The 70,678-nt window shown below is 46.2% G+C and overlaps 6 protein-coding genes, 1 long non-coding RNA gene, 1 other non-coding gene and 2 pseudogenes across 8 annotated transcripts; 6 read left to right on the top strand and 4 right to left on the bottom strand.

Annotated features, from left to right (window-relative positions):
• Positions 1–1,042: 1,042 nt before the first annotated feature.
• Positions 1,043–3,652, top strand: LOC136517346 (probable indole-3-acetic acid-amido synthetase GH3.4). Its single transcript, XM_066510895.1, has 3 exons — positions 1,043–1,521; positions 1,643–2,553; positions 2,646–3,652. The coding sequence occupies exons 1-3, from the start codon at positions 1,184–1,186 to the stop codon at positions 3,320–3,322; spliced, it is 1,926 nt and encodes a 641-aa protein (XP_066366992.1). The 5' UTR covers positions 1,043–1,183; the 3' UTR covers positions 3,323–3,652.
• An 11,091-nt stretch (positions 3,653–14,743) lies between these two features.
• LOC136519078 (uncharacterized) lies at positions 14,744–15,603 on the bottom strand (annotated as a pseudogene).
• A 7,388-nt stretch (positions 15,604–22,991) lies between these two features.
• On the bottom strand, positions 22,992–24,586 carry LOC136514822 (scarecrow-like protein 32). Its single transcript, XM_066508523.1, has one exon. It carries the CDS (start codon positions 24,497–24,499, stop codon positions 23,222–23,224), a length of 1,278 nt encoding a protein of 425 aa, XP_066364620.1. The 5' UTR covers positions 24,500–24,586; the 3' UTR covers positions 22,992–23,221.
• Positions 24,587–26,414: 1,828 nt separating this feature from the next.
• On the bottom strand, positions 26,415–28,128 carry LOC136518375 (22.3 kDa class VI heat shock protein-like). The gene is made up of 2 exons (XM_066512022.1): positions 27,679–28,128; positions 26,415–26,958 (listed from the first exon to the last, which is right to left on the bottom strand). The coding sequence occupies exons 1-2, from the start codon at positions 28,007–28,009 to the stop codon at positions 26,696–26,698; spliced, it is 594 nt and encodes a 197-aa protein (XP_066368119.1). The 5' UTR covers positions 28,010–28,128; the 3' UTR covers positions 26,415–26,695.
• Positions 28,129–29,692: 1,564 nt separating this feature from the next.
• LOC136518632 (uncharacterized) lies at positions 29,693–30,189 on the top strand. The gene has a single exon (XM_066512307.1). It carries the CDS (start codon positions 29,748–29,750, stop codon positions 30,060–30,062), a length of 315 nt encoding a protein of 104 aa, XP_066368404.1. The 5' UTR covers positions 29,693–29,747; the 3' UTR covers positions 30,063–30,189.
• Positions 30,190–34,796: 4,607 nt separating this feature from the next.
• Positions 34,797–34,881, top strand: TRNAM-CAU (transfer RNA methionine (anticodon CAU)). Its single transcript is given in 2 exon segments — positions 34,797–34,834; positions 34,846–34,881. It is a non-coding gene; the product is annotated as a tRNA-Met (tRNA).
• Positions 34,882–45,861: 10,980 nt separating this feature from the next.
• Positions 45,862–56,518, top strand: LOC136515945 (scopoletin glucosyltransferase-like; annotated as a pseudogene).
• On the bottom strand, positions 52,711–53,239 carry LOC136518869 (uncharacterized). The gene is made up of 2 exons (XR_010774637.1): positions 53,107–53,239; positions 52,711–52,999 (listed from the first exon to the last, which is right to left on the bottom strand). It is a non-coding gene; the product is annotated as an uncharacterized lncRNA (long non-coding RNA).
• Positions 56,519–60,796: 4,278 nt separating the features above from the next.
• On the top strand, positions 60,797–63,342 carry LOC136518004 (uncharacterized). The gene is made up of 2 exons (XM_066511659.1): positions 60,797–61,922; positions 63,198–63,342. Exon 1 carries the CDS (start codon positions 60,850–60,852, stop codon positions 61,900–61,902), a length of 1,053 nt encoding a protein of 350 aa, XP_066367756.1. The 5' UTR covers positions 60,797–60,849; the 3' UTR covers positions 61,903–61,922; positions 63,198–63,342.
• A 2,693-nt stretch (positions 63,343–66,035) lies between these two features.
• On the top strand, positions 66,036–67,865 carry LOC136518057 (UDP-glycosyltransferase 73E1-like). The gene has a single exon (XM_066511711.1). The coding sequence runs from the start codon at positions 66,106–66,108 to the stop codon at positions 67,594–67,596; it is 1,491 nt and encodes a 496-aa protein (XP_066367808.1). The 5' UTR covers positions 66,036–66,105; the 3' UTR covers positions 67,597–67,865.
• The last annotated feature ends 2,813 nt before the right edge of the window (positions 67,866–70,678 follow it).

Raw genomic sequence — 70,678 nt, 5'->3', positions numbered from 1 at the left:
ATAGTGGGCAGAGAGGTACAACCAATGCCACCATCTATTCCTTTTTTTAAAGGCGGCAAGAGTTTTGCCGGATTTTTATTAGACTTGAAATGCCACCATCAATTTGACCCTAAAAATTGTGGATGCACTGGAGTACGTCTTCACTATTTATTCTGACACAGCCATGTGCTTATATACACACTCCCGATTTGTTTATACAAAGAATGTTGTTATTTATTGTGGAGTACAAAATTTTATTAGATTAATCATGAAATATATTTTTTGCAACAAACTCTATTGAAGATATAAATATTAAATAATATTCATTACAATTTTCATCAAGCTTAAACTATTTTTTACTGGTAATGGAGGGCGGAGGGGTACGAACCAATGCCAACAGCGATTGGACGCTAAGAATTGTGGATGCACTGGAATACGTCTTCACTATTTATTCTGACACTGTCCTGTCCTCATATATACTCCCAATTGTATACACAAAGATGTTGTTATGACAACCTCAAAAACGAAATAATTAAACCCAAGGCCCTGCTAGCTACATGCTCCACTTTTTTTTGGTGCTCCACATTGCCATGCTGTCCCTAACGCATGATCACAGATCAGTTCATGCAGATAGTATGCCAGGGCAACCTGAATCGCGCCGGAACCGTTTTGCCACTTGGGGTCTGCACGTCATTTATGTGACTCAGCATCATAGAAACCACGCCTTCTTCCGTGTGCGTCGAACTATTACATACATACATCTCCATCAAAAAATCCAAACCTCGATCGATCACATATTGACGTCATAAACACACTTGGTTACTACATATAGTAATTTCTTTTCCGAAAGAAACACACTCTCTAGTATGCATTATCCAGAATATAATCTCGATTTTTTTTTTCCAAAGCGATACAGATATTCCATTTCGTACGCACGGGACAGGCGCTACAAGACACGAACAGTGCCAGCAGCAGGACAAGAGAGCGAGCCCTGGCCATCTATAAATATCGCACACCCACCCCTCGCTTCTGTCACACAAGAACACGAGCTCCAGATCCTTGAGCCACTAATCACCTGGCAGGCAGGCACTCTACAGTCTACAGCGAGAGAGAGGAAGAGAGCTTCCCTCGGTGTAAGCCCGCCTCATCACGAGCTAGGAGCTAGCTACAAGACAGACACCACACCGCACCACCAGATCGAGGCATGCCGGAGGCGCCGGTCACCACCATGCGAGAGGCGACGGCGGCGGCGGCGGCGGTGCCCGAGACGCACCGCGAGCTGCTCGAGTACATCGAGCACGTGACGGCGGGGGCGGCCCAGGTGCAGCGCCGCGTGCTGTCGGAGATCCTGGCGCAGAACGCGCCCGCCGAGTACCTGCGGAGGCTGGGCGTCTCGGGCGACGCGCCGGGTGCCGTCGAGGCGTTCCGCCGCGCCGCGCCGCTCGTCACCTACGAGGACATCCTCCCCGACGTGCTGCGCATCGCCAACGGCGACACGTCGCCCATCCTCTCCGGCAAGCCCATCCGCGAGTTCCTCACCAGGTGAGTCGATCCGATCCGTGACTCTATATAGGCTATAGCATGTGCATGTGGACGTACAGTACGTCGCACGCGTGAGCGTGCGTAGCGTGGATAGTAATGGCCGTACGTGGCATGCTGGCAGCTCCGGCACGTCTGGAGGGGAGCGCAAGCTGATGCCGGCGATCGCCGACGAGTTGGACCGGCGGTCGCTGCTGTACAACCTGCTGATGCCGGTGATGAGCCAGGCCGTGCCGGGGCTGGACAAGGGCAAGTGCATGTACCTCTACTTCGTCAAGGCGGAGTCGCGCACGCCGGGGGGCCACCCGGCGCGCCCAGTCCTGACGAGCTTCTACCGGAGCCGCCACTTCCTGGAGCGGCCGCACGACCCCTACACCGTGTACACCAGCCCCGACGAGGCCATCCTCTGCGTGGACGCGTACCAGAGCATGTACGTGCAGCTGCTGTGCGGCCTGGTGCACCGCGCCGACGTGCTCCGCGTGGGCGCCGTCTTCGCCTCGGGGTTCCTCCGCGCCATCCGCTTCCTAGAGAAGCACTGGCAGCACCTGTGCCGGGACATCCGCAGGGGCACGCTGGACGCCGAGGCGGTCACCGACCGCGCCGTGCGCGCCGCCGTGGAGCAGCGGGTGCTCCTCCGCGCCGACCCGGCGCTCGCCGACGCCGTCGAGGCCGAGTGCGCCAGGGCGTCGTGGCAGGGGATCATCCGGAGGGTGTGGCCCAACACCAAGTACATCGACGTCATCGTCACCGGCGCCATGGCGCAGTACATCCCGCAGCTGGAGTTCTACGGCGGCGGGCTGCCGCTCACGTGCACCATGTACGCGTCCTCGGAGAGCTACTTCGGCATCAACCTCAACCCCATGTGCAAGCCCAGCGAGGTCGCCTACACCCTCATCCCCACAATGTGCTACTTCGAGTTCCTCCCCTTGCCACACCCCGACGACGACGCCGGCGAGCCCAACCAGCGCGACCTCGTGGACCTCGTCGACGTCAAGCTCGGGCACGAGTACGAGCTCGTGGTCACCACCTACTCAGGTGCGGTGCGGGTGATGAAATGAAACAGCTACTACTAATGACAAGTGCTAGCTTAGCTGTGCAGTGAGTCAACTCAACTGTGTGACCCGCAGGGCTGTATCGCTATCGCGTTGGCGACGTGCTGCGCGTGGCCGGGTTCAAGAACCAGGCGCCCATGTTCAACTTCCTGCGCCGCAAGAACGTGGTGCTGAGCATCGACTCCGACAAGACCGACGAGGCGGAGCTGCACGCGGCGGTGAGCGGCGCGGTGCAGCACCTGGCCCCGTTCGGCGCGTCGCTGGTGGAGTACACGAGCTACGCGGACGCCGGGACCATCCCGGGCCACTACGTGCTGTTCTGGGAGCTCCGCCTCCGCGCCGCTGCCGCGGGCGGGGCCGCGACGACGACGCCCGTGCCGGCGTCGGTGTTCGAGGACTGCTGCCTGGCCGTGGAGGAGGCCCTGAACAGCGTGTACCGCCAGGGCCGCGCCGCCGACCGCTCCATCGGGCCGCTGGAGATCCGGGTGGTGTCGGACGGCACGTTCGACAAGCTCATGGACTACGCGCTCGCCCGCGGCGCGTCCATCAACCAGTACAAGGCGCCCCGGTGCGTGCGCCCGGGCCCCGTCGTGGAGCTGCTGGACGCGCGGGTGCAGGCCAGCTACTTCAGCCCCAAGTGCCCCAAGTGGAGCCCCGGAGGCAAGCAGTGGAGCAGCGACGCCGCTGCCGCCAAGAAGGCCGCCGGCGGCGGCAGCAATGGAGGTGGAGGAGGGGCGGTCGTCGTCGCCTGATGATCGAGCTATACGTACTAGGGGATTTAATTAGCTGGCTAATTCCGGAACCGTTAGTGAGAGAGGGAGACGGTTTGTGGTCGATCGATTCGATTATGATGAGATGATGTATCCGTGCATGTGCATGGCAACGAGTGATTAGCGAGCTAGCTAATCATCGTGTGTGGTAGCTTAAGTATTGTACGCGTCGTGCTATCATGGGCTTTTGGTTCTTTCTCTTTCCTTTTCTTTTCTTTTATCTGGTTTTGTAATAAAGTTGTACGTACGTAGTAGTGACCTGCATTACGAATTCAGCGGAGCTCAACTAGTTAGATTTTGATGCCGACACAAGCTTGATAGTAGAATCTTTGTTTATATTCTTGTAGGTCTAGCATTACTCTTGGTGTTTATGGTTCTTTCTCCTCATTAGGTCTCTTTGTATTTCTCTATCCTATTTTTATGATTTCAAATAATAACATCGCAAACTAAGCATAGGTCAACTAGTTAAGTTTCTTATGGGTGGAACATGTTCATATGAATTTAAGCTCTCAATATAACACGACTAGTCGTATTTTTCTAAATATATTTTAGAATTTAATTACGCTATTCTTTCGGTGATAGAAAATGTGCTCGTCATGTTTCTGAGGTGTGAAAAAGTTTACATCCCTAAACTCTATAAACCTAGAATATCAAACGGTATAATACAATAAACACACCGACCAGCCGAAGAGAGCGAGGAAGGATGAGCGATGACTTCCCAATTTTAAGATCGTTGGCTTAATTTTTAGGAGGTGCTTATAGCCAGAGACAGTGTGCGTACGTTATCTGTCTGGACTGGGGCCGTATAAAAAAGAGTTCCGAGGAAAATAACGTACTAGAGGGAAAAGCTCAAAACCGGGAGAGTGGAGAGGACCGTGGTGGACTGTGGAGTGTTGTCCTCGGTAGGTGGTAGCTGATCGTGCAGTTGCATGCACATGAAGCACCAAATAACATGCACGTGAGTCTGTTCGTTTGGCTGTGGCTTATCGTAAACTATCATAAATTTTCAGCCGGAACAATATCTTTGTCTCACACAAACTAGTCAGCAATACTTCTCCACGAACCCAACGATACCAATCAGCCAACCGATCAAGCCGGCGGAGCGACGCCCATGTCGCGGTGTCCCGTGGACGGCGGCGAGTGCCCCCCGCGCCCGGTAGCACCGTTAAAGGGGGGAGCAGATTCCTGACAGCCACAGCGTCATCTCAGCAAAGCAGATCCTGGCCGTGACCGAGCTCTGCTAGCTGCTCGAGTGCGTGACTTTCATCGCAGATGCACACTGGCCAAGTCCACTCCATTCATCCAAGATGGAGCACAAAAGCTGCAGGCTGCTCGAGTGCATGACATTCACCGCACTGGCCAGTACTAGCCCAGTACACAAAAGCATGCCAATATGCCATTGCCCGTTGCGTTTTTCCACACGGCTACGGCGGGAAAGAGAGACCTGCTGCTGCTAAAGCTGCAGTGCCCTAGGCTAGCTTCTAGGTCAGGTCACGGCAGGCCCTGGCCTGGAGTGACCAGTGACCAGTGGCCTGGAGGACGACGCATGTGCACTAGCAGCAGCGGCTTATCCAAATGTCCGGTCCAAAGGAGGAGAGGCATCCGCGAAGGACGCTGCAGGACAGCAGAGATCGATGCCGGATCAAGGGGACGATCGGAGACAAAGGCCTCGAGCTTTTGCTCTCAACGACACAAGGGGGGCTAGCTAAGCCGGCTAGGGCTAGCTGCCTAGCAGGAGTAGCTAGCTCGGACATGCAAGATTGTTCCGTTTGCTGCCGTTTTAGCCAACAGTATCTTTCTTGATTTCGCCTAGCGAAAAGGAGCACTATCCCTCTATCATCTTGCTCTCGCTTTACCTTTGCTCTAGTAGTAGTAGTTTGCTTCCCATACAAGCCCACATAATGAAGACTACAATAAACTAACTCCTGTATTGCTCATCATCGTTAATAGGGGTAAAATGTGTGGCGAGTGTGTTGCATTCTTTATATTTACATTTAAGTCCAAGTTGAAATGATACATAGGGAGAAGGAGAAATCTTTAAAAAAAACGTGTGTGGCTACGTCTCTCTTGTCCATTCAAGACATGCATGTGTATGGAGCAAATCCTGTGAGAACCCTTGCACTTGCACATCCCATCCCACCCGTGGCGATACTGTGGTAGTGGAGTGATCGTAGTCTGCCCACCACAGGACATTGCGGCACCAGGCGGAGCTTTGCCTCGGATCGTAGAGGAGGCCCAGCAATGCAGTAGAACGTAGTAACTCGTTAGCATATTGCCTGTAAACCTACTATTTATGCTAAAAAAGTACAGACATCGGTGGTGGTTCGGGGTGGGAAGGCCATGCTGGCCCTTTTAGCCCTAACAAAGTCCTGCCCCTGCCATCTAGGACCAAACAATTCAGAATGTTCAAAAGCTTGGAGCTATGAATATGTACCCCCTCTGTCCCAAAAAAAAATGAGTGACCTTCTATAGCTACGGTGCCAGGTTAAATAATCTTTCGTTCGACTAAATTTTTATAAAAAATATACTTCTATCTGTGATTTTTTTTTTTCAAAAGTGTGCTTTGCACGTTTTTCATTAAGGAGTGATGGGCTTATCCATCGTTGCTGGTTCTAGATCTTGCTGATTCGAATTCAACGTTCTCTCAAGTGAGCATATCATCTTAGGCTAAGCAACATATGTGACTATATCACCGATGCTATTATTTAACTACGTATTTATAAATCTTATATTGTATATTTGACACTATAAATGATCTTAAATGAAAAAGTTGTTAGCTGTAAATCTGTAAATTATCTCGTTGAGTACCGCAGCTTTGATGTTGACTTTATCTCCATTCAACATTGTCAACCATCTCACAAATCCAATCTGAGAATTTATATTGAATATTGAAACATATAAACAATTTCAAATTTAAAAGTTGTCAACTACACAGTTTTAGATGTCTTTGAACTTTACAATTTGTCTTGATCTGATTTCATATGAAAAAAGTTATAAGCTTTTTTTTGTGCAAAACAAGTGAAAGCATACATATATTAATTATCGGTTCGTGGCTACAATCGGCTTGATATGTAGGTTTGTATTATCATTGCTGGTTTCAATGTAACCAACAGTCATAGTCTGGCATGGATCGTTTGTTCTGTTGTAGTGATTAATTGATCATTGTATATATATGCATAATATATCTATTTGGGATCAAAACTTAAAATAGTTTGATTCGGAGCAGATCTAGAAGTGCAATCTTTTTGGCACAAGGGAGTACTCCGTCAATCTCATAATATATGACCTTTTAGGTTTGGGCACGGAAAATATATATGGATGAGAGTAAAATATGTAGTGCACAGGAAATGAGAAGGAGAGAGAGTGTGTGTTAGAAAAAGAGAAATATGCACTGAAAAGTGAGAATGACAAGTAATTTGAAAGGGATTTTAAATATTATAAAAGATCAAGTATTATGGGATGGAGAGTGTATGTAATTTTAGAGTCTAGAGATCTGAAGAAGCACTCGTCTAGGTTAATGAACGACAGTGCATCTTGTCATGGTGGCTATACTTACACTACTGGAAACTCGAATATTTATGTGTGTGCAAAAATCCACGAAAAAATTCGAATACCCACGGAAAAATATTTTTCTGACGGTGTACCGTCAGAAAATAACACACAGAAATAGAATGACAGAAAAATCAAATTTTTCTGTGGGTTCACCATCAGAAACAATTTTTATGTGGGTCTCACACGTACATAAAAATTGTGTTCGCCCAGATTAAAACTAAGTTTTCTGTGTGTTAATCCACACAGAAAAAAGAAATAAACGCACAGAAAAACACATGTTTTTTTTCTGTCGGTCTAGGTGAACTCACAGAAAAAATCATTTCGCCCAGATTAAAAATAATATTTCTGTGTAGCCAGCCTCACAGAAAAAAAAGAGTTAAACACACAAAAAAATATTTTAAAACAGTAGCAACAGCATATTAAAATATATATTGTCCATACAGTAATTTCATGATACATCACAACACAATAAATAGCATAGATATAAAGATGGTGTCCAAATGTTCAGCACATTCATAGGATACAGGCTATATATATAGATGATGTCCAAATGTTCCGACATCAATACATTCAAAGCATTACCAACTCATCTCAGCGGTTCAAGTTTCAACCAAGATAACTTAAATACCAACATGCATCATTGAGTCATATAGTTAAAACCAAAGCTAACAGATGGGAGCCTCCTACTAGTTAATGTGCAAAAGCACAACACTACAAAAGAAACCACCACCACATCTACATGTTAAGCATGAATAAGAGAAAGAAACCATATTTTTCTTATTCAACCTATAGTAAACTGCTTCACCAGCCATCCTTCACTACCTGTAAGTTCAATAAAGTCTTAAGCAAAGGCATATATTTTTAAAAAGATAACAAAACAAGCACTAGTATTTACAAAATGCTGGAAGAAAGCATGAGTAGTTTGGATAAACTAGTGAATTCTACATTTCGCACAACAAGAAGTGAACAATGCTAGTTTTTGTAATAGACATACTTGAGAAAGCAACACCATATTAATTATTTTAAGACAGCCAACAAATGAAACTAGCAAAAGCTTAAAAACCTTGTGCATGTCTTCTGATGATATCTCACCTATTGAAGTCAAAATGCAACACTTGCATGTCTTCTGATATCTCAGCTTGCACGGCTCCATAGGATGAAGTCTACAAGCAAAAAAAAAAGGTCCTGATTATTCAAATCCTAGACTAAAATTATGGCAAAAAAAAATTGTCCAAAGTTTTAAAACCTTGTGCAATCTAAATGCTATTGTATTTGCTCATCTAAAGTAATAATAATATAGAAGCATTTGCTCTGTACAACTAGACATGGACATTTGATGCAAACAAGATACAGACTGTACTTCAGCAACATAATTCTTCAAATAATATGCATCACTGTGTATTGGGTGCATAAGCATGACTGAACTACAGCCTAGCTTCAAAAAATTGTGTACTAGTCAACTACTAAAAAAGGATAGTACAGATTTTCAGCATGTATTGCTTTGGTCAAAAAAATCAAGACTAGTCGTTTAACAAAATTCAGTCCACAACCAGCAGCTTCAATGTTAAAGTAAATTTAATCCATCAATAAACTTAGAAACAACTGTGCTTTAGCATAGTGAAGACAGCTTAGTACCTTTCATCTCTGGCAATATCCTATGCTGCAAGCATGATTGCATATGGGATTATGCATCACAAACTGCTTTATCCTTCATGCACCTACCAAAAGGATTGTGAATCCATGAATGTAAATTAATAACATCAATTAAATCAGATAGATATTGCACTATAATTAGGTTAAAGGAACTAGACAAAACTGTAATAAGGAAAGAACTATATGACAATGACCAAACTAAGACTAAGTTCATTCAATCAAAGAACAGAGATTAACTCTCAAGTCACAAGCCAGTTTGATTTACACACAATGCCATCAACTGAGAAACAACAAGGATTATCCTCTGACCAATGAGTTCATCATTTCCTAAGTTACAGAAATTATTTCACACAGAACCACAGAACAACAGTGACATGCTTAAGTAAGTTGCTTACCTACTCCTTTCGACAAAAGTATTCCAAGTTTGGCTCTAATACTTCCAATGCTACACAAAGATGAAACTGTGCAGGCTTCATAGGCGTAGGATTGCAATGAAGTGTACAAAATTATAGGCACACTACATTATCTTTTACACTTTCAGGAGTAGAGGACCTAAGTACATTACCTTCCATTTGGCCGTTGGCAATCCAGTTCTGATATAGTATCTTGTGTATTGGGTGCAGAAGCATGACTACGGAACAACGGCCTAGCTTTGCAGGTGAAAAAAATCCTAGAGAAGCTAGGTGGCTATTACAGAAGCATGACTGAAATACGGCCTAGCTTTGAAAGTTGTCATAAAACATAGTTTTGCAATTCAGTTAACCAAATCAACTTGGATTATAATTCCTGGCCGATAAAAACATGCTTTAAAATATTGGTATTTGGTAAGAAAATATATTAGTCAAATACTGAAAATAGGATAGTACAGATTTTTCAACATGTATTGCTCTGGTAAAAAAATCAGTACTAGTTATATTAACAAAATTCAATCCACATCCTACATCATACACATTGGATTAGATCAGATCTGTTCTGAATACACATAACCAAATAGCTTAAATTAGGGTTCATTCTCAAATTTGCACAAAAGGGAAGAGAAGGAACATGCATACCTGGCTTGTGTTGTGGGTGCTTGTCGTTGGCAAAGGGCTCACCTCGGCCACTGGAAGGAGGCTGCACTCGGAGCTGCAACTGCCCTGATGTGGTTGCGCTTGGAGCTGCAGATCTAGACGTTGGGCTGAGAAGGGGCTGCAGATCCACCATGCTCGGGAGGGCCCGCACACCGTGAGGGCTGTGCTCAGGAGGGGCAGCGCACTGTGAAGGACGCGCCCAGGAGGGCCGTGTCCGGGAGGGGCGGTGCGCTGGGGGAAGGCGCGCCCAGAGAGCCACGTCTGGGAGGGGCCGCGCGCTGAGAGGGCCACGCCTGGGAGAGGGACGGCGCGCCTGGAGGGCCGCACCCGCGCGTCGGCCGCGCGACGAGAGGGCCGCGTCCTGGCGTCGGGAGGGGAAGCAGCGGAGCTGGGGCGACGAGAAGAGAGCTGGCGGCGGATGGGTGGAGGAGGGTTGCGGGGGTGAATGTGGACTAGAGGATAAGAGGCTTCAGCGGGGTTGTGGGGATTTAAGTTTAGGATTGTTTTTTAAATATGTTTGCTCTTCAGAAGGCACCAACGCGAAATTTTTCTCTGTGCAAATCCATGCCTAAAACAGGGCGCCAAATCCAAAACCATGCGCGCGACTTATTTTTCTGTGCGTATGTAATTTTAATCTGTGGGTAATATAGAAACCTACAGAATAATTGATATTTTTCTGTGTGTGCATTGTTTTTCTGTGCGTTTTAAAAATACTGACAGAATAATTGCACTTTTTCTGTGTGTACTGTCACGCACAGAAAAATCATACAATTACCCTGTGGGTTTTCGTATTTTTCTGTCGGTATATTTTGAAACCGACAGAAAATTTATAATTTTTCTGTGTGTACCGAAAAAAACGCACAGAAAAATTCGTCACCCATAAAAATATTCGAGTTTCCAGCAATGTTATTTAAGGACATATTTGCATGGTACTGAAGTACTCCCTCCATCCCGTTAAGTTTGTCGCTGAAGGAATGGGCGTGCATACCAAGACGAGAGAAGAAAGGCTAGCAAATCGTACGTGTTCGACAGATTCCAAGTTTTGTGCTGCAACATGCCTTCATTAAATGCTTACATCATGTCAATGCTACAGATACATTCACCATATCAAAACTAGTCACGACACTAGTACAGTAGTATTTACCGATTAAACAAATGGACACAAATCGGTAAGCAATGAAAAGTAGCTGGGTCTCTGTTGCTTTGCTTTCCTAGGTGTGGGCCCCTCGTTAGCTAGAACGACAATCTCGGTGGAACAACAGCCGGGTGCTTCAGCGACAAACTTAACGGGACAGAGGGAGTAGAGAATAACTTTTGTACATACATATATGCTTATTTTTCCAACACTTATGACTGAGCTTATACACTACTGTTGACCTACTGTTGTACAACAATGATCTTGCACGATACAAAACAAAGTGCATGTACGTGTAGAATGATGATCCATCGTCTCATCTGCCGAGCTACGAGCGTGCCGCGCAGCGGTGCATGCACGTGCAGGAGTGCGGAGGGGGAACATGTGGGTCGGCCACCTCATCATCCCAGCAACCATGCACGGGCGGTAGGGAGAAGAGGGCAGTGTCGACGTTAGGCGATGCACTCATGCACGCACGCATGTCGCGTTCCCGTTTGTCGCCAACCACGTCCAACAAAGCCCCCCCCCCCCCCCCCCCCCCCCCCCCCCCTATAGCTATGCGCGGTTCACCCGTCCATCTCCGATCCGTTTATCAGCAGCTGCAGCTGCGTGCATCGATCTTATCCTACACACAGGGCTATACGCACAGTTCACTCGACACGTTCCTCTCGCTCGTGTCCGTGTGACGACGTGTCGAGCCGGCGAAACACACATCGACTAGGAATCCGTTCCGGCCACGGCACATCCAACAGTGCACGCGCGTAGTACTGCTCCACCGTACGTGCACCCTCAGTGATCGCCTACAGCCTGAGCCTATGCTCGGGCTGGCGCTAGCTGCTAGCTGTGCACATGCACAGCAGAGGTGGTTGGACACGCTGTCGCGACGCGATGCATGCACGGATGCCTGACGCCAACAGCTAGCCGGCGAGCGGTGTCGCCTCCGATCTCGCCGGGGGATCCCTGCCGTCGCTGGGTCGCCGTCTCGCCACAGCGCTCTACTCCTACTGGCCCGGCGGCTGCCGAACAGCGCCGTTTCGCACGCGCGCGGTCTGATGGGATGGCCAGCCCAGCAGCGACTGCAGCGCGCGGCGTCTTCCCCAGGCCGACAGGCGCACGATCGGAGGGCTCTGCAGACACACAGCACACAGCAGACAGCACAGGGACCCTGCATGTTGTTCAGCTTTGCTCCGTCTTTGGCCTTTGCTGATCGGCAGGGTAAGGACTAAGGAATTATATATAGCGCATGCTCATCGATAGTGTATGGGCATTTCAAAGGCAGCGTGTAGTTTAGGTTCACAAAAAAAAAAAAAAAAACCGTGTGGAGAGAGCGTTTCTACGAGAAACTGCATAAATGAAGGAAAAATGCTGTCAAAACAAGATGACTTGACCCAATTTCTCGATTTAATATAAAAATGGGAGCTAAGGGATTTAGTGACGAAGGACACCAAAATCTCTCAGGACTTTTCGATCTATAAGGTACTATGAGCCTGTTTGGAGGGGCTCCGACGGCTCTGACTTCGTCTACTATAGCTACACTGTAGAGGAGCCGTCGGAGCCTCTAAATCGTAGCTCAGTGCATTTCAACCGGAGCCGGAGCCCTTTGATGAGCCGCTACCTAGAAAACAGTGCGGTACCGTAGAAATCAGATTCAATAACGCCAAACATGCACTATGACTGTTCAAGTGCGCAAAATTTTCTTACGCAACAGTGCTTCTGTCTCCTCGTGTAAATTTCAGTGTGACAGGGCACGAGGTTTTATAATTGGCGGCAAGGTGTGGTGGGCCTGCCGATTGCGCGACGCTGTGCGTCCGGATGGAGGCACAGCAAGCTACTTTGCCGGGCTACGGCCTATATAGGCCCAGGCCAAGTCGTCGCCGGCGGGGCCTTGAGATGTCGCCCATCAAAGTTTGGCCGGCAGGAATAAACATTCACCCCAGTTTGTCAATGCTGAATAGTTCACCTGAAATGATGGTAGTAGAGACTGTAAACAAAAGTCCACTCTACTGGTTGCACTTGCCAGGGAATGTTGCATCAGGAACAGACGTGCTGCTAGTTCCAAGCCCTGAAGCCCATCATGAAGTTACTTTTTTTTCACGGTGAAAGACACGTGACCAACAATGATAGAGGAGAGCCAACCAATTCAGCATTCAGGTGCAGTTCCTATTGCAACTGCACAAGATAACCATCAAACAGCTTCAACTTTCTGCTGCACTACATCGATTATCGTTTGAGATTTTAGAGAGGGTTCAATTAGGCAGATAATTTACTCGCACACAAACAACTCAACCATTAATTAGCTCAGCCAATGGCGGATCTAGAAATTCATAAAGAGGGGGCTCCATTCATCCTCAACCTCTAGAGACACTCCTCCCTTCCTTCCATGTCTATAAAAATTAGGAGGGACTCCATTGACGCAAAAGCGGTAGGAGATCAGCTATAAACTCCAGTATCCCAAACGAGGGTTGCAGGAGTAGATGGAATACATGACACTGCAAGGAATTGTCCAAAGAAGCGCATCTTCTTTCACAAGTGGAACTATGGAAGTATGTTGCTTTCATAAATTTTGTTGGGTTAAGTGTATTTTCCAACCTTCAACTTGCATGGATGTTCAGTTTTCAACCCTAAACTATGAAATCGGGTATTGGAAAAACCCTCCAACCGTTGAAACTGGATAAATTTGGTCCTTTCGCTAGTTTCAATGATGGTTTTTCTATTTTCTAAAATAATAAAGATCCATTTTAATCACTACAAATTCATAAATTATTTAGTTTAAATCAAAAATAATGAAACTAATACTATTCTTTCCCTAAAATGTTATTTATCTTTTCGTGCTCCATTTGGAGTTATTGAATCTGATTTGTTCACGTGTCTAATAAACCAGACCACAAGCAATAAAACAATAGGAACCGAAATAAATAAGTTCTAAATAACTGTACATAGATTACCAATAGTTAGATACCATTTTTGGATAAAATGGTATTAGTTTCATATTTTTTTGATTTAAAAATAGCTTAGTTATGAATTTATAGAGGTTAAACTAGTTTTTTATTATATAAAATAAAAACACCTTTGAAAGCAGCTAAAGGACCAAATTTATCCAGTTTTTATAGTTGGAGAGTGTCCAATACCCGGTTTTGTAGTTTAAGGCAGAAAATCAAACTCATACGCAGGTTTAGGGTTGAAAAATGCACATTACCCAATTTTGTTTCCTATTCAACTATACTGAAGTGTCTTCCTAATGAACACTTAAGTACATGTATGCAAGTGCTTAAACTAATCCTAGCATAACACAATCTCACAAAGTTACAATACACGCTATGCTAGTTCAGTTATAAACTGGTGCTTTCGAATTTTCATAATATGACTTGTTCGCACCTCCCATAAAATGTAGAATCTTAATATGAAAAGGTGATTAGTTATTCTCAACCAATTGCAATGCACTTGTTAATCGTCATCACTTAGCTAGCTAGACCGTAGCATCTGTCAAGCGGCCATTTAGCCAGGACCTCATCTAACAGGCTGCATATAAATAGTTCTTAGGAAGCATCTGCATGGCCAAAAATCTACGATGCTTTGTTTTGGTGGTTGCTGTGGATTCGGTATATATATCATTCCCACAACTTATAGAAGAAAAGAACAATCAAATGCCAACAGAGAGGCATACATATCCTTCCTACAAAAATGTCTGACTGAGGGAAACGGCGGCAGGTAGAATGACAGGAATTTACACTGGTGCTTTCCATGCCTAGAAATACTCACGATTCTGAAGTATCATGGTGGCAATGACTCAGGGCCAGAGAGGACATTCTGTTGTGCTTTGTGCTTTGCAAAGTAAGTAGCACTTAGCACAATTGTGTTCATAAAAAGTACTATCTGATTCTGGAGCGAGGAGTTTGCAGCAGCATAACATGGTATGGCCAGGACAGGAAACACTGCAGTACTGCACAGCAAAGCAGGCAATAATATCGAACAATTTTTGTATTTTTCTGGACCATCATCTATACTAATCATAATTCATATTCGCAACTACCTTCCTAAAATTCATTGGGTAGCATCACTGAGATATGACAATACACGAAAAGAATGAACACGGATCAATATGGGTCTGAAGTAGTGCCATTACTCTGCATGATCAGCAGCCTAACCTGGGAGCCATCCAAGGTGACATCCTTCAAATCCACAACGCGCGATCTCTTGAATAGTGTGGCGACGGCGGCAGTCTCGATCTCCCGGTCGAACGCGAGCGCAATGCCGCCACCGCGGCGGACGGCGCGCTCAGCCTCGCTGGCGAGGCGGGACGGGAAGAGCGCGCCGGAGATTGCCGTGGGGTCATCCGAGAACACGAGGTCGAAGGCGCCGTCGGAGAAGGGGAGGTGGTGGGGATCCGCGCGGCGGACGAGCGTCGGCAAGTCGACGAGGTCGATCCCTGTGGCGTCCCAGGTCCCCGCCGCGCGAAGCGCGTCGACGGCGTGGCCGGCGCCCGCGGCGAGGCAGAGGACGCGAGGAGGCCGAGGCCGCGGAGCGGTGGGAAGGCGGACGTGGCCAGGGAAGCGGCACGGCGTCTCCAGCGCGGGGAGGCGCGCAGCTTAGCGAGGCGGCGGTCGGGCGGGGCCACTCGGCGCGAGGCGGCGTCGCGGGAGGTGCGCGGGAAGGGGGCGAGCGAGATGGTGAGCGCAAGGGGGTGGGACGCGGGGAAGCAGTAGATGGATGCGTGGCGCACGAGGTGTAAGAGTGAGAGCGTGGCGATGGCGGCCAGTGCTACGGAGACGCGCCAGACCAGCCGCACCGCGTGCCGGTCAATCGCCGGCGGCGAACGCGCGGCCGAGGCGGCCATAGATCGGATCGTCGTCCTCAGTCCTCATTACGGCCTGATAGGAAGTTAGATAATCCGGAGCAACCAGAACGTTAGGCCCAATCACAGTTTGGGCCTTTGTAGAGAACATTTTTTTTTAGAGTTCAAGGGCAAAAACGCCCCGGCCTTTCACCATTAACAAAAGACCAAAGTTTCACAGCGCAGTTAGCTCAAAGAGCCTCCAAACTCCAACTGGTAGACGGTGAACACTCACCCAGCCATAACCAGGCAACCAACCAAAAAAGACTGAGTACAAAACAAACTCCAGAAGCAGGCCCTAAGACCAACACTAAAGACCCACACCCTATTACATCTCTGAAAGATTTCAGCTCCTTCATCAGGTAAGACTCGGCAGCACCAGCATCCTTGAACACTTCCTAGGTAACTGATCACCTTCATCATCAGCCACCGATGTCATGCTTCTGAAGAACTTAGCATTGCGTTTTTGGTGAAATCGGGAAGCCAGTAAATCATCTTTGTTGTAGTCTTCAAATCCTCCAGAAAACCATCCAGCTGCTTCTTTTTGTTCACCGGGCATAGAACTATCCAATTCTGTAGCAGCCCCAAGATCTTGTAGAACAAAACCTCCATACTTTTCCACCCAGTCCTCTGAAAACAAAGCTCATTCCTGAGTTTCCAAATCGACCACAACACAGCAGAAGTTATCATGTTAATAACACTATACTTTTTTCACTCAACCACAACTGCCTTACACTAACTATGTCTCCACCTACTTGTATTCCTAACAACTCAGCGACAACTGACCAGCATCTCCTAGCAACCACACAACCAAAAAATAAATGCTGGCAGCTTTCATTCTCCGCACAGAAAAAGACAAGAAGCATCATCTACTTTTCTACGTTTGGCTAAATTATCCCTAGTTAAAGTTCTATTATTAATCAACAGCCATAAAAACATATGGACTCTAGGAGGAACTTTAATCCTCCAAACAGCCGATACATGCACTTGCTTAATCCCTCTAAAATTAATAACTTTGTACAGCGATTGAGAAGAGAAAGATCCTTTAGAAGAAAACTTCCAGATCATCTCATCTTCCTCATCAGAAAGATTAACTATTGAAACTAGTTCAACTACTTCTAACCATAACTAATAAAGATCATCACTTACAGTTCTCCTAAAGGTACATTTCAAATGTAAACCATCCCACAATTCTGCAACAGTCTTCCCATGTTCATTGATGATCCGGTAAATAGGCCAAAACTGTATGGCCAGACTAGACGAACCTAACAAAGTATCCTCCCAAAACCTAACCTTCCTCCCATTCCCAACCTTCCACAGAAAACCCATCTTAGCAGCCTGTGCTGCCCACATAAAACCCTTAAAAAACTAGAAGCAAAAGAAGATCTAGTGAGCAGAACATGAGGATTCAAAGTATCATACTTGAAGTCTATTAACTCTTTCCAGAGTTTATCTCTATCTACATTATATCTCTTAAGCCACGAAGCCAAAAGACACAGATTTAGATCTCTCAGATTAGGGATCCCAAGACCACCAAAATCTTCATGCAGAGAAACTAACTCCCAGTTGGCTAAATGATATCTATGGTTATTCTCACAATCATCCCAAAGAAAATTAGCCATATGGGTATTTAACATTTTAATGGCCCATTTAGGGAACTTGATAAAAGACAGAAGATAAATAGGTATACTAGAAAGACAGGATTTGATTAAAACTACCCTAGCAGCCAGGGACATCAGTTTTCCTCTCCATCCTATAATTTTATTCATCATTTTATCCACTAAAGGTTGCATGTCATCTTTGGTCAGAACATCAAAATGTAGCGGAATACCTAGGTACTTAAAAGGGAAATTACCAACAGGGCAAGAGAGAATATGGGCTAAACTATGTACTTCATGATCTCCTAAGTTGATTGGAATCATTTCACTTTTGTTAAAGTTGATTCTCATACCCGAAATTTGTTCATACCACATAAGAATACATTTAAGATTTTCTAACACAGCCTCCTCAGCTTTTGAAAATAAAATAGTGTCATCTGCATACTGCAGAGCCACAATACCCCCTTGCCTAAAACCCTCTAGGAGCCCTGTCACAAGCCCTGTATGAACTGCTTTTTTCAACATTCTAGACAGACCATCTCCCACCAAGTTGAAAAGGAACGGGGACAACGGATCTCCCTGTCTTAGGCCCTTGCCAGGCTTGAAATAGGAACTTTCCTCCCCATTAACCATAATACCCAAAGATCCTCCCACCACAACTTGTCTAATCCAATTTATCCAAACTGGATCAAAACCTCTAGCTTCTAACATATCAAAGAGAAAACTCCAAGACACTCTATCATAAACTTTTTCATAATCCAGCTTAATAATAACCCCAGGTTCACCACTTTGATGCACACTATGAACCAACTCATGAGCCACTACTACACTTTCTAAAATAAATCTTCCTTTTATAAAAGCTGATTGAGTTGGAGCCACTATCCTTTGAACCACAGAGCTCAACCTAAGAGTTAACAACTTAGAAAAAATTTTGAAGATGCAATTTAACAAACTGATAGGTCTGAATTGTTTCATATTTGTTGCCTCCCCTACTTTTGGAATTAGAGAAACCAAGGCAAAATTAAGTCTCTTAAGATCTAAATCCCCCCTATGAAAAGCATCAAAAAGATGCATCACATCATTTTTAATGAGATTCCAAAACTTTTGGTAAAAGAGAAAGGATAAACCATCCGGCCCAGGAGCACCTTCTGCATAACAGCTAAAATGGCGTTTTTGATCTCTAACTCAGAAAAAGGTGCTATGAGTAACTCATTTTCATTCCTCGAGACCTTATCCTCCTCTTCCCAAAAATTTTGTCCCAGCTTAAAGCCAGGCTCTGAGTCCTTAACAAACAAACCTTTGTAAAAATCTACTGCCACTCTCATCATCCCTTTCTGATCATAAACCAAACCAGTAGGGCTTTCAAGGCATTCTATTTTCTTTTTTCTACTCCGTTGGTTAGCAACCGCCTGAAAATAAGTCGTATTCTTATCACCCTCAAGAATGTTTCTATCCCTAGAACGTTGTCTAACTCTAATCTCTTCTAAAGACCAAATCTTTTCTAACTTATCTTCAATGTGCGCTAACTCTTGTCTCTCAACACTAGACAACTCCCTGATTTTAGCTAGACTTTCCAGTCTAGTGAACTCTTTAGACAAAACCACTTTATCTCTATTTTGGACAGCTACCTCATTTGTTGCCCACCCCCTAATCATCCTTCTTAAGGTCCTCACTCTAAATTGCCATCTGTCCATATAGTTAGACAGGGTGCAAGGGGTTCCCCAAGCTTTCTCCACTATACTATAAAAGGACTCCTTTTCCAGCCACCATTTCTCAAAACGAAACCTCTTTTTGCCAAAGCAACTATTCATCCCAGAATCTAAAACTAGAGGGTTATGATCACTTGGAAACCTATCTAGAGCTTTGACACTGGACAAAGGAAAAGCAGCATCCCACAAACTAGAGACAAAGATCCTATCAATCTTAGCTAAAATAGGATGCTCTTGATTATTTGTCCAGGTAAAAAATTTATTACTAGGATTCAACTCAATCAAAGCCCACTTGTTAACCCAGCTGTTAAACTCATCAGCCCACCTATGACTATACACTCCATTACTTTTATCAGAGGCAAACCTAACAAGGTTAAAATCACCCCCAATCAAAACTAGGCCATTCCAAATGCCCATCACAGATTCTAACTCTTCTAAGAACTCATGCTTAAGATCATCATAAGCTGGCCCATAAACCACAATAAGTTTCCAAACAAAATCATTAGCTTTGTTAGTAAGCATTACACTAACCGAAAACTTTAAAACATCCCCAACTACCATGTTAAAGATATCCATGTTGGCCCCAACCAGGATTCCTCCTACTGAGCCTTTAGCTTCTAAATGATGCCAAGCAAAAGGAACATTACTAGACAAGGCCTTCAGAAAACCTACTGACAGAGAACTTTTTTTTGTCTCCATAATGCCTACAAAACCAGCATGAGAATCCTTGATTCTACTAACCAGGGCTGGAACCCTTCCAAGCTTACCCAAACCTCTAATATTCCAAAGCAAACCTATCATTTATATCTTTTCTTGTTCTTCCTTCTAGGCCCTACTTTAGACCAACCTAATTCCTGGTTCTCCTTGGACAGATCAGGATTTCCATACTGATCACTTTTCTCAGATGTGTTAAAATCACCATCCAAGTTGTTGCTATTAACCTGAGAACCTAAAATAGATGTAGATGCTTTACTAGAACAACCAGCATGACTACCTTTAGAAAACGTATCACCCATTCTATCCAAATCTAATTGTACCATCTTGTCTAAAACAGGATGTCCATCCTCAATATCTATGCCAATATCCTTGGCCACAGAAAGCAACAAGTTTTTAGAAACATGATGAGGTTTAGGAGGTTTTTTGCTTATACCTGCATTGTCTTCGAGATACCATTTCCTCTTAAATTCCTAGGCACATTCCATGACCTTCTTGCCATCATCAACCCTTCTGCTACTCCTCCTTAAAGGCATCACAGGCCCCCACTTTTGATTCTGGTTAAATAGCTTTGCTTTGTCCCTGTTATCATTAGCTAGAATCCTTTTAGCCACTTCACCACTGGGTTGTGTCCACACCAAATCTTCCTCACTATCATTGTTTTTTCCCGCCATCTGAGATTTTTCAACCATGAAAACTTGCTTATCCTGCTGAACCAACTCAGAGCTATTGTTATCTATGTTTTTGTCTAGTAAACTTGTGTTCTTTGCTTGCAGATCATATATCCACTCACCTGGTAATTGGATTCTCTCATTATCATCATGAATCACCAAGGAACTTTCATCTTCTATAACTTCCTCATCACCATCCTCCACTTCTAATTCCATGGCTCCCAACAGATTTGCATAGTCAAATACTAAGGCATCCTTCTGAGTTGTGACACTGTCATCTTCAAACGACAGAGCTCTCTTGGCAGATTTGCTACTCGCAGCAGAGCTACCACCTCCCTGTGATTTATCTAACAGTTCAGGTATCTCCCTCTCCTGTGGTTCATGCTCCTTAACCTTCTTTGGGTTATCATCATTCCCTTTTGTAAAGTCCTTAGGATCATTATCATCCAACAAACCATCCTCCTCTAACTCCTCTACATCTCCAGAATCACCATCAGTTGAATTATCAACTTGGACATATCCCTCAGGATAGAAGGAGATTTTGTACACCCTAGCCTTGAACACATACAGTCTTCCTCTGGGGATTTTTGCAGGATCTTTACAAAGGATTTTAACTCTAATCAGACTAAAGAAACTGTCAAACACTGAATGCCAGTCCAACTCTATCATCAGACCCAGACTTGAAGCAACCTCCCTCACTGTGTTCCAAGCGACCCACTTGGGAGGGATTCTCTGATCTGAACCCATACTTCAACCAACTTCCTAACTGGTTCCACATCTCCATTCCACACACTTAGCGAAGCAACAACTTTGGGCCTATTCAGCTGAAATAGAGAGGCCTTTCCAATCACAACATTCTCAACCTTCCTACTAGGAGGAAACCTGACAATATAGCTTGTATCATTAGTCTTTTTCAGCTGCCAATTCCAGTCCTTATCAAACAAAAGCAACTTATAAATTCAAAACAAAAGCATGTTTCTTTCTGACAGAATTTGATACACAACTCTGAACTTTTTTCCAGAACGTGCAACTTATGGTTTTCATTAAGCGAGAAGGAGAAAAACGACCTAGTACAAACTACTAACCCTTAGCGATTGAATTAATTATTACACAATAACCCTTAGCGATTCAATACGGTTGTTGTGCTCGTTCCAAATTTTCCAAACGATGAGGAGAATTCTCCGACGAGGATAACTAATTATTTGGGGAAAATATAAAAAAACAAATTATGTTTATATGAATCAGGAAAAAAATAATAAAAATCCATGTAAAACACAACTAGAAGTGCAAATTTTCTAATAAAAATTGTGAGACAAATACTAGTTGATTTCATAGAAAATAAAAATAACTAATACAGAATCTATATACATTACAATTAGTAAAAGCTAAATGAACAATTAGTAGTTTAATTTCCATATGATTTATAGAAACACCTACATGAAAAGTAAGTGTAAAATGCATATATACTATCATCTTAAGTAAACCGAAGTTATAGAAGATCTCACCAGGCCAACATTTTACTATTTTAATTGGTGAAATGAGAACATCTACGATATCAAACCATGTGGGCCTAGATTATAACATGTTCATCTATAACTAGTGCATATAACGTTCTAATCAAAAGAAATATCATATCAAATACGACTAATAAAAAAGAGAACAACTAGTGTCACATAATATTATGATCATCAAAGGATCTAGATTAATTAATTCATATATTTTCAATGGTTATGGTGACCTAGGAGAAGATCAGGTTGCGTCAACCAAGATTACAACAAAAACGTGAAAAGCATATCGACTTTTGATATCTTATGTGTAATTGATCGATTGATTCTCTGATCCACATGTATGAGAAGCTTGTGAGCAGCATGACTGAGATTGTTTAGCTTTTCTCTTCGCGAAAAAGTCGATCACAAGTAGAAGCGAACATTGTCACAACATGTCCACTGATAGTAAGGTAGAGTGGCATTGGGTAGTAGGCATGGGATTAGGAGCTCACTGGCATCAATTATGGTTCCACAATTTGTTTGGGAAAGCTTGAGGTGGCATGACGATGGGTTCGGCCAACACAAATTCTTGAGGCAGTAGCGAATCTAGCAAATATGAATGTCATTGTGATGAATCCAATGAGGATTAGGAGGGGGGAACTGTGGGAGGGAGTCTGGAGATCTTCAAGACAAGGTACAAGCTAGTCCAAAAATTTAAAATTACAAAAGGTCCAAGAAACTAAACAAATCACAAGAGACTTGGAGGGTAGTTTTATTGAGGAATGACATCTACAAGAGGGAAAGACTCCTTTGATTTAGCTTTGGTGAAAACTAGGACTATACCCCACTCGTTGCTATAGGAATTGCAGATGTTTTAGAATAAATTAGACTACATATAATTACTTATATGAAGGGATAAACTATTATGAATTAATTGTAGTGGATGGTGTGACACGCTGATATGGACAACTAAATGCATGTTAGTGGTGTGTCTGTGCTGACATGTATATTATAATTGCATATGCTAGTGGACTATAATTGTATTTGATAGTGGTCTGCTAAGGTGAACAACAACTTACATATGTGCAATTATATAAAAAAAAAACTCAAATACTATGTTGAATAAAAAAAAAACTAGCTACCGGGTGATAGGCTGGCTTGCTTGTTGCAAAGTATTATTTTGTGAAATGAGTTCCGTGATACAACTTGATAAGTTCATGGTACTTCTACATGTTACATGAGTTCTTCACTACTCTCGAGTCCTGGTCCGTTCATTCGCCGTGACCATGGACGCACGAAAACGACTGAAGTTCTTTTGACTGTTTGTTTCTATGTTACTTCTTTGATGATCCTTTTCGAGCTAATCAGCAGTCAAGCCTACTTTCATTTCATGCCATGGTGATGGCGGCATTGGCATGCATCCTAAACAGCAGTTTTGATCGCTAATGGAGATGGCTAAACTTAGTTGGGCGTCCAGGCGCCGGTGTACACGGCGCCATGGCCCTTCCAGGTGAGCACGAGCATGTCCTCCTCCCGCTTCACGCCCCACCCGGTGGCGTGCTCGCTCAGAAGGCGCCTCACCTCGCCCACCGCCTCCTCGTCGAACACAACGGCCGCGAACCCGTTCCTCCGCATCCGCTCGGCAAGCCTCGCGCCGGACTCGGAGCGCTCCGCTCCGTCGGCGTCGTCGGCCCCGACGACGCTCTCGATCTTCCGGCCCACGGCCGCCTCGTGCTCCACCAGCCGCGGGCTGTCCCTGGGCGCCGACGTGTCCAGGGCGTCGAACAGGATCCAGTGGAAGTCGAAGCACCCCGCGATGCGGGTGGCCAGGCTCGGCGAGTCCAGGTCCGCGTCCTCGTCGGTCACGGTGACCAGGCACGGGTTCAGCGCGCGGACGGCGTCGAGGAACGCGTCCCGAGAACCCGGCGCGACGTGGCGGATCCAGCTCTGGCAGTTGACGACGAGCGCCTCGCCGTCCCGTAGCCCCAGCGACTGCCGGTCGGACAGCACGGACGCGAGGTCTTGGCAGAGCGCCGCCTGCTTCTTTGGAGGCGACGACGTCGGGCTTGGGCTCGGGCTCCCGCACTTGATGACGCTGAACTCCAGCTGCACGCCTTTGGACTTGGCGAAGTTGGCCAGGCGGAGGCCGATCTCCTCGTCCGACACGTCGAGCTGGGGCGGCACGGCGGGGCGGGCGGAAGGCACGGTGATGCGGAGAGCCGGCGGGCCCCCTGGCCGCTTTGAGAGCATGTCGATGAGCGTCGGCCACTGCATGCAGCGTGTGACGCTGAGGTCGACGACGTGCACCGCGGCGCTGCCCACCACCGCCCGGAGGATGGCGCCGTTGGAGGCCGTGAAGCCGAAGCGGTGCCACGGCATGAGGTCGACGTATTCGGCGAGCTCCGTGACCGACATGGCCCGCTCCCGCGGTGCGGGCGCCCTGGCGGCGGCAGACTGGGTGGCGCCGGCCGGTCCGCACAGGCGGCACGCGCGCGCGACCAGCGCGCGGAGCAGCCACGACGTGAGGCGCTGGCTGGGGTCCCCCTGCGAGGAGGCGATGTTGTTGAGCACCCACATGGCCTGCTGCGCCAGCGTGACGTCGTTGGACTCGAGCGCCGTTGCGCAGTGGAGGAGCAGCTGCTGGATGCGCGGGCCGTCGATGAGCCCGCCGGAGAAGCAGACAGAGCTGTGCGCCGCCCTGAGGTTGTCGCCGCCGCCGGTCCTCAGCTCCTGCTCCATGCTCCGCACCACCTCGTCGAATGGACGTGCCAACCTGCTACAGGATTTTGGGATGACAATCCAAATAGTTAGGGCTGGCTAGGATCGAGACACTTGTCGGCCTCGGATTGAGCGGCTTCGGATCATCTCAGGAGATGTGGAACGAAGCAACTAAGGCTATCTCCAACAGACGACCTATTACGACACCTAAATCCAAAAAGAATTTCCAATACAATACTTATAGCCTCCAACAAAGTTTCTATATGAAAGATCATTTTAGGTGTCAGGAGAGGCATAACCTAAATAGATTAGGTCTTATTTTGGGTCCGGTAGCTGAAGACCCTGTAAGGATCGGGCTGCTAGTTGCTTTTGGAGTTCGGTAGCAAGCTACTGCAAAGGCGACTTCTGACTGAGACAGAGAATTAGCAGGGTTGAGGTGCTTGGTGGTAGTTATGGTTTGCTTGTTGGAATGACTTGGGGGTATTTATAAGAGCTCTGTGAAAGATCCTCAGTTCATCTCCTTGGGTGAGGAAATTGGATAGCAATTTGGACGCTTTCTATTGGGGTAAAGACAATCTGATTTATTCTTTTAACGCCCTTGTCTGATCGTGCCTGAACTGCAGAATATGGTATATGGAGCTGGTCACAAATTCCTCTCAACTGGATTGCAACTGACTAGTGACTACTACTACTCAAATGAAGCTACAAAACACTCGATACCAAGGCAGAAAACAGAACCCGAGTCATCCTGAAATACCGAATTTTGTTTAGACTTCAGAGTTTCAGGCAGCATCGTTTTAACCAACTCTTCTTTTTGTCGTCAAACGGTTCAGCCTAACGACACGAGTTTATGACGTGTATTAGTCTGTCCGAGGCTGCAGCACCTCCTTTTATTAAAACTAGAATAAATTTTACGCCGGTGAGAACTGAGAAGGCGACGGCGGAACAGCCAAAGCCGCCCGGACTCTTTTGGCCGTTCAGAGCAACGGACGAAGAACTCTGAATAAACTTACCTCACCTTGTCATTCTCCGGACCCCATTTTCTATGCCGGAGGGCGGGCGCTCCGAGAACCCAACAAGCAAGCAGGCCAATTCTAAAGGAGGTAAAATCCACACGAGCGGGCATCTCCGGGCGCTGACGAAGAGCCTGTTGTTCTCGTCACCCCGGGAGCCCTGATTGGAACATAATTGGGGTGTGCCTGTCGCGACGCCTTGTCGTATCTCTGTATTCTTGCTGTTGATCTTGACGAGCGATTGGTTGCGCGACAGAAGGGAAACTACATGGAATTCAGCCTCCGATCGATCCGACGATCCTCCGGCGCCACGTGTGCACTGCTCGTGTCTTGCTCTTGCGTGCATGGCCTCATTGGTCAGTTGTCAGTCAAGATCAGTCAAAGATACCTTGCAGCAATGAGCTGCTGACGATGCGCATGGAAGGGACAAGGAATTGTGAAGAACACCTGTCGACTGCTGGACCACACCAGCGCGAACTGTAATGCATTCGAGTACGATAAGAGCATCGCGGAAAGATGTCTGCACTGAAACAAATAGTGTCTGTTCTTCTTGGGGAAAAGAGAAGCAAATGTCTGTCAGTCTGTCATACAGCTGCCTGGGGCACACAGAAAGATGTTTATTTTACAACAGACCGTGATCAATCACTGAAATATGTTTGGCTAATGATTTCTCTGAAGAATATCCTGACTAACCGAAAGCGCCGGTCTTCCGTCAGAGCTCTGATGCTCATGTGCCTGATTGGGGGATAAAAGCGACGCGGGTGATAGAGAGCCTTCAGGCCGAAAGAAACGGGAGAATCTGAATCCTCCTTTCGGAAAGCCGCGACCTGTGAATTTATATATATATTCATTCACGAATTCATCTATCTATCGATCCCGGAATCATCTATACGGCGGTCTCGATGCCGGATTTGAAGGACGGATGACCAAAGGCGACAGTGACACTGCCAATTAGCTAGCCAATTCAACAGTTGGCACTGAAGAACATATTACATACATCGTTTTTCAGGGACACTGCACGCATTAAGGCACATGCAACATTCTTCCATGATCTTTGTTTGCTCCCTTCTCTGCGTGCTCCGTATCTTGCAAATTTTTAATATCAATCACGAAGATTATGCCGTCGTTTTCCATTTTTGCCGACTGTTCGAAGAATAATACTGGCTGTCCTCCAATGGGGGCGGCGAGGTTCCGATTCTCGGCGTCAGGCCGTGGCGTGGTGGGCATCATCATCGGCGGTCTTGGGAACCTTTACCTCCAGGGACCCCTCGCCGTCGTCAAAGTATGCCTCCACTTTCCTCCACTCCGCGTCCTCCGGCAGCTCCACCCGCCGGACGAAGCCGTGCTCCCACCACCGGCCGGCGCGCCAGTCCCGACCGTCCGCTGGCGGCGGTGCCCGCCACAGCCCGCTGATGTCGATCACCTTCATCGCGTCCCCGCTCACCTCCACGTCGCATCTCCTTCCACCTGAATAAAGACCGAGAGGGCAAAATAAAAAATCCATCTTTTTGACCTAGAACGATGCTGGTTTCTTGGTCTTGGCAATCGTCACGAACACTCTTTGCTCTGCGCTTGCATTTCTAGCTACGCTTTCACCACGGTCCACTACGATCGATGTGGATTGCGGTGTGCCGCACGCAAACGCAACGAATATTTCTTGTGAAAAAAGCAGTGTTCTAACGTTGCTGTAAACGATAAAGCAAACGGAAGCTAGTGTGGGGAAAAGGAGGATGCACACATGAGTTATGGTTGCTTTCATCCTCTAGCTCTAGCTACTGCTAGTTGCAAAAGATCTCTCTGGAAAACTGTAAAGCATTAAGCATCTGAATACTGAAGTGTGGATGATGGACGGCACACTGCCAATGCGATTTTCTGTCACGCCGGCTCAGTAACGCATTAGCTGGTGGCACACGCAAGACCACAAGTAGAAACTATACGGAACCGATGCCGCATAATATCGCAAAGATCTAAATCTAACCTACAACTACTAAATGGAAATCATCTCATATGAGTTTACAATCTGAACTTTTCATAGGAATATTGAATAGAGACTCTACTGAATATTGATGTCTGTTTCTGTGCGGTGTTCTAACACCATTTCCAAGCTATCACAAGGATCCATTAATCCATGAACAGCGTGCACAACCAAGTGAAAAGCATGGAGCTGGCAGCGATCGTAATTCGTACCTGGTATGTCGGCTCTGAGGTAGTACTCGGAGTCGGTCTCGGCCCAGTCGACGGTGGTCCTGGCGTTGCCGCGGCGGAGCGCGGCGAGCAGCACGTCGGACTCGAACTCCCACAGCGGGAACGGGTCGGCCGGGTCGAAGAACTTGCCGAACAGGAACGGACTGAACAGGGACCCCTCCACGAACACGGCCCTCGCCGCGGCGTCGGCGCCAGCGCCCTGCAGGAACCCGCTGAACGTGTTCTCCAGCAGCGACATGCGCCACCTGGGCGCCACGGCGTCGCCGCCGCCGCCGGGCAGCAGCCGGACCTCGATCGCCCGCCTCCCCGGCATGGCTGCTCAGGCTGTCGCGGGGAAATTGCGCCTGCGGGGAGCGGATGGTTTATAGGAGCGGTGGCGCCGCGGTGGAGCTGGCCTTTGGGGAATGCAGAGGATGGGAGGCGCGATTCCGTTCGCCGTTCGCTGGCTATGCCATCGATGTGATTCCCGCCTTTTTCTTATTTCCCCCTCATCATATATACTGGACCTCGACATACTGGGCTGCTAAAGTGTGATTAAATGCTTAGCCCAAACATATGTGTTTCTCACGGCCCGGCCCATTTGTACTTCCTTATCAATTTCTTACTGTTTACATTTTTTTTAGAAAATGGAACTGACAAAGCTAAGTTTTACAGTAATGCTAACGTCCGTCCTGACCCTGCCCGGGCTGCCCCCTGCGCACGCCGCGAGACCCCGCCCGTGTCGCGCGTCCCCGCCCGCGCCCTGCTCCCGCCGCGGCCACGCTCCATTCGATTGCCGAGGCCACTATTGAGGTTTATGTCGTTAATAAGCTCCGCACCAACGACCTCCGCACCACTCCGTGGCATCGAACTCCACGTTGGTGTCCAGCTCCGTATGTTTTATATGTTTCAAATATTTAATCTGTTTTAGACATATGTTGCAGCTAGTGTTTCATATTGCAAGTGTTTTCATCAGCAGGCGCGGGAAAGCGAGCGCAGGCGAAGACGGTCCGCGCATGCACAGCAGCAGGTGTGGGCGTGCAGCAGCAGGAGGGGAGGTGCGCGTAGGTGTAGCAGCAGCAGGCAGGCGCGCAGCAATAGCAGGTGTAATAGGCAGGGCAGACGCAGTAGCAGCACAGCAGGCGGGGTAGGCGCGGGTGTACGGACAAGGGTTAGCGTCCGAAAGTCCGGACCCTAGCCACGCCGTAAGTTTTACACGGAGTTTTGAGCGGCCGAACAGATAAAAGGGTGAGGTATGACATAAACTAAAGGAAATAACATAAGTTAAGTATATTACTCTTTCAGGATTTCTAAAGAAAAAAAGTCGAAATTACTCCCCTCAAGTTTGACATATGTCCATATTATCTCCAAACTTACATTTAGTTCAATATACTCCCTCCAACTATTTCAGTTGGTCTAGTTTACCCCTTAACATGATTTGTTATTTTTGTTTTTCCACGTATTAGTTGAGTCTTAATATCAACTTTTGTGATATGATAGAGAACATCATAAGTTATCTTAGAAAAATATATCTTAACTTTTTGCCACTATTTTGATAGCTTAAGAAATTTAATAATAAATTAACACTAGAGATACAATATCGTATAAAACATAATGATGAAAAATTCATAGTACATTTTTCTAACACAAAATACACCTCTATCACCTCACGAAATTTAAAACTAAAATATAATTTGTACAATGAGAAACAAAAAATAAAAATCTCTCTAAGGTGTTGGTTGGACCAACTTAAATAGTTGGAGAGAGTAAATTGAACCAAATGTTAGTTTGGGGGTTATTTGGACATATGCCAAACTTGGAAGGAGTAATATGGACCTTTTCCATTTCTAAATATGAAAACTGTTTTTTTTAATTGCTATTTTCTTTTTCATATTTCATACGCGATGCTAAAATGGGCCGAACACTGCAAAGGTTGGCCCAAATTATCAGCGTTTTCACGGATTGGCCCATAAAACTCTGACGTCTACCTAGTACCTCCACCCGAGCGGGCCCGAAGTCCATCACCAACACGCAAAACCCTAGCCCAATCTCGTTTTCCACTCTCGCTCCCGATGGGTCTCTTCTCGTGGTGGAGGGGAGGGCGACGCGGCGGCGGCCCGCCGGACCAGCAGGGCCAGCAATCCTCGGCGGTTTCGGGGGTCGCGGGAACCGAGGTGGCAGCTTCTGGCACCCACGGGGCGGTGGAGGTGCGGCGGCAGCGGCAGGCTGCGGACGCGACGGTGTTCGAATTCGGGTCCGCGGCGGAATCTGGCGCCGCTCTGACGCTCGCTGGCTACTGCCCCGTCTCCGACGAGCTGGAGCCGTGCCGCTGGGAGCTGGTCCCGGCTGCTGGCGAGGGCGCGCCGCAGTTCCGCATCGTGTTCTGAGCGCGAGGCATCTCGGATGGTACCAGGTTTCATCATTGGTATAAAGATGTGATGTTTGGGGGTGTACTGATAACCAACCATTCAGTGGAAATAAAACTTGAGATATGATTGATGAGTTTTCTGATTAGATATGGATGGTCTTCTATGCTCACTTTGCCTGCTGTTGATTTGGTTCTTCTATGCTTACAGTCACAGATGAATAATTCGCCACTACTGGCAAACAGTAATGTAATATACCAAATTAAGCTAAGTGAAATCTGTTTTTCCTGGGGCGTATGGTAAGAGCGCTAAAATTTGTGGTTGAGTTATAGCATGATCGAAAAAATTGCAAGATACATGCTCGGTGTACATGGCAGATAGTCCCTTAAAATCACTGTTCTAGCTATGGTGTCATATTATTAGAGCTGGACACTGAAGATCCTACAAGGTACAGGGGACTTATTTGGAAGTCAACTACATTTGTGGATGTTGCTTAGTGTAAGTTGTTTGTTGTTAATTGTGGTGTGATATTCTTAGAGCTGGTCATAGAGAATCTTTTAGGGACTACCAAATTCCTACGTTGAACCGGAAATTCTCTGTTTCGAATGATAACTGTCTGGGTGTTCACTGGCTGTCTAGGAAAGAACAGAATTCAGAAGGTACCAAACATCAAAACTATACTTGATTGGTTCTGTGATCAAAATTCAAAGCACCTAACGCACCACCATGTGGCAGGCTTTGCAAGCTTGAACTTATTTGCAGTTATGCAGTCTATATTTTCTTTTGTGCCTTTGGTTTCAGTATCAACATACCTTGATACAATTATTGTATTTTCTATATATGTAAGTAGAAAACATTAAACACCCTAAATGCTGATAATGTCTGTAACAAGTTAATCAATCGTGTTTTTTTTTATTATGGCTTTCTGGAGTTCACTTGTCCTTGTTTTTGGTTCCAGATTACTAGATCATTTGCTTGGTTCTTGTTAAGTTGGTTATGTTGAATCAGAAAACATTTGTCTTGTCACAATTCTCATATTGGCTCAACATTGTTTGTTGTAGCTATATGAGCTCTGTACCAATGCTCCAATAGTACTAAGGACAATCTGTCACTACTCTTTAAATTTCTGAGAATGCCCCGAAATACTTCCTGGTGGAATGCAGGAGGGAGCAGCAGTGAATTTATTCTACTGGGACGTTGGCTATCCAAGTATGCTTTGGTACTAGGATGGCTAACATATGCTTGATACTCGAATGCACAGAAAACGGCATTTGAACTGGCTAGTGAAGCATCCTAGGTGTGGTATGGACGGGTATAGACGGGTAGCTTGACCTAGGTGAGTCTAGTGGATTAGGTGTGGTGCACACTTGCTAAATCTAGCACTAGATAGCTCCTAAAAAGCCCTTAGATCAATTGGAGCAAACTTCATTCACGTAAGATCGAGAGTTGGAAGTGAATGGAGTGTTAAATGCTGACCGGATGCTGGTTCCGGAGTGAACGGACGCTGGCGCAGAGTCCGGTCAGTTCATTTAATTAAGGTGAAATCGTCTGGACGCGACCGGACGCTGGGTGTCAGCGTCCAGTCGACTCCAGTAAGGTTCCAGAGAGGGAAAATCATGACCGGACGCGTCCGGTCAGTGCTGACCGGACGTCCAGCGTCCGATCACAACTTAAACACTGGAGTTCGGGGAGAACTGACCGGAGCGTCCAGTCACCCCGCAGAGGCACATAACGGTTCGTTTTTCAACCAAGGTTATAAATACTTCCTCCATTCGTGTGACGGGGTACTTTTGCTCATTCCAACAGCTGAGAAACACCTTTGAGAGTGCCAAGAAGAGCAAGGTCCTAGTGAGGTGATTGAGATTTGAGAATCCCAAAGAGAGCCCTCATTAGTGAAAGCAAGAGTAGCAAAGTGTGCATCCACCCTTCTCATTAGGCTTGTCGTGGTCAAGTGAGAGTTCATGCTTGTTACTCTTGGTGATCGACATCACCTAGACGGCTTGGTGGTGATTGAGAGCTTAGTGATCATCCGGCGGAGCTTGTGATGACCCAACTCAAGTTATGAGCATTTACTTTGAGCATTTATCTTGGTGATCGACATCGACGCGTTCCTCCTTCTCTCTTTACTTTGAGCATTTACTTTGAGCAATTCAATTCTTGTCATTTACATTTATAGAATTGTCATGCTAGAGTAAGATTGGAACATAGGTTGCTAAACTTTTGTGCGGTAGATCAGTAGAAACACATTATAGGCACAAGGGGTTAATTGGGCTAACCGTATGACTTAATTATCGAAAGAAATTTAGAATTATCCCAATTTACCCTCTCCCCCTCTTAGGCATCTTGATCCTTTCACTGTCGAAACAGGTTCATTACTCTGAAGACTGCTATTTTGTTAGGTCAACCTCAGAGTATGTTTCACCTTCCTTTATCTACTTAGGCATATGAGCAGTTTGTTCAGGTTGTGGCTATCCTTCGAAATCTTCACCTCCAGCCATCACCAGATGTCTGGTCCTATTCTTGGGGTACCAAGGCTTATGTTTCAGCCCGAGCATATAAGCATTTAGTTGGCAGTTGACAGGCTCATAGGGGCTTTCTTTGGCTTTGGCTTTCTTCTTGTTAGAATAAACGAAAGTTCTTCTTCTGATGGTTGATGGGCTTAATACCAGACAGACTCTTCGACGAAGGGGCATGGTTTTAGACAACTACAATTGTGTTTTCTGCTCCCACCCTATTGAAGAGGATTTGTTTCACCTGTTTTTCCATTGTCCTTTCGCGGGGGCCTGCTAGAACACCCTTCAACTTCTGGCTCCCAACACTTCAGAGTTTGATCAAGTTCTGGAAGCCTTCAAGATTCAGTTACACCTTCCTTTCTTCATGGAGGTGATTGTAACTATGTGCTGGTCCATCTGGTCGGTAAGAAATGATGCAATATTCAACGGTGTTCCGCCCTCAGTTCAGCGCTGTAAACTCATCTTCAAGAAGGAATTCGCCTTAGTTGTTTTAAGAGCGAAGGCTAAACTTCATCCACATATAGATCAATGGCTAGGAGCTTATGTGTAATCTTGCTCTTTTTTTCTTGTCTTTCTTTGTCTCCTGAAGACTTGTACTGCTCTTTGGACTTTTTATTTTTAATAAAATTTCAGTAGGGGGTCAAACCCCTCCTGTTTCCTCAAAAAAAAAATTTGTTAAGCAGCTCTGCTGCCCTACATTCAAATCGGACCGAGGGGAACGAAAGGCACGGTTTCGCTATATAGCGAACTAAACACGACAGGGAACACTGAATGATCGAAAAATCAAGCCCTGCATAAAAGTCAAACCATGCAGCGCGCAGCCCACGAAGACGTAGGTCTAGCCTGATCAGTTAATTTGTTATTTTTTTTTTCCTTGGAGAAATGATGGAATGTGGCAATGCAGGTCTTGAAGCAAATTCCACGGAATCAAACTATGTTAGTTCGGTTTGATTTAGGACTAAAAACGAAGAGGTCTGCTGTCTTATGTTCCCCATTTTGTTCATTAATGTTGGAGATGTCCTGACTAGGATGTTAATTAAGGCCGCTGAGGCTGACTCAATTAAAGGTCTGCTCTCTGATTTTAGAAATAAAGGAGTGAAGGTATTATATCGCTGCAATATCAGATGATGCTATTATCTTCTCAGACGCAGACCCTATCCATCTCCAAAATCTGAGGTGAACTCTAGTGTGGTTTGAACAGATCTCCAGGATAAAAATTCATTTCTGCAATAGTAACTCATTCCAATAGACCTTGATGAAGATACTAGTCATTCTATTTTCCACAATCTTTGTTTGCGTGTCCAGTAGGTGTCTTTCCTATTACAGTACTTATTTGAATGTTCCTCTGCATTATGATAAAGCTGAGGAAATTAAGAAGACATACGTCAGAACGACCTTTTTTTTTTGGCTAGAAGCATGCCTCCGCCTCCCGTTGGATTGCATTAGTGCAAGGTGTTGCAAGGCTTGTCAGTAGCAATTTGATACGTTGTCAGTAGCAATCTTACATCATTAATAAAGTGCTAATCCCTCATGTTGTTTGTATGTGTATAATCTTATACATGAAATCATATTCAGTCATGCTTACATCATTGCCTGGTCATGAAATCACCGTGTAGAGCACCGCCTCGTCTGCAATCTCCACTTCATTTTTTTTTTTTGCACTAGTGAGCAAGCGACGTCATATATTTTTCAAAAAAATTCTTTAATGATTTATGGATCCAATAAATAATTCGTCATCATATTTTTGTGCTCAAAGAATTGTTGATGATATATATGAATTGACATATCAAGAATTCAATTAATATTCTCATTGCATTTAAAGTAGTTTTTATAAACATGTACATGTCGCGCATTTATATTTGCTGACTATTTTTGACTAAATTTATAGAAAAGAACACAAATATTTATATGCCATGAAATGATCAAATTATGAAAAAAAATATTTTGTCATGTATTTGATGATATTAGTTTGGTGCTATAAATCTTATTATTCTTTTCTATAAATTAGTTAAACTTAAAAGAAAAATAATTTAAGATTACTCTTAAAAGAAAAATAATTTAAGATTACTCTAATATTTAATTTAATCAGAGACAGGAGTGGGAGCATACCCCTCGTTCATTCGGACGCTACTATCAGTCTAGCACGGTAGGCGAGAGAGTTCAATTAATAAAAAGTTAAAAACTGCTAATTGCTTCCATGGATCAAGAATGAGAAGACATTCATCTGCTCATCTACCACAAAGGGGTGGTGGCGCAGTTGGCTAGCGCGTAGGTCTCATAGCTATTGAGTAATCCTGAGGTCGAGAGTTCGAGCCTCTCTCACCCCAAACTAATTCGGCCGAACCGATGATGAAACGCTCTGTGACACTTGGGTCGTCACGACATGTCATCCTCCCGGATGATTCGAGCACCTCTGAGCTTCGGTCTATTTTTTTTTTCTCCGGCCTCGCAGCTCACAGACAAACTGGTCCGTTGATTTCTAATCAAGCGAACGCGACCTCACTACAGCCGCAGCCATTTTTCCAATAGCAGAGCACGTTGCCATCCGCCGCCGCCGCTGTCGCTGCTTCTTCACCTCCTCCGTTCTCGAGCCCCAGCCCCTCTCCTCCGGCAAGCACCCAGCTGCTACACGCCCCTTTGCCGGCCCAGGAGGTACATCTCTGTTGAAAAATAAGGCATTTTCATATTTATTTTAATCCATAAAAATAACGCAATAAAAAAGAGAGTGAAGTCATGAATGAAAAGACAGAAACAGTTCATGACAAATGTTAACATGATGATAAGACAAATTACAGAGCCGAAACATATGTGAAACATTGTTTTACATAGCTGACGCATCACAGACATGATCGTTTTATATAGCTGAAGCATCACAGACATGATCACAAATATAAAAGATGTGTTCTCAAATATTAAGATCATGATGATCACAAGAATAAAAGGAACCAGAAAAACAGTACTAGCATAATCATCCAAATCAACCAAATAGAGCATGTTGAATATGAACGCAGTATTGCCTAGGAACATCATGATATTGATAATGAAACTCAGAAGAGGATGAAGGAGATTATACCCTGCGGCGGAGCCGCTCGCACCAGGAAAAGCCATGGTGGTGCTTTGCTGTTGTAGTCGTCCCGCTCGATGCAGTGCAGAAAAGGACGCCGTGAAGAGGGCACCGCTACAGGTTCACCAGCGAGTAGTCGTGCCACCACCGACACTCCCCAAAAACGTAATCGCCCGTCTTCACCCGAGCAGGTGAACCCACGACGGAGACGCGTTCCGGAGGCCTACTCTTCCATCTCTGGTGCTCGCCGGAGGTGGAACGGGAAGAACTTGCGCTGCTGGAAAGTGGTGTATTTCGCCAAGAGAGATTAACCGAGAAGGGAGGATTTGATTTATAGACAGAGGCCAGAAGACGAGAAGCCGACGGCACCGAGGGGTCACACCTCCCTTCTGCGGTGGAAGAGACGGAGACGGAGAGCCAGGAGTCACGGGAGTTACCAGAAACTCCTCCAATCAATTCCAATCAATTCGTCAGTTTCAAAAATAAAGGCCTCGCCCGCCCGTCCGCTCGCTCGCCTGCCTCGCCTCGCCACGCCACGCCCACGCCCACGCGCACGGGCACGGGCTCGGGCCGGGCCGGGCGGCGGCGGCGGCGGCGCGCGCGCGCGCGTGTGGCATCCAGGTGACCCACTTTTACTTCTCAAATAGATCGATCAATGATCAAGTATTTAAGTAGAGTCGTCTCTCGATTAAATTCCCATATGGTACAAAACCATTAATGTACATGTACGGACCATAGAGTTTAATAGAGATATTAAATAAATGGGCCAAGCCCATAATATCTAACAATCCCCACCAAACTCTAGGGTACGCAGTTTGAAATTCTCAGAACCACATTCCTTTTATATACCAGTGTTTCGATGGAGACTGTTAAGTTGAACATCCATCTAGAAAGTTAGCTACACTCATCCACAACTGAACAATGGACAGAACCTTGAATTGACAGTTTTGTGCGAGATGAGTTTCACATAACCTCTTAACTGATACTAGGCTGCCAAGTGCCTTCCCTCTGTTTTGAAGCATATAAGTCACACTTCGAGGCCTTTTCATGAGCATCTAGAGATTACCCACATCTCATAGATTGTGACTAGCAATCGAGCTCATATAGGTGTGTTCCTTATAGGATGTTCTGTAGGACAACATCCCCTCTATACCAAGCCGCTCGGATCACATTAAGAACTTAATCATCCTGCCTAACAGTATTAGAGAGACGGTGCATCTCCAACGAACTGAGCTATAATCTAAGGGGTCTCTCCCTCAGTCAATCAACAGCTTGTTTCGCCATCCTAATTCACGGGATCTCCGATCACATAGGATAGGTTACCACTGTTGATGGCTCTATGTGGGTCTCAAACCCAGTTCCCTCGACGCACCTTCTATCACATTGCGTGACAGACCCTTAGTGAATTGATCTGCCAGATTATTTGATGTATGGACATAGTCCAATGCAATTACTCCGGAGTTTCTCAGTTTTCTGACAGTCTTCAAACGTCTCTTCACATGCTTTGTGGACTTCATGTTATCCTTAGAACTGTTTACCTTAGTGATCACAGTTTGATTATCACAGTTCATGGAAATTGCTGGGATTGGTTTCTCAACAATCGGCAAATCCATCAGGAGATCACGGAGCCACTCTGCCTCAGCACTAGCGGTATCCAATGCGGTCAGTTCTGCTTCCATTGTAGACTTCGTTAAGATAGTCTGCTTGCAAGACTTCCAAGAAACAGCACCACCTCCAAGTAGAAACACGTATCCACTCGTGGCATACAGCTGATCCGCATCAGAAATCCAATTAGCATCACAATAACCCTCTAGTACCCTCGGATACCCGGAAAAGTGAATGCTGTAACTCATTGTCCCTTTCAAATAGCGCAGCACTCTCTCAAGAGCATTCCAGTGAGTATCTCCCGGATTTGACACAAACCGGCTCAGTTTGCTTACAGCGAACGAGATATCAGGCCTGGTTGCGCTAGCTAGGTACATAAGAGAACCAATTATCTGTGAATATCTCAATTGGTCTCTTGCAATTCTGTGATTCTTCCTCAAATGAATACTTGGATCGTACGGAGTAGGAGCAGGCGTACACTCATTGTACCCAAATCGGTTCAAGACCTTTTCCACATAGTGAGACTGCATAAGAGTTACCCCACCATTTCCTTCCTCCCTTGAAAGCTTAATGTTGAGAATAACATCAGCCTCTCCCAAGTCTTTCATCTCAAAGTTACTCGACAAAAAATCTTTTACTTCTTTAATCACATTTAGATTGTTGCCAAATATTAATATATCATCCACATATAAGCATAGTATCACACCATCACCACCACCAAACCGATAATATACACATTTATCAGCTTCATTCACAACAAAGCCGGCTGATGTTAAAGTTTTATCGAACTTCTCATGCCACTGCTTGGGGGCTTGCTTTAGGCCGTACAGGGACTTCAATAACTTACAAACTTTACCCTCTTGACCATTTGCAATAAACCCATCAGGCTGATCCATGTAGATCTCTTCCTCAAGCTCTCCATTTAGGAAGGCTGTCTTAACATCCATCTGATGAATGAAAAGACCATGTGAGGCAGCCAGGGATAGCAACACACGAATGGTCGTCAATCGAGCAACAGGTGAGTAAGTATCAAAGTAATCTTCACCTTCCTTCTGTGTATAACCCTTAGCAACAAGCCTAGCTTTGTACTTCTCAATTGTACCATCAGGCCTCAGCTTCTTTTTAAACACCCATTTGCAGCCCACAGGTTTGCAACCAAATGGACGGTCAACCACTTCCCACGTCCCATTGGACATAATGGAGTCCATCTCACTTTGCACTGCCTCCTTCCACATGTCAGAATCAGGAGAGGAGTATGCCTCAGAAACTGTTGTGGGAGTGTCATCCACGAGATATATAATAAAGTCTTCTCCAAAGGATTTTGCAACTCTTTGCCTCTTACTCCTTCGAGTGACAGTATTATCATCCTCCTCATGATTTTGCTCAAGCTCATGGGTGTTATCATCAGCGTGTATATTCGATTCATGAAATTCAGGAACAGGATCATGACTAGACATGCTAGACATACCTATTTTCATTGGAAATTCATTCTCAAAGAACGTGGCATCTCTAGACTCCATGACCGTTCCAACAGCCATATCAGGAGCACTAGAATTTATTATTAAAAACCGATAGCCCACACTATGAATGGCATAGCCTAAGAAAACACAATCTACAGTTTTTGGTCCAAGCTTTCGCTTTTTGTTTATTGGCACGTTCACTTTGGCCAAACAACCCCAAACGCGAAGATAAGAAATATTTAACCTCTTTTTCTCCCATTCCTCAAATGGAGTGATTTCTTTGTTCTTTGTGGGCACTCTATTTAGGACATGATTCGCAGTTAAAATTGCCTCACCCCACCATTCCTTAGATAAACCAGCTGTCTCCAACATGGCATTCACCAAGTCAGTTAGAGTGTGGTTCTTTCTTTCAGCAATCCCATTGGATTGTGGTGAGTATGGAGGTGTCCTCTCATGAATTATACCGTGCACCGCGCAAAACTCAGAAAATTCATTAGAGAAATATTCTCCCCCGCGATCGGACCGCAACCGTTTGATATGCTTTTCAAGTTGATTCTCAGCCTCGGCTTTAAAGGTTTTAAAATAATGTAATGCCTCATCTTTTGTTTTAATTAGGTACACATAGCAATATCGAGTGCAATCATCTATAAACGTTATGAAGTATCTCTTACCACCTTTTGTCAAAATTCCGTTCATTTCACAAATATCGGAATGGATGAGATCAAGTGGTGCCAACTCTCTCGCCACAGCTGCCTTGTGAGGCTTGCGAGGTTGTTTTGCCTCAACGCATGTATGACATTTGGTGCTTTTGGCAACGCCAAATTTAGGAATTAAATTCAAACCAGCTAAGCGGGACATGCAACCAAGATTAACATGACATAATCGAGAATGCCAAACATTCATCTCAACATTAACGTTATTAACGACATTATTCACTGCAAGAGGTAAAGTATCAACCAAAGACAAGCGGAACAAGCCTCCGCTCTCATAGCCTTTTCCAACAAAGGTTCCATACTTTGACATAACACATTTATTCGACTCAAACACAAGTTTAAAACCGTCTCGACATAGCAGAGAGCCACTAATAAGATTTTTCCTTATTGAGGGGACATGATGCACGTTCTTGAGTTGCATGGTCTTCTCCGAAGTAAGCTTCAGATCCACCGTACCAACACCATGAACACCAGCACGCGCGCCATTCCCCATCAGCAAGGCTCCACTCCTCTCGGCCTGGTAAAAAGAAAACAAGGACTTATCACCACACACATGTATATTTGCACCTGTATCAACCCACCAATCAGGTGAGGAACAAACTGTAAATGCAGATAAATTACCGTACCCAGAAGCATCTGCATCAGTCTCAATGGTGTTGACTGTCTTCGCCTTTGGTGGGGGCTTCCACTTAGCCTCAGGACACTCTCTAGAAAAGTGCCCAGTGTTCCCACAAGTGAAGCAGTTCATCTTTGCCTTGTCTAATCTCATCTTCTTAATATTACCTTTCTTGAAGAAGGTAGTGGATTTCTGCTTAAGCTCCTGCTGGGGCTTCTTCTTTTGTGGCTTAGGACGAAACTTTTGCACCACATGTGCACTAGTAGTCGCCTCACCATTCCCGCCCTTGCTCTTTCCCTTAACATCCTTTGCTCTTGCCTTGTCCTCAACATCAAGAGTGCCAACAAGTTCAGCAATGCTAAACTGCTGCCTCTTGTGTTTCAAGGTAGTAGCAAAATCAGTCCAGGAAGGTGGCAGCTTAGCAATAATGCAACCTGCCACGAACCTGTCAGGGAGAGGACAGCCGTACAGCTCCAATTCCTTCACCAGTCCCTGTATCTCATGAGCCTGTTCGACTACAGGACGGTTATCCACCATCTTGTAGTCATGGAACTGCTCCATGATGTACAGCTCAGAACCGGCGTCGGAAAGACCGTACCGGGCCTCAAGGGCTTCCCACACAGCTCTGCCAGTCGAGAGTGGTATGTAGGCATCAACCAGAGAATCATTGATGATGCCCAACAGTGCAGCCTTGCACATGGTCTCAGCATGTCCCCAAGCCTGCTCATCCTCATCGGATCTCACAGTAGCAGGCTGCTCATTGAGCACATGACCACAGCGCATGGCCGACAACCACAGAAGGGCTTTCTCACGCCACCTCTTGTAGTGAGTGCCCTCAAACGGCGTAGGCTTTAGCATGCCCGCAAAGCCAACAGATGAAAATGGCCTGAAATTACGTTTTTGGATTGTTGAAAAATAAGGCATTTTCATATTTATTTTAATCCATAAAAATAACGCAATAAAAAAGAGAGTGAAGTCATGAATGAAAAGACAGAAACAGTTCATGACAAATGTTAACATGATGATAAGACAAATTACAGAGCCGAAACATATGTGAAACATTGTTTTACATAGCTGACGCATCACAGACATGATCGTTTTATATAGCTGAAGCATCACAGACATGATCACAAATATAAAAGATGTGTTCTCAAATATTAAGATCATGATGATCACAAGAATAAAAGGAACCAGAAAAACAGTACTAGCATAATCATCCAAATCAACCAAATAGAGCATGTTGAATATGAACGCAGTATTGCCTAGGAACATCATGATATTGATAATGAAACTCAGAAGAGGATGAAGGAGATTATACCCTGCGGCGGAGCCGCTCGCACCAGGAAAAGCCATGGTGGTGCTTTGCTGTTGTAGTCGTCCCGCTCGATGCAGTGCAGAAAAGGACGCCGTGAAGAGGGCACCGCTACAGGTTCACCAGCGAGTAGTCGTGCCACCACCGACACTCCCCAAAAACGTAATCGCCCGTCTTCACCCGAGCAGGTGAACCCACGACGGAGACGCGTTCCGGAGGCCTACTCTTCCATCTCTGGTGCTCGCCGGAGGTGGAACGGGAAGAACTTGCGCTGCTGGAAAGTGGTGTATTTCGCCAAGAGAGATTAACCGAGAAGGGAGGATTTGATTTATAGACAGAGGCCAGAAGACGAGAAGCCGACGGCACCGAGGGGTCACACCTCCCTTCTGCGGTGGAAGAGACGGAGACGGAGAGCCAGGAGTCACGGGAGTTACCAGAAACTCCTCCAATCAATTCCAATCAATTCGTCAGTTTCAAAAATAAAGGCCTCGCCCGTCCGCTCGCTCGCCTGCCTGCCACGCCCACGCCCACGCCCACGCGCACGGGCCGGGCGGCGGCGGCGGCGCGCGCGCGCGCGCGCGTGTGGCATCCAGGTGACCCACTTTTACTTCTCAAATAGATCGATCAATGATCAAGTATTTAAGTAGAGTCGTCTCTCGATTAAATTCCCATATGGTACAAAACCATTAATGTACATGTACGGACCATAGAGTTTAATAGAGATATTAAATAAATGGGCCAAGCCCATAATATCTAACAATCTCTAGCAACCTGGATTTGATTGGGTTTTTTTTTTGGGGGGTTTCTCTTTCTGTTTTTTCTTCACGTCGGCGTTGGTCGGCGAATTTGGTGAAGTTGTGAAGTGCGTTTCCGTCGCAGGGGGTGGAGGAGGCGTTGGTCTTCATCTTCTCACTGAATATTTAATATATTTTGTACTTGTGACTATATTTGTTTTATGTGGCAACAGGGAGCCAGGGACTAGTAAAACTATTTCCTATATGTCATAGTAGATTGGAAGAAATTATTCCCAAAGATGCTCCTGTCAGGTGATCAAGGCCTTCCTAGGTTCACTGCTATTTCAAAATTCCAACTCATTTAGTACTACTATAATTCACAAAAAAAAAATCTGAAAAAGTGGAAATGCCAGTTCAAGTAGTAACAATCCTAGACTTGCTGATTCGCTATGGCACATTCATTCTAGGCTTGTTGCTTTCAACCTCAGCTACCTTCCAGGAGGAGATAAAACTGTAATTGCAGTGCCTAGAACAACTGATCTAGCATTCCAAGCTGCCAGCAGAATTCTCAGTTCTGGGGGACTCGTAAGTGTTCTTGTCTACATTGGGCATCCAGGCGGAAGGTAAACGCCAATTGCAAACATTGTGTCCATTGTGTCCAATTGCTCTAGATTCTGGACAAGGAATGCATTTCTTTTATGATTTATTTATGACAAACATTTACAACTCAGGCCCTGTTTAGTTCCAGGGTGCAAAGTTTTATAGTGTTTCTGCATGCTGGGATTGGGAGGCATTGGGCAACCACAAAGGAAAATTGAATTTTTTTTTTCTGTCCGTTGTACAATTATCCTGTCGTGTAATACTTATTTTCTTGTTGGCGAAGACAATACCGACAGGGAAATCTTGGTTTTCAGTAGTGCACTGTCCATCACGATGGAATATTGCAAAAGGTCCCTTTGTTTACTCATTGCGCCAAAGAAAAAAAAAATCTCTTATGCTCTTGGTGAGGAGAGACAAAGCACTGATTTCATTTTATTTTATTTAAGACAAATCAGTTATGATTTTGTAAATTAAAACTGATTTTTATTAATTTATAAAATTGAAAACGGTCTTTGAAACTATCTGGATGACCAAAGTTATTTCTCCGGTTTCAAAAATTAGAGGGCGTCTGGTACCTGATTTTACAATTACAAACTGAAAATTGGACTGCCCTGTAAATGAAGCTTGGAAAACGAACTTCATCATAAATTTTACATCACAGAAATTTACTCAAAGCATTAAGCCTAGTAGTACTACTACTTATTTATGGTTGATGCATGAAGTGAGGTTGGAGATCACACCCCCTGCTTGCTCTTGTCTTCACAGATAAAAAGGCCAGGTACGTGTGTAAGCTTGCCGCACTTCCTAAAAGAAAAGCTGGACAACACGCGCATTAGATGGCTGGGCAACGCCGCATGAATAATGTTGCATGAAAGTAATGTAGAACCACCGGAACCTCGCCCTCCTCTTCCATTGCCTAGCTGAGGGAGGACCAGCTAGAATGGGGACGAGAGTGATGGATTCAAATTCAATGCTAATCCAGAAATTCAATGTTCCTGTACTAGCAGCTTACCAGCGCACTTTTGCATTTATGTTTTTTTATCGAGAATTAGAGCTTAATTGGTTAAAGGGTGTACCCAGTGCAGAGAGCTACTGCTCTATGCGGGGTCTGAGGAATGGTGTCAGTGGCAAGCCTTATCCTCGTCTGTGCAACGCAAGGTGACCGCGACTTGAACTCGGAAACTTCTGGTCACAAGCGGTAAGACTACCGCTTGCACTAGGCCCGAGCTTAATTGGTTGATGGCTAAAATTTGGTTGCTAAACTTGAGCAGCCCAAGTTTTTGTTGTCATTTGGTTTGCTATCAAAACTTGCTCCAATAGCTTAGCTATTTTTGTTGTGGAGGCTATTTTAGAATTTTTATAGCAAAAGGTAGGCTTCAATAAATGTGCTATCTGATTTTGTAAAATAGAAAGCTGGCTATCCTTTGATTTTCGGTGGCCATATATAGCCAACCACGGGTGCTCGGTATCTGACTTTGGCTTGCTTAAGCCATGACAAATATTTTAGCCAAGCTGTTGGAGTTGCTCGATGTCACATTTGGCTTGCTTAAGCCGCGACAAATATTTTTACCCAACTTTCGATGGCCAAATCTTTGCCATGATAAATTTTGGTAGTAAATCAAAAGGCCCTTATTAATGTTTTAAAGGTTTAAATAATCAAATATGTATATGTTCATTTTTATTAATTACTGTTAGTGAGATAAACTATTATGTTATCTTGTCTGCTTACAGATTCCTCTGCGTCAATCGGCGCGAATTGTAGATCTGTGATGATGATCTGCTTAATCTATTAACAATGACAATGATTCGTCGGAGAAAGAACAAGAGACTGTGATTACACATCTGATTACCGTTCGTTGCTGACTTTCCATGCAAAAATTTGTTTTCTATGTTACAGCAATGATCTTGCACGTTAGCACCAAATAATTGTTTTCCTTGATAATGTGAGATACGAGGCATTTTTTTACTGTCTTTATTAAAAAAACGACAACAAGGCGGTTAATCAGTCACAGATCATTTCTTGAAGTATGTGTCCTGATAGCGCAAAATCTTGATAGTTAGCTTTTAGGTTTTCCCGTTGTAACGAAGGGATCAATGAATCAAATTTCCTGTTGCAACGAAGGGATTGATGAATCAAATGATATTTTTGTTATAATTTGCACCGCTTCTCCTTCTCAATCGAACTCTTTTTTATCGTAATGTGCCGCTTCTTCTCCATCTGAATGAAACTCTTTTTTTATCCGTAACGTGCCGTTTCTATTATTACCTAAGTATATGGTTTTATTAATCGATAATGATAGGACGCGGACGTCCATCTTGTCCGGACGTCATGCGCCTAGGCCTTCGGACTAGCCTAATAGACCTAAGCTCTGCCGCCCACCCCATTGCTTCTGCCGCTCATCTTGCTCCTGCTCCGCCACTCGCCTCGCCCGACGATACCGACAGGTGTCGCCGGAGAAGCATCGGGCCCTGGCATGGAAGCCCTCTAGCCTCGTCTCCTGCTATGGCATGATGCATATGGCGGAGGAGGCTACACCGGGATACTATACATGTTGCAAGCTGACATTTCAAATTTTTAGATATTTTAGAGGTATGTTGCAACTTACAAGTGTTTCATGTGGATGTTGCAGAAGTGGATCGGGATGTTGCATATGTTACAATGGTTGTACATGTATGTTGCAAGCATTTGTCTCCAATGTTTTATCTGTTTTTCAGATGTATGTTGCAAGTGTGTTTATTTGGATGTTCATATGTTTCACACATGTTGCAAGTGTTTTATATGGATGTTGTATATGTTTGCAATGGTTTTCAAATATTTTTGTAAGTGTTTCAGGCGCATGTTTCAAGTGTTTCATCCGTTTTTCCTGTATGTTGTAAGTTTTGCATCTGGATGTTTCAAAGTAGATTGGGCGTTGCATAGGGATGTGCGTGGCAAAGCGGGAGGAGGCGTGAGAGGTTTCCCGCATGGGCAATGTTTGGGCGGCGTGGGCCCCCACGTGGCCGTGTGAGACGCGGGCGCAGGCGAGTGACGTCCAGGTGGCGTGGGCCCACGCGTGGATGCGCAAAAATGAACTGCAGTCGTGGGTGTCCGTCTACACGTCCGGGCACTACTTATAGAATAATAGATTGAGAAAATCTAAATAGATTGACAATATCTAAAAAGGCGGATGAAGTCACAACGCATCAATTTTATGTCGAGCACGATGGCCAGGTTGCTGTTAACTAGTCACCGTATGACTGCCGTGTCCATCGTCATAGCGCCGACGGAGAAATATGATTGCTTGCATGATCGACATTCATCTACGCCTTCGCAAAACGCTTGGCATCGAGCCTAGCTATTCCGACTCGTTCCAATTCGTTTGTGAAAGAAGTTGAGTCTGTGTAAACCTGTATAAAGCATAAAGACACTGTGAGAACAAGCATAAATAAATCAAACAGAGCCCTAAATGAACTCAAAAGTATTACGATTGCTTAAAATTTCAAAGTTGCATCACATATCAAATATGTGTAGCATCTCTAGGAAAAAACTACAGTAATCCATGGCTAAATTGCTTCATGATCAGTGGCCCCTCTAATTCATTAATGGGCCCTTTAGGATGTTGTTGAAGTCCACTGCAGATATGCATTGGGTCATGAAATGGCCCTGCTCAGACTATAGAATGTCAGGCAAATGGTTTGTAGAACGTATATTTTTTTTCCTTCCAAACATATATCATATTGTATACTGAACTGATGGTGCTATACCTGACAAGAAAGGTGAGAAGAGAAAGTTCACCATTGTCGAGCTTCATGCAAATAATGAAATAAGCAGCTCCTCTAATATGCATATAGCCAGAGAGCCAGCGAAAGGCATATGAAGAGAGTAAACTAGCTCAACGACCTTTTGACGTGCAAGCCAAATGAAGAGAGTAAAAACCAGTTTTCACAAAACGCGTACTGGTTCTAATATGAATTACATCTCATCTTTTGAGGCTTCAACACAAGTGAACATTGGAATTAAAATACAAAGAAAATGATCTTAATTGTATTGGAATTAAAATACAGCAGCAACATAACAACTGAAGTCTGTGCAAAACAGATCATCTATGTTGTACAAAAGCAACAACAAGTACCTCATATTGCAAAAACAAAGATTCGCACTCACTGGATAGTTCCTAGCAAAGTACAATAGATTCTCCAACACAACAAAGGATCATCCATCTCTAATCTCTAGGTTTAACTAAAGGTTACTATTGAGAAAACAGGTAACAAGTAGCAGCCAAAACAGAGGAGAAACTGTAATACCTAAAATCTGTAGATGGGTCTTTCCCTTGCCAACCCATCTCCTTCCATTGTTCTGATATTATTCCCTGAAGCTCTGTGCTGAATGCGGGTTCCACGAGTCCGCCGCCGGCCTTCTGTTCTCATCAACCGCCCTCGCCGCCATCGTACCCGACACCGACCTGCACACAACACATGGCAGCGGCTTAGGATTTCAATTCAAGAAACGCCCCCCGATCCCCGTGGAGAGAGGGCAGTGATTCGTCAAGCGCACCTAGAGGAGGAAGAGGAGATGGATCGGCCGGCCTGTTGATCGAGTCAAGACACGACGGCGGTGCCTTACGGACGCAGGAGCCCTAGGACGACGCGGAAGGAGCGCCCCCAGCCACGGAGCCCTGCTCAACCCTAGCCCGGCGGCTGGAGCCCGGTGGCCTAGCGCCCAGCACCCTGGCGACCTGTCCTCTCCTGCAATGCCGCCACAGAGCCGTGGCAGCAGGCTGCGCCGGCAGGCCACGCGCTGCCCCTGCACCCGCCCGCCGCGGCGAGAAGGAATGCCGACGTTGCCTGGGACGATGGGTGGTGGATCGTCTTCCGGGTGGGCGTCTCCTCGGACACGCTCCGGCCCACGGGGCCCGAGCGCCATGTCACCACACCGGAGCTGCACTCCTTTTACCCCGCCGCCATCGCGTTGCCGATCTGGAAGAGAGAGGAGGGTGATGGGGAGAAGAGGGATCGGTACCGTGAGGGGAGGGGAGAGATTCCAGGCTTCGATCGGTCCTTCTCATGCGTTTCTTCTATGGGAGGTCCCGGGAGGACGATGGAGGATGAGAAACGAGAGAATAGTTAAGAGATAATTTGGTGCATCTATGTTGATGGTGTTATATTTTTTGGGTGTATTTATTGGTATAGATGTAGTATAAATCATAACTGTGGAGTAAGCATTTATTACGTGACTATAGATTTATTCTAACTGATGTATTATAAGGGGAGTCCCAATGAAAAAAACTAGCAGTTTCTATAACATAGGATACTGCACCAAAAAAGTACTGCTTTTCAACTCATGGTTTCTATGAGTAATAATTATTTTCTCTTTCTCTCTCCCAACTCTATCTTCTTCCTCCAATGGAAGTACGGCACGAGCCCACTGAAAACTGATGGTTTCTTCCCAATGGCGATTTTATGGTTTCTTGGTGCATTGGGTCAAGAGAAGACCTGATTTCTTCATGAGGAAACCATTTCTATGATTTTTGCTCTCTTTCTTCATTAATTACGTTGCCATGTCAGTGTTTTACCTATGTGACAAATTATTTAATGAAAATAGAAACCATCATCAATACACTATTGGGACTGCCCTAAGGGGTAGAGGCAGATAGATAGATGGATAGATCTCACTCACTGGCTCAGCGGCACTGGCGTTACAAGCCCATTGTGGGCCGGATATCCGAACACTCCTCGCTCGGGCCCTCTTGCTCTTCCCGGGCCGAGCAGTGTCTTCAGCTTGATCTCCTGGAGTGGACGCTGGGTGAGGGGCAGTGACACCGACCTCACCGTCCACCTCGCCACATCCAGCCCGGACGCCGTCGAGCTCACTCTTGCTGTCACCCCAGCGAACGTCCACGTGGTTCGCTCGGCCCTCGGGCAGCACGGCGCCGAGGCGAGCAGCGCGGTCAAGATCGCCACCTACCCGTTCCCGCTCGTGGACGGCCTCGCCCCGGGCGTGGAGAACCTCTCCGCCGCCGGAGACGACGGGTGGCGCATTGATGCCGTCGCCGTGGACGAGGCCCTAACGCTACCGGCGCAGGAGGCGCTCATCAGGAAACAGTACCCTAACGCCGTCATCACCGACGTCCACTTCGTCACCTGGAACAACGCCGTGGCCGCCGAACTCAGCGTGCCATGCGTTACGTTCAATGTCGTTGGCATCTTCTCGACGCTCATCATGTACCACCTCGGCAATGACGCCGCCGTCGTCAGAGATGGTCAGGTAGTTACCGTCCCTGGGTTGCCGGGGCCGGACATACGGATCCCCGTATCCGAGTTGCCGGAGTTCCTGAGATGCCGACAGGAGCACGATGGGATCAGGCAGTGCCATGTGGCGATGGGCAGGTGTTTCGGCGTCGCCCTCAACTCATTCGTGGATCTGGAGCAGCCATACTGCGACATGTGCGTGCGCAATGGATTCCTCAAGCGCGCCTACTGTTAACTTTACTTAGGATCTCTAGCAGTAGATCTAGGGTTCGTTCCTTTGAATACGGGATGAACATAGAAGAAAGAACGAAGAGACGAGGAGAGAGGTGGTGGAGTTTAACCTGAGCCCTCGGAGGGAGTCGTGGAGCTGGCCATATCAGCTTCGGTGATGGAGGCAGCACACGGGCAGCGACGGGTGAAGTAGAGGTTGCACGGACATCGATGCAGTGCGGTTGGGCGTAGCAGTGACGACGGCGAGGATCAGCGGAGCTTCCCGTCGCTAGCTGCGCGCCCTCTTAGATCGGAATTAGGGTTTGTCGGTGGGGTTTGCGGCTCACGGCGAACCTCGTGCTTTGAGCCGCTGGCCCCCACCTCTTTATATAGTGCAGTGCGACGGGGGCCCACCAACTATGTAGGGTTGGGCGCCCTCGATCAGGGCGCGAGACCAAGGCCCAATAGGCCGTTGGGCTTATTGGTCAGGAGATCAATCTAACATTCTCCCCCTTGATCTCACTATTACTTTTATCTTTAAACTTTAAACTTCAATCCTTTTATCCTTACTCATTTCTTCACAGATGATGCATAGAGCATGTCTCATCGTCACGGTCAATCGTCGATAGATTTAACAGCTACAATGCACGTCTCTGATCTGAAATAGTTACTTTGACTTTTGGGCCCTTTATAGTCCAGGAGTCATAGGCTTTCCCTTAAACCCATGCCGGCTACATGTTCTCTGAACACGTTGGGTGGTAAGCCTTTTGTAAGCGGATCCACGAGCATCTTTTCGGTACTTATATGCTCAAGACTTATCATTTGATCCCGGACTTTATCCTTCACAACATAATACTTTATGTCAATGTGTTTGGCAGCACCACTTGACCTATTGTTGTGAGCATACTGTACTGCTGAATTATTATCGCAGTATAACTTCAGTGGTCTATTGATGTCGTCAACCACCTTCAAACCGGGTATGAACTTCTTTAGCCAGTTCACCTGCCCCGTTGCCTCATAACATGCTACAAACTCGGCATACATTGTGGACGATGTAGTGACGGTTTGCTTTGAGCTTTTCCATGAAATAGCTCCCCCTGCGAGAGTAAACACATATCCAGACGTGGATTTTCTATTATCTCCCGCATAATCAGAATCTGAATATCCCACTATATGGAGTGAATCAGATCTTCTATACGTCATCATGAGGCCTTTCGTTCCTTGCAAATAACGCAAGACTTTCTTTACCAATTTCCAGTGTTCTATTCTAGGATTGCTCTGGAATCTGCCAAGTAACCCGGTAACAAATGCCAAGTCAGGACGCGTACACACTTGAGCATATTGCAAGCTTCCGACAGCTGAAGCATATGGAACCACTTTCATTTGATCGATCTCATATTGGTTCCTAGGGCATTGAAAATCCCCATATCTGTCGCCCTTGACTATAGGAGCAGGTGAGGGACTACATTTGTGCATACTGAATTTCTTTAAGACTTTTTCTATGTATGCCTTTTGTGACAGTCCTAATACCCTTTTACTTCTATCTCGGTGAATCTCGATCCCTAGAACGAACGAAGCTTCACCAAGATCTTTCATATCAAACTTTGAGGACAAAAACTTCTTTGTTTCTAGTAGTAGACTGACATCACTACTAGCGAGTAAGATATCATCCACATACAGGATAAAGAAGATAAACTTCCCATTCTTAAACTTTGTGTAGACACAATTGTCCTCAACATTATCTTTAAACTCAAAATTCTTTATTGTCTGATCAAACTTCAAGTACCACTGTCTTGAAGCTTGTTTTAATCCATAAATGGATTTCTTTAGGCGGCATCCCAAACGTTCTTTTTCTTCCATGACAAAACCTTTCGGTTGTGCCATGTAAACATTTTCCTCTAAGTCTCCGTTGAGAAATGCCGTCTTTACATCCATCTGATGTAATTCCAAATCGTAATGTGCCACTAATGCCATTATGATTCTGAAGGAATCCTTACATGAGACTGGAGAAAAAGTCTCATTGTAATCAATCCCTTCTCTTTGTGTAAAGCCTTTTGCCACAAGTCGGGCTTTATATCTCTCTATATTCCCTTGGGAGTCAAGTTTTGTTTTGTAGACCCATTTACAGCCTACTGTTTTGGCTCCTTTAGGAATTATCTCCAAATCCCAAACTTTATTTGCATTCATTGATCTCATCTCATCTTCCATGGCCTCAAGCCACTTCGATGAATGATCACTTTTCATTGCTTCTTCAAATGAGGTGGGATTATCCTCCATTTGAAATTCTTCAGTGTTGTACACTTCATAATCAGTAGGAATAGCTGATTTTCTAACTCTTTGAGACCTTCTAGGGGACTCCTCAATTGGCACATTTTCTGTTTGAGGTTGTTGCTGCTCCCCCTCATGTGTGGCAATAGGTTCTATAGGATCCTGAGGCACAGGTTCCTCATCATCATTCATTGTTGCCACAGGCGGGATAACAACAGGTGCTGGCACCACAATGTCTTGTACTGTAGGTGCAGCAACAGCAGGTAGTGAGAAAAATAGCTCATGAATGATCGGAGTGGGTGCATACACCCGCTTCTCTTCAAGGTCAATTTCTCGAGCTACCATGCTCCCCCTAATCATTTCATCCTCTAGGAAGACAGCGTGTCTCGTTTCCACAAACTTTGTATGTCTGTTAGGACAGTAGAAACGAAAACCTTTAGACTTTTCTGGGTAGCCAATGAAATGGCAACTCACTGTTTTGGGATCTAGCTTCCCAATGTTTGGGTTAAAAACTTTAGCCTCAGCAGGGCTCCCCCACACATGCAAGTGGTTAAGTGAAGGTACTCTTCCTGTCCACAACTCATACGGTGTTTTGGGCACCGACTTACTTGGTACTCTATTGAGAATATGAATGGCGGTTTTTAACGCCTCCATCCACAGACTCGTGGGTAAAGTGGAGTAACTTATCATACTACGCACCATATCTATCAGGGTACGGTTACGCCTTTCAGCTACTCCATTCTGCTGAGGTTTGCCCGGTGTTGAATACTGGGCGACTATACCATTCTCCTGTAAGAACCTTGCAAAAGGTCCAGGAACTTGTCCATATGGGGTATGCCGACCGTAGTACTCTCCTCCATGGTCAGACCTGACTATCTTAATCTTTAAATCATGCTGATTTTTAACTTCTGCTTTAAATATTTTAAATTTATCCAACGCTTCTGTTCTTTCTTTAATTGGATAAATGTAGCCAAACCGAGAGTAATCGTCTGTGAATGTTATGAATGAATCATAACCATCCACACTTTTCACAGGAAAAGGACCACATATGTCTGTGTGAATAATCTGTAGAATTCCTGCGCTTCGTTTGGCATCTTTCTTAATTTTCTTTACATACTTTCCTTTTATGCAATCTCTACATTGTTCTAACTCTAAGAGCTCTAATGGAGGAAGAATATCATTCTTAACTAGTCTTTCTATTCTCCCTCTCGAAATATGGCCTAAACGACAGTGCCATAATTTCGACAACGCATCTTGAGCTCTCTTTCGTTTTCTGTTTCCATTGTTCGATGAGGATACATTTTCATTCACATCACATACGAAATTCATATTTTCACGAAGTGATAACAAATAAAGCTCGTCTTGTCGGAAGGCAAGACCAATACATTTATTATTAAACAATATCTGATATTTGCCATTTCCAAAATGGCAATCATAACCATCATGGTCCAACTTTGATACACTAATCAAATTTCTTTGCAAAGAAGGTACATAAAGAACATCTCTAAGAATAATTATGAAGCCATCAGCAAGCTCTAACGGAAGATCACCAACGGCCTCAACATCTGCTTGTTCTCCATTTGCGACTTTAATGAAACTTTCGCTTCTTTGCAAAGTTCTCATCGAACGGAATCCCTGTAATGAATTAGCAACATGAATAGTTGCACCTGAATCAATTCACCAAGTAGATTTTGAAAACTTTACATACAAGGATTCATTTACGAACGTAATAATGTTCTCACCTTTATTCTTCATTATCATCTTTAAGAAATCAGGACAATTCTTTTTATAATGCCCCGTCTTCTTGCAATGGAGACACTGGTCTTTAGCCACTGGGAATTGCTGGTTCTGAGACTGTTGCATGGGACCTTTTCCAGATGATTTGGAGGAAGAGCTGTTATTATAGTTCTTTTTCTTATCTTTTAGGTAGTTGACAGAACCACCTTGTGAAACTTTTATTCTTTCCTCCTCCTGCATACACATGGCAATGAGCTTTTCTAAATCCCATTTTTCAGGCTGTATGTTGTAATTAACAACAAATGTGTCAAATTCTTTAGGCAAAGAAGCAAAAATCAAATGAATAAGGAACTCATCCTTGAGTGCCAAATCCATTGGTTTGAGCTTAGATGCCAGATTGCTCATTCTCAGTATGTGCTCTCTAATGCCACTGCCGCCACCAGAGTACCTTTCTGTAACCAGCTGCTTGATCAGCTGGGTTGCATATGCCTTTGAAGAGCCAGTGAACTGACTCTTTATTCTATCTAGGTACTCTATGACCGTGTCACAGTCTGGAATTGAGCCCACAATGGCAGGCTCAATCGTGTTCTTTATCACTGCCAAACACTTCTTGTTGGCAGTGACCCATTTCCTATGCTCAAGGTCATAGGACATCTTTACGGGAGCAAAATCCCGCTCTCTGTTCTGCCATGCAGTATCAGTCTCATCTGTCTCCCTCACCGGTGCCACAGGTTCTTTGGGGCACGGTGTGGTGACAACCCAGTCCACCTCAGCGAGGATAAAGGTTAGGTCTATCTTTTTCTTCCACTCAATATAGTTATCACCTTTTAGAGTGGGGATCTCTTTGATACAACTCATCAAATTGTATCCTCCTGAAAACATAATTCAAATAGGGTGAGAACAGAAATAACAACAATAATTACATGCCTTAATTTAACGTTGGTCAAAATTAAAACATACAATTATTTTCTACACTAATTCTACATCACCGTTGGACAGAAATAGAATTAATGTATAACAAAAACATTATAATATTGCCATTAATCAACGTTGGTCAGAATAACAACAATATTATAATCAATTTAAAACATATCCATTTTCAAAATTAAATTCTCCCGTTGGTTCGAATTTAATAACGAAAATTACATCTTTAAATACGCAGCGGAAACTTTAACATTTAATAATCTTTTTCCTATTTTCCAGAAGCAAATTTACTATTTACTGAACAAAAAATATCGTTAGATAAATTTTGTACAGTAAATTATCATAAAAAATCAATTTATTTGGCCATTTCGGCCCAGCCAGCACACGCGCGGCCCACCAAAATTCGGCCCATGGCCTGTTCTCGCGCGCGCGCGCCAGCCAGCACACCCGGCCCAGCGGCTTGCAGCCCAGCCGCGCGCTCCAGCGCTCCCCCGCGCCCAGGCCGCAACCTGGGCCTGGGCCGGGAATTCGGCCGCGCGCCCTTTCCCGCCTAGGCTGCGGCGCTGGCCCAATTAATCTCAGCCGCTCGCTCCGATCGGACGGTTGGCCTTCAATGTCGCTGGATCAAAACCAGCGAACGCCGTCGCTCCCTGAACCCTAGGTTCATTCTCTCCCTCTCCTTCTCTCTCACCCCGCAGCGTAGCTCGGAGAGACCCGCAGCAGCAGCCGTCCTCAGTGGCCGAGGGAGAAGAAGGGTGGCACCGTCCAGCGCCCTCTCGCCGGCGTGCGTGCTCGCCCGAGGCTGAGCACGCCACCGTCGAGGGGCCGCATGGTGGTGCCCTGTTGCCATGACCGCTTGGCGAGGTGCAGTGCGGATCTCGGCCCTGTCCCGCGCGCCGTTCGGGAGCGACGCCGCGGTCTCCTATCCGCGCGGTGGCGATGCTACCGGCGGTGGGTAAAAGCCCAGGTAGGCTTCCTTTTTAGGGTTTGGTTTTCCGATTTGAAATCGGTTCCTTTCCTTTCCTTTTCCCCCCGCACGCCGGCGTGCTCGACGGCGAGGTGACCGAGCCACCCTCTTCCCCTTTCTTTGATTCATTTGTTCGGATTTTAGCCCGATTTGACGATTAGGGTTAGGGTTAGGGTTGAGATGGCCACTGTTTACTTTTCCCCGATTTGAAATCGGTTCTTTCTTTTTCTCAATCAGTCACCGAGCGGTCGATTAGGGTTAGGGTTCTTTCATATCCGATCCGAGATCGTGATCTCATTCTTTCTCTACCCCTATCTAGATCTACGTGCTAGTAGGCTCTGATACCATTGTTAACTTTACTTAGGATCTCTAGCAGTAGATCTAGGGTTCGTTCCTTTGAATACGGGATGAACATAGAAGAAAGAACGGAGAGACGAGGAGAGAGGTGGTGGAGTTTAACCTGAGCCCTCGGAGGGAGTCGTGGAGCTGGCCATATCAGCTTTGGTGATGGAGGCAGCACACGGGCAGCGACGGGTGAAGTAGAGGTTGCACGGACGTCGATGCAGTGCGGTCGGGCGTAGCAGTGACGATGGCGAGGATCAGCGGAGCTTCCCGTCGCTGGCTGCGCGCCCTCTTAGATCGGAATTAGGGTTTGTCGGTGGGGTTTGCGGCTCACGGCGAACCTCGTGCTTTGAGCCGCCGGCCCCCACCTCTTTATATAGCGCAGTGCGACGGGGGCCCACCAACCATGTAGGGTTGGGCGCCCCCGATCAGGGCGCGAGACCAAGGCCCAATAGACTGTTGGGCTTATTGGTCAGGAGATCAATCTAACACCTACTTCATCGGGCCCCTCTCGCTGCCGTTACCACCCGCCGGAGCAAGCGGCGGTGATTCACCATGCGTCGCGTGGCTCGGCACCAAGCCGAGGTTTTTGGTGGTGTACGTTTGCTTCGGCACCTTCGCTGCCATCTCAGAGGAGCAGCTCCGGGAGCTGGCGCTTGGGCTAGAAGCCTCGGGGAAGCCGTTCCTGTGGGTGGTGAGGGCCGACAGCTGGACGCCGCCGGAGGGCTGGGAGGAGCGCATCGGGGAGAGGGGGATGCTGGTCAGAGGGTGGGCGCCGCAGACGGCGATACTGGCCCATCCAGCGGTCGGCACATTCCTGACGCACTGTGGGTCTAGCTCACTGCTGGAAGCGGCGGCGGCCGGCGTGCCGATGCTGACGTGGCCACTGGTGTTCGACCAGTTCATCGAGTAGAGGCTGGTGACGGAGATAGGGTGTGGAGCGGGCCGCGGAGCACGAGATACGAGGAGCAGACGGTCGGGCCAGCAGAGGCGGTGGCAACGTTCTTGGAGCCGGGCGGCACCGGCGAGGCGGCTAGGAGCAGGGCAGGGGTGCTCGCCGCGACGGCACGCTCGGCTGTGTCAGAGGGCGGCTCGTCTGTGATCTGCGCCGTCTCGTCGACGACCTGATCGAAGCAAGAACCGCTGCCGGGACCGGGAAGACGGCCTCGCCGGCGCACGCCTAAATATGGGAACGATGCATGCCGCATTGCTGGATGTGTTTTCCTTCGAGCTGTTTCAGGTGTTTGTCGTTTCTTTAAATTTGTTGGGAAGGAATAACAAAGTTGACTTCTGTTTATTTCAATGCGTCACTCATTTTTCATCATTGCATCTCTGCTCATCCTTCGGTGGCAGAAGGCTCTCCACTCAGTCAGTTCACGCTCTGCAGTCTGCACAGCTATCAGGCCTACCTGCCCAGAGTGACCTTGCAATTGACTGCAGAGGATATGCGCCCGTTAAAAAAAAGAAGTGCCGGCGCCCGGGACGTCCGACGAGATAGGATCCTTAGCGGACGGCCGTTTCCCGTGCGCGCTTGCATAGCCTGTTCCCGTCCGCTAATCCGCTCTGCCTGCATGCGCATTGCGCCGTCGACGACTCGCTCGCAATCCACCCTATCCACCTCGATACGACCAGCTCCCATCCGTTCGCCCTGTCCCGTAGGCGCACCCCGCCCCATCGTGCCCCTGACCGTCGGCCCCCAGCGCGTCATGCGCCACGTCCGCCGGCTACCGGCTCGCCGCGCCCCATTCCCCGATGCCCGTGTCATGCCACCATCACTCTCCCGCATCCCCTGACTCTCCAAACAGCTTGAAACACGTGCAACATTAAACACCTGAATGCAACATACGTCTAGAACAAATGAAATATCTAGAACATACACTTGCAACATATGTGTGAAAATATATGCAACATCCAAATAGAATACTTGCAACTTGCTACGATGAAAACACTTGCCACAACGTAAGACTCGACAAATGAAACATTTGTAACATACTGTTGCAACATATGTGTGAAAACATATGCAACATCCAGATCAAAATGCTTGCAACATACGTCTGGAACAGGTGAAACATTTTGAATAAACTCTTGTAACATGTTTGTGAAACATGTGCAACATCCCTGATCTAACTTTGCATTGTCGCTAGGATCGAGTGGCGTGGCAAGTTGAGTGGCTAACATCCTTTGGGAAATGATTGTGAAAAGCTAACACACATACACATGGTGGTGTACACTTGGTGGTGTTGGCACATTTACAAAAGAGGTGGTGTTTGCAGGGTTGAGATGGATTTGGCGCTTTCGGGAAAATGAAATGCCTATTTTCTATTGCGCCGGATGCAAATTCTTGTGGTTGGCACATTGGATCAAGGGTGAAGAAGTTAGAAGTGAAAACGAGCTGATCGCAAAGACGCTGGCGTCGGTCAACTGACCGGACGCTGGGTCTGAAAGCACCGGACGCTGGCAGGCTGCGTCCGGTCAGGCTGACGTACGGTGACGCAGAAGCTGGAGTGTGACCGGACGCTGGGCTGCGTCCGATCAAGTGTGACCGGACGCGTCCGGTCGAGGTCGGTACCTTACTGGAAACGACCGGACGCTGAGGTTTCTGCGTCCGGTCAGTTAAAGCTGCTGCGTCCGGTCAGGTCTAGTGACCGTTGGAATCGGGACACGTGGCCGTCTGCGGGCGACCGGACGCTGAGGTCCAGCGTCCGGTCAACACAACCGGAGCGTCCGGTCAACCCGACTTTTGCCCAGTGAAGGGGTAACGGCTAGTTTAGCCCTTGGGGCTATAAATAGAAGTGGCCTTCGGCCATGGCTGGTGTGGAGCACCTTGGGGGACTTTGTGTCCATGCTTGAGAGTGCTTGGGAGCCCTCCATCTCACACATACTTGATAGTGATCATTCGATTGTGTGAGTGAGCGATTCTAGTGCGATTGCATCGTGAGGTTGCATCGAGTGGCACTAGGTGATCGAGTTGCAAGCCGGTGGTGCTTGTTACTCTTGGAGGTTGCCACCTCCTAGACGGCTTGGTGGTGGTCTCCGTCGAAGCGCGCAAGAAGCTTGTGCGACGCTCCGGAGAAGTGCTTGTGAGGGGCATTGTGCTCGCCCCGCGGGAGCCGCAAAGAGCAACTCTAGTAAAGCGTGTCATTGAGCTACCCTCACTTCCGGGGTAGGTTCTTGCGGCGCCCGACGTGCGGGCTTAGCGGGTGATGCTAATTAGCCGCCAAACAACCAAGTGAGCAGTCGACACAACGGGGACTAGCGTGTTGGCAAACACGTGAACCTCGGGAGAAAAATCATCATGTCAACCTTGTTCTTCCCGTTGGTTTGCATCCCCATTACACAAGCTCGTAATTACTTTTATACATATTAAGCTTGTGTAATTGCTCTTGTAATTAGATAGCTTGTGTAGCTTGCTAATTACCTTCTTGCTTGTGTAGCATAGAAGTAGCTCCCTTGCGTGGCTAATTTGGTTTTAGTAACCTTTGTTAGTCACATTGCTTATTTTGTGTAGCTAAGTATTTGCGCTCTCTAATTAGGCATTGGTTCCCTTGTTATTGAGCATTGCTAGTGAGCTTAGTTAGCTTTGTGCTTTTGCTTACTAGCATGTGTAGGAGCTCCCTTGTTGCTTAAAGCACTAGTGGCATAGGTTTGTGTAACCTTGCTCCTAGAATTGTTTAGGAGAGCTCTAGCTAGCCCGGCACCTTTGTTGCATAATTGTTATCTTTGCAAGGTGCTAGTGAACATATATAGTGGGGTATAGTCTTGGCTAGACCGATAGTTTTAATTCCGCATTTGTATCGGTTAGCCGACGCGATTAAGTTTTAGAAAAGACTATTCACCCCCCCTCTAGTCGCCATCTCGACCCTTCAGAGCACCACTAGCATCTAGCACCAGCGGCACGTGCGAGCACTAGCGCAACCAGCACCGGGCTTGGGTCGGTCGGGCGGACGACGCACGCGACGGGCGAAGCAAGCACCACCAGCACTAGTGCGCGCGACGGGAGGAGGCGAGAGGCGTGGATGGGGGGCACGACAGCAGTGAGGGGAGTGCACGTCTACGTCCAGGACAGGGTAGCCGTAAGGCGCTACCACAGGGGAGGAGGAAGCGGAAGGGATAAGGATGGGTAATTTTTTTAATAAACTCACGAGCAAACCGAGCGATGGGGTAAAAGCACAACAACGAGAAGGTGGCTGTGCAGGAGCATCCAACAATTTAATCGTGTCGGACGTAACACGCGTAGCATTACCGTTAAAAAACAATGATATGATATTTGAGTTGTCAAGAGAGATGGAACTTGTTTCAGCTAGATGAAACTTGATGTACACTTTGTCTAAGATTTAGAAACTACCGTACGCCCAGGGTCCATAAAAACATAATGCAACTGTAGAATTTGTGCAAGTCAAATAAGCTTAATTTTGACCAAGTTTGTAGTGGATAATATTAACATTTATGTCTACAACTAGTTTACTATGAGTACTTTATTTCATATCATAAATATTAGTACTTTTATATAACTTTAGTCAAACTTCAAATCATTTGATACCTCACGTGAGAATTTCATTCTTTTATGGACGGAGAAAGTATTTCACACCAGAGTTGAGGGCAAAGATTTAATTATATTTGACCGTGTCAGGCATCAAATGCTTTTAGCGGTCTATGAAACAAGGTATTATGCATTGGGGAGAGTTATTTCTGCGTTGAGTTAAACATTCTAAATTATATAGTATTATTGAAAACAACAAAATGAAACTCCCCATTAGAATTGGCCATCATTGTGTGTCTCATGGTAACATGTTCTTCTTGTTCTACCTCATGTGGTTGTGGCTCATGATCTCGGGATCACATCACAACTCTAACCAATCTTCATTGGGTCATAAGGAGATCGGTCCAAACCCAGGAATTGTAGGATAGTTTTTATGCCAGCCAAGTCATGCAGACACTATATATAAAAATCATATTTCTAATAGATGGTTTCTTCGCAAATAAATCTTGTCCAATAATCAAGTATCATTTGTTTCCTATCACAACCTATCATGTATCTTCAGTTTTTTTTCCTCGTGTCTACATGGTTTCTTGTCAAGAAATCATTTTTCCTCTTGAATGAAGTGAGCAATTTCTGGATTGGAAGTGGCCTTACCCTTATCAAAGTCATGAAACCTTTGTTGTTCGTAGACATAGGGATGCAAGTGGGTACCCAATGGTGTGTTTTTTATCACCTAACTAATTACATTCAAATGTCATTCTAGTTTATTTTTCCACTTTCTTCAGACTACAAAAATATCATTCTAGTTCATTTGATCAATTTTTTCGGTCGACCCAATGATCCAAAATAGTTTGAAGTTGCATGGCTACGGAGACATCGCTGTAAGGACATGTGGCAGCCGGATAGCTGCTGTCAGCTTCAAGCTCTCTGGGACACTGCCACTGCGCTGACTAGACCAACCCAGCTCGCCTCTTCCCCGCGCCATGTAGATGTAGATAACACCTTATCTTCTCTTGGCCGACGCTTCCCGCGCCAATGGCCTTGAACAGCCTCCTCAATCTTCCTCCTTCCAAGATCGCGCTCAAACCCCCGCTCCCGCCACTCCCGACGCGCCCGTCGGTCTTCTTGGCACCGCGCCACTTCCCGCCCTGCCGCTCTCCCCTCCGCATCAAGACACCGCCGCCGCGGCAACACGTCCAATCATCCACGTCCCCGCCTTCGGGCACTGCCAACAACGCCCCCTCGCCGCCGTCGTCGAGGCAGGAGGCCGTCGCCCAGGCACGGTCCTGCCTCGCCGCGGCGCTGCAGAAGTCGCTCAACAACTCGATCCCGCTCAAGAAGCTCAAGAGGCAGCGGCAGCCACGGTTCCGCGCCGAGATCCCCGTGGTCGACGAGTCGCCGGGCTCCCTCGCGAGCCTCGCGTTCGACGTGTTCTCGGGCGGCGCAGGGGCGTCGAGGAAGGGCGCGCCGGTGAGGTTGCTGCTCGTCTGGCCCTCAGCCGAGGCGCTGTCCGTGGCCCTGAGCGAGTTCGAGAACCAGGGGGACGACTCGGCGACGGCGCACGCGCGGCTGGGCTCGGTGGCGCCGGGCGCGCTGAGGACCTGCGACGCTGCGGTGTTCCTGGCGACGGGGCCGGCGCAGGTGGAGCAGGTGAAGGCCGCCGCAGCAGCGCTGGAACCGAAGCCGGTGGTGCTGTTCAACCCGGCGTGGAGCTTCGACGAGGAGGAAGAAGAGGAGAAATTCGGCGCCGGCGGGAGGGGCTTCGTGGGCTCCTTCGACGTGGTCTACTCCTTCATGGGGCTGGAGGTGCGGGGCCTGCTGAGCAAGAAGAGGGGCGTGCTGCTCCGGTGCGTCGGGGCCGGGCGGTTCGGCGGCGAGAGCTGGGTGCTCATGGTGGAGAACGACGACGGCGCGCCGGAGGGGCAGGAGTTCAAGGTCGTGTCGCGGCTTGAGAAGCGGCCGACGATCGGCGAGGTGGAGGCTATGCTGTACAACCTCATGGCCGCCAACTCGCCGGTGACCAAGTCGGCCAGGTTCCTCAGGGAGATGGTTTCCAATGTGACTGGAGGAAAGTCGAAGGCGCAGTGATTCACCCTGCCTGCATGAATGTGAGATTCATTGGTCTGGATTTTGTTGGTGATGTGTTCTGAATTTCTTTGTGCCATGCAATGCAACTAAAGATGCAGCTGCCTGAAAATGGCGGAGCTAATTTCGATTGGTAATTGAGGGCGCATTTTTTTGAGATATAATGGTGATTCATGGCCTCTTGTGGTATTTTTGAACAAAATATTCAGACGAGGACAATTCCAATAACTCATGGAGATGACGAGATCAGCAGTTTGATGGGCCTGTAGTCTCTTACAGTACAGTACTTGCATCTTACCAAACAATTTAATCGCCTTGAAGTTCTTTTGATTGATAAGTTAGGGCGCATTTGCTCAAAACCATTCAGGAAAGGACACTGTAATAGTGGAGAATAGGAGTTTGATCAGCAAACAACTTATCGGAGCTCGGCAGACGCGGTGCTCCCTGCTCGACACTCTCAGAGGCAGCCCTGAGAGACTGTTGCATTCTTGCAGGCCGATGTAGGCACTAGTGGATGATGCAGGCGGCCGCTTATGCTTAAGCCCAGCAGGCTTTCCAGACTGTACTGCTTCTGCCCGCGGGAGCCAGAAAGCATTTTTTTTTTTCAGGAAAAAAGATCCATTTCGCCTAACTCAATACCTCCCTCAATTCTAAAATTGATTTTATTTAGACTACCTTATCTTTTGAATCAGCCCGATTTACCTCCATGGGTGGTTTTAAAACCTTAGCTGATGTGACAAATTCCCCTAAAAAAAACTGATGAGACTAATTAGCCGTCCTACGTGGTGCCACATCATTCACGACTCCATGGAGGAAGGTAAATCATGCTTTCACGATAGTTCATAGAGATCAATTAAACTTTATAAATAATTTCTAAAATATATATCCAAATATTTTTCTAGAAAAAATGTATTCTGAAAATACTAAAATCTGATTTCACCCTAGAAAAATCATAGGGAATTTGTTTTAACTCATAAAAAATATGAAATCAATTTTATATTTTTCTAAAATTGTGCTTTACATTTTTTATTTCTTGCCTAGAATTACTTGAATCTTATACGGTCTCCTAAAATATGAAACTGAGCTAAATATGAAACATAGGATGCATGCTAATTCAAATCTTTGTAGGTCGAAACGTGAACCATTGTACAACCCATCCTATAAATTACAAACCACGTTTTCTCAACAATAACGTCTTGCATAATCATTGAGACATGCGAATGAAATTTCACATGAAAAATATAATCCAAGTTCTAATTGCACATTAACAACATGTATCATATGGTTCAACTTTGCAGGAGCATTGTATTCTTCAAGGGGCATCACCAAGATGACGTGTACAAGCCAACTGCACCATCAGCGACAGCCGACATGCGTCTTCTCAGACTCCGACATGCGTCTTCTCAGACTCCCGAACCGACGTTTGTGACTTATCCATCAAAATCCGAATGGACATGCAGCATGTTCATTTAGGTGTGGCTTGTCGTAAACGATCGTAAATTTTCAACTGGAACAGTATTTTTCTCTCACACAAACCAGCCAGCAGTACTTCTTCACAAACCAGTAACGATACGAACCAGCCAACCGAACAGCCTGATGATCGTCTCCTCCTTTAGGGGTGGGTATAATCCCAATACTCAAAATATGAAATATGGAGTACAATTTTCTTAAGATAGAATTCGAGTATCAGGTTTGGAAACCTGAATTACCCGACCCGAATTAATCGGGTAACCCAAATGCCCACTCCTAGATCCTCATTCGTGGTCATCAACGTAGGTCTATGCATCATTGTCATAGGTCTGTGCAAGCACCGAGAGCACATGATCGAGCAGAAAGACAGTTTGGATGAGCTTGTGATGTTGAATTTCATGCATTTCCTTAAATCATGCTCTATATTATGGTACCTAGCTCAGAGAAACATAGATCATGATTTTAGAAAATATATGAAGTTGGTTTCATATTATTCTGAGTTAAAAAATCTATGAATTTTCTAATGTCAAATCAGATTTTTGTATTTTAAAAATTTTAAATCTATATTTATTCTAGAAAAAAAATATTTGAATGCTTTTTAAATCTATATTAATATGCCAGCTGGTATATGAGCATAAGATACGTGTATATTTGATTACTGGCCACGAGATCCACGCAGGCTGGCTTGCATTATTTGTGCCACCTAACCTATTTAAATCAAGCTTGATTTAATATCGGATGTTTGACACTAATTTATAGTTTTAAACATAGATTAATTACAAAACTACTTACACAGATGGAGACTAATTTGTGAGACGAATCTATTAAACCAAATTAGTCCATGATTAGACAATGTGGTGCTACAGTACCCATGTGCTAATGATGGATTAATTAGGCTTAATAGATTCATCTCACAAATTAGTCTCTATATTTGTACAATTAGTTTTATAATTAGCTCAAGTTTAGTCCTCTTAATTAACATCCGAACGTCCAATGTGATAGGGACTAAACTTTAGTCCCTATATCTGTGTTTGGTTCCCACGAACTAATCTTTAGTCCTTGTCATCGGATGTTTATACTAATTAGGAGTATTAAATATAGACTAATTATAAAATTAATTGCATAAGTCGTGATTAATTCGTGAGACGTATATGATGCTACAATAAACATATGTTAATCATGGATTAATTAGGCTTAATAAATTCATCTCGCAAATTAGTCACAGTTTATATAATTAGCTTAATAATTAGCTCATATTTAGTCGTCCTAATTAACATCAAAAAATTCGATGTGACAGGAAGTTCCTGGATCAAACATCCCATAGAGCTAGAGCTACCTCTAGGCTCATACAAGGTCATTTTATTCAGACGAACCGTGAAAATTAAGGTCATATTCGTCCTGCTACAGGTTCCTGTCACGTCGAATGTTTGATAATAATTTAGAGTATTAAACATAGATTAATTACAAAATTAATTGCCTAGATAAAGATTAATTTATGAGGCGAATCTATTAAGCTTAATTAGTCTATAATTTGACAATGTGGTGCTACATTAAACATGTGTTAATGATAGATCAATTAGGCTTAATAAATTCGTCCCGCCAATTAGTCTTTGTCTGTGCATTTAGTTTTATAATTCAGAAATGCTATACAACAGCTATGTGTTTTAACACTTAAAAACACATTGATTTTTTTTTGTATATATGACGTCTAGGGCCCACATGTTGCTATAAGTTAACCGAATGTTTTGGCCGCTTTTAACACACGATTTTTCTGGCTGTCGCTTTTCACAGATTCAATATCACTTGCGTTGCTGTATCCGGCCACCGGGGCTCAGGGGCATGCTCGGGTCCCCTCCTCCACGTATGTCGTCGCGGAAGCAAGAGGTGCGCGCTTCGCGGCCGCCCGCACCGGTGAGCCCGCTTCCTCGACGCAGCCGTCTCGTCCTGACTCGATGACGTCGGTGGCCGGCAGCAGCCCCACCACTGCCCCCAGGCCAGGCAGCAGCGGCAGCTTCGCCGGCGTCGAGCCTGTGTGGCTCACGGAAGGGAAGGGAAGGGAAGGGAAAGGCTGGGGAGTGTGGGCGGTGGCGGTAGCGGATCCGGCTCCAGGTAGGCCTCTCCTCATCCTCTGCGATTTGTGATTTGTCTTTTCATACAAAAAATTATTTCTTGTGATCTGTGATCTTGTGATTTATGATTGTCTGGAGATAGAAGAAAGCTAGAGGCCGGAGGTAGAAGAAGGATGGAAACTATTGGATCTTAATCCTATGGTGTAAAAAAATTCATGTGTTGAAACTGCGTAAAACACATGGTTGTGTAGTAGACAGACTCTAATAATTAGCTCAAGTTTAGTTCTCCTAATTAACATCCGAACGTCCGATTTTTTGACAGGGACTAAACTGGACCCAAACACACCCTTAAACAGCTGATCTAGCACCTTCTTCTCTGATAGTTTAATGTCAAGAAATATAGGATGCAATAATATTAATGCCAGGTCAATGAGCACAAGATATGTGTATATTTGATTACTGGCCACGAGATCAACAAAGGCTGGCTTGCATTATTTGTGCCAACTAATAACCTATCTAAATCAAGCTATTTAATAAATCAAGACTACTTGTCCGAAGCTACAAAGCGTAATCAAAGCTAAAGTGCACTCGCAGCCGTGTTGCCCCTCAACCCACAATCCTCAAAGGGCCCGTCAAACCAACACGAGCTGTAAGCCTGTAACAAGCCATGGCTTCAGCTAAGCAGAGCAAGAAGACGCGCATCCTTCTGATCCCGTTCTTCGCCACCAGCCACATCGGCCCCTACACCGACCTCGCCGTCCGTCTCGCAGCGGCCAGGCCTGGCTCCGTGGAGCCCTCCATCGCCGTGACACCGGCTAACGTCACGGTTGTTCGGTTGGCCCTCGAGCGGCACGGCCCCGCGGCGAGCGGCATGGTCAAGATCGTCACGTACCCATTCCCGTGCGTGGACGGCCTCGCTCCGGGCGTGGAGAACCTCTCCACTGCCGGAGACGACGCGTGGCGCATCGACGCCGCTGCCATCGACGAGGCCCTCTCGCGGCCGGCACAGGAGGCGCTCCTCAGGGAGCTGTCCCCCGACGCCGTCGTGACGGACTACCACTTCTTCTGGAACAGCAGCATCGCCGCCGAACTGGGCTTGCCGTGCGTCAGTTTCAGTGTCATCGGCCCCTTTTCGGGACTCGTCATGAACCTCCTCACCGGCGCCGTCGTCAGTGACGGCAGCGCTGGGTCCCATGACATTGCCGTTCCTGGGTTGCCGGGGCCGGAGATACGGATCCCTGTCAGCGAGTTGCCGGAGTTCTTGATACGCCCATGGAACGTCCAAGGCACGTTCAATCCTTGCAACGCGGCGATGGCCAGGTGCTTGGGCGTCGCCTTTAACACGTTCGCAGACTTGGAGCAGGAGTACCGCGAGGCACTGGTGCGCGTCGGATCCTTGAAGCGCTGCTACTTCGTCGGCCCCGTCTCACTGCCGTTGCCACCGGCCGCAGCAGACATTAGCGAGTCTCCATGCATCAGGTGGCTCGACTCCAAGCCGAGCTGCTTAGTGGTGTACGTGTGCTTCGGCACCTACGCCTCCATCTCGGGCGATCAGCTCCGGGAGCTGGCGCTCGGCCTGGAAGCCTCAGGGAAGCCGTTCCTGTGGGTGGTGCGCGCTGACGGGTGGACGCCGCCGGACGGCTGGGAGGAGCGCGTCGGGGAGAGGGGGATGGTGGTAAGAGGGTGGGCGCCGCAGACGGCGATACTGGCCCATCGAGCGGTGGACGCGTTCCTGACGCACTGCGGGTCGAGCTCGCTGCTGGAGGCGGCAGCGGCCGGCGTGCCGATGCTGACGTGGCCGCTGGTGTTCGACCAGTTCATCGAGGAGCGGCTGGTGACGGACCTGCTCAGGATCGGGGAGCGCGTCTGGAGCGGGGCGCGGAGCACGAGGTACGAGGAGAGGGAGCTCGTGCCGGCGGAGGCCGTGGCTCGAGCGGTGGGAAGGTTCTTGGAGCCAGGTGGGGCGGGGGAGGCGGCGAGGGGCAGGGCGCGGGATCTCGCCGTGAAGGCTCACGCGGCCGTAGCGGAAGGCGGCTCGTCGTCCCGTGATCTGCACCGCCTCATCGACGACCTGATCGAAGCCGGAGCGGCTGCCGGCGTGCCAACCTCGACGTCCGTTGCATCCGTGGAAACGAGCAGCAACGCTGACAGGGAGTAGTGATGGAATTGCTGGAAATGCCTCTAGCGAGCAGTTCGAAGGTTTTGAACAGCCTTCATGGAGACGTGTGTCATCTGTGCAACGTACGTGTTCTCGAAGAAAGCACTTGTGATTATGAGCCTTTTCCCTTGGTTTTGGCCAGTACAAATCAGTCAGTCAACAGTGTTTTCTTTTCACAACAAACCAACACCAACCAGTTCAAACCAGCCGAAAAACCAACCAACGAACATGCCGTATTTCTGTCCGCTGTTGTTACTGTAATGTGATAATACTGCACCACGTCGAACCTCGGTTCCTGTCACTCGAGCTTGCTTCCGAAGATATTGTGTAAATTCTGCATTGCAGCATGCGAGCAAGTGCATTTTCCAAGTTCTAAAGCCTGTTCATTTGGCTATGATTTGTCGTAAACGATCGTAAATTTTCAGTCGGAATAGTATTTTTCTCTCACATAAACCAACCAGTAGTACTTCTTCACAAACCAGCAACAATACGAACCAGCCAACCGAACCTGCTGTAGCCATATGATTGAGAGTGAAACCGTCGACATTGAAGACGGAATCTTTGGACCAGAACATCTCTAGCAGGAGATGTTGCCATCTCCCATCCGTTGCAAATCAATCCGCTGGTGGGTACTTTGCCAACTACTCCTACCGTGTATCTTTTTTTTTCTAAAGGGAAGAGAGATTTATATTAAAGCTCACCACAGTGCATCCTCAAATTACATGAGAAAAAAAATCTAAAATAAATAAAGTATAATATTTAATTCAAATTCTTCCATCTTCTTCTTTCCTCGGGGTTTTTCCTCGATGAAGTAGATGCTCTAGATGAACCAAACCTCGTCGAACACCGAAGCAGGGTGCAGTCCATATGCTGAATCCAACAATCAGTCCAAAACATTGGAGAAGCCACAAGATCCAATATTCTGAAACCAATTCAAATTACATCTAAATCGACGAAAGAATATCGGTAGTTGTTTTCGAGCACCTCTCTTTGACTCTTTCCCATGATCCCCTGTGCAGGGAAACACTCTCGTCGGATTGGACTCCTACCCAAATCCACGCTGTCATTCAGGTTCTCTTTTCATTAATTATTCCCTCAAGTCAAATTGGGTTCATTAATTATTTCCTCGTGACAAATTGAGTTCGCGCCAATCCAAATCAAGTCGCTCATGCATGGATGGTTGCACAAAAAAAAATAACATGGAGGATGTTTCTATTTATTTCTTCTCTTATCGAGGTTATAATGGTATTTTGGGTTACTTATAGGTAATAGATGTAATACAGTGGTGAATCTTAGTCATCGGGGTCAATATGTGATACAAATTTTCTTAAGCTTGCACAGTAATTTACTAAAGGATTTACAAATTTCGTCGAGGTTGACGGACCCCGACCCCCCCCCCCCCCCCAAATAAAACCCGCCCCTGCTGTAATACATCGATCCAAGAGTAACTTACAGTAGGGATGATTCTAGGTTTTCGTTGCGTATGTGGTGAACTGTCGAGGATCGAAAGCATCAAGCCTCAAGGTGGGGTGACTGTAATACTTGGTCATTGTGTGGTTGTAGACTCGTAGTTGATGGATTTAGTAGCGCCTTAAAAGTATAAAAGAGGGTTTATGATCTTTGTCGCTACGTAGCACATCTAGATTATCACTTTTACACGAAGCGATGACAAAAATATAAGAGATACTACGGAGGTGATTGGTTCACGTATGAATCGAGCCTTGCTTGTATAGCTAAGGGCCAAGCCTTCGTGGGACATGCGCGCATACCACTGTGTCGTGTTTTGTTTACTGTATCTACTTAGCCACTTAGCCTAGCTGAGAAGAGATATTGTTTAGTTGGCTGTACGAAGAAACGTTGCATGAGATAAAAATAATACAAGTTATAACCATGATTTTCATTTTGTACAAGTACACTCTTAAACTTCTTATTTTATCTTATTATGTCTTAAACTTGTTTAAAACACATTAATATCGCTTGATATTTACTAAATATACACTTAACATCATTAGCTTAGTAAGCACCTGCATCTAGCGAGCCTGGCTCCCCAGAAACGTCCAAAATTTGCGTACCTAAAGAGCCATGCTGAGAGGCCTGTTTTGCATCCTGCGAGGCAGCACGGAAGATAATATAGGCAATCAAACATCAAAAACTTGTATCCCACCAGCCTGGCTGGGTTATATGCAGCCAACCAATCACCTTGAGGCGGGACATACAGCTAAGGCTGGACGAAAAACTCGAAGCTCGTTAGCTCGCTCGGCTCGTGGCTGGCTCGGCTCGGCTTGGCTCGGTTCGTTAAGATAACGAGCCGAGCCGAGCCAAGATTTTAGCTCGTTAGCTATAACGAGCCAGCTCGAGCCAGCTCGCGAGCTGCTCGCGAGCTAAACGAGCCAAGCTTCCAGGAAAAAAAGTATTATTTAAAGTAGTTAGATGCATGAATACTATAGTATTTTATTATACTTGTATATATATTAGCGCATATTAATTTTTTTATTTGATTTAAGGTTGTTAGATTCATTTCTTTTGTATTATTATTATTCTCAAACTTTAAATAAATGCAAATATTATATTTTGTGTATTTTTTATACCTGGCTCGCGAGCTTAACGAGGCAGCTCGAGCTTTTAACGAGCCGAACCGAGCTGGCTTTCTGGCTCGTTAGGATAACGAGCCGAGCCGAGCTAGCTCGTTATCTTAACGAGCCAGAACGAGCCGAGCCCAAACGAGCCGAGCTGGCTCGTTATCCAGCCTTACATACAGCCAACCAATCACCCTCTATGTGTATGCAGATCCGTTCTACATGAAGCTGCTAGGTCGTAAACATATTCTAAACCTGCTCCGATACAGTATGTCATGTGAAGACGACGTGGGCAGGTGAATTCGTGGGAGCAGGTGGTATGTCAGCTCTGTGAAGACGACGTGAGCAGGTGGATCCGTGGGTTACTAGATAACATCCATTATAATGAAAAATGAAGTTCTGGATTGTGTGAGATATATATGCTACTGTATTATTGTATGGCTTGTCTATAAATTTAAGTCTTTAGATGATATGGGTTGTTTAAAAAATAAGCTTATTGGACTTTG

Source organism: Miscanthus floridulus, chromosome 17 (genome assembly GCF_019320115.1).
Source record: "Miscanthus floridulus cultivar M001 chromosome 17, ASM1932011v1, whole genome shotgun sequence".
NCBI lineage: Eukaryota > Viridiplantae > Streptophyta > Magnoliopsida > Poales > Poaceae > Miscanthus > Miscanthus floridulus.
The sequence above is the reverse complement of the archived record's forward strand: the minus strand, read 5'-3'. Positions and strand labels throughout refer to the sequence as shown.

Excerpts from the sequence above, each read along its gene's own strand:
- LOC136518057 (XM_066511711.1), top strand. The coding sequence starts at position 66,106 with ATGGCTTCAGCTAAGCAGAGCAAGAAGACGCGCATCCTTCTGATCCCG.
- LOC136518632 (XM_066512307.1), top strand. The coding sequence starts at position 29,748 with ATGGGTCTCTTCTCGTGGTGGAGGGGAGGGCGACGCGGCGGCGGCCCG.
- LOC136514822 (XM_066508523.1), bottom strand. The coding sequence starts at position 24,499 with ATGGAGCAGGAGCTGAGGACCGGCGGCGGCGACAACCTCAGGGCGGCG.
- LOC136518004 (XM_066511659.1), top strand. The coding sequence starts at position 60,850 with ATGGCCTTGAACAGCCTCCTCAATCTTCCTCCTTCCAAGATCGCGCTC.
- LOC136518375 (XM_066512022.1), bottom strand. The coding sequence starts at position 28,009 with ATGCCGGGGAGGCGGGCGATCGAGGTCCGGCTGCTGCCCGGCGGCGGC. Across the intron at positions 26,959-27,678 it reads CCTCAGAGCCGACATACCAG|GTGGAAGGAGATGCGACGTG; the intron begins GTACGAATTACG and ends GTCTTTATTCAG.
- LOC136517346 (XM_066510895.1), top strand. The coding sequence starts at position 1,184 with ATGCCGGAGGCGCCGGTCACCACCATGCGAGAGGCGACGGCGGCGGCG. Across the intron at positions 1,522-1,642 it reads ATCCGCGAGTTCCTCACCAG|CTCCGGCACGTCTGGAGGGG; the intron begins GTGAGTCGATCC and ends GCATGCTGGCAG. Across the intron at positions 2,554-2,645 it reads CGTGGTCACCACCTACTCAG|GGCTGTATCGCTATCGCGTT; the intron begins GTGCGGTGCGGG and ends TGTGACCCGCAG.